Source organism: Oryx dammah, unplaced genomic scaffold (assembly GCF_014754425.2).
Source record: "Oryx dammah isolate SB20612 unplaced genomic scaffold, SCBI_Odam_1.1 HiC_scaffold_29, whole genome shotgun sequence".
Classification (NCBI taxonomy): Eukaryota; Metazoa; Chordata; class Mammalia; order Artiodactyla; family Bovidae; genus Oryx; species Oryx dammah.
This window is the reverse complement of record NW_024070213.1, coordinates 58,396,494-58,468,582: the sequence shown is the minus strand read 5'-3', so window position 1 is coordinate 58,468,582 and position 72,089 is coordinate 58,396,494. Positions and strand designations below refer to the sequence as shown.

Here is a 72,089-nt window from a genome sequence, read left to right as displayed (position 1 = left end):
CTTTTAACAGCTTCACACTTTCCTCACAAAGTCCTTCCAGTGATTTATACATCTTTCGTTCTTCTGACTAGACCTTGGGTCCTCTTTACCTTGCACACTTTCCTCCAGGATCCCTGGCTTCTTTGCATGTCTCAAATAACCTGATCTTCTCATACTCCCTCCTTCGTCTCCTACAACCATTCAGTTCAGTTCAGTTACAACCATTATTCATATCCAAATTATATTCAGATTAGATTATTTTGCCTCCCAACAAATAATGTCCATTCTCTGTTAAAAACCCATTCATCTTTCTAGTGCATGCCACCTTTTTAATGAGCCTGTTCTTCCAGTCATTTTTTTACCTCTACCGTAGCAGTACTATTATGTGCTAAATGATCACAATTCATTCTGTTTGTTCATGTCTCCTACAGAATGAGCACTCTCTTCATGTCAAAACTTCTCTTCTTTTCAACATCATTTCTGTAGCACAAAGTGTACTATGTCTATCACATGTGTTGAACCGAACTGTGAGAGTTGATCTGAAGAATCCCACATCAGGGAAATGCCTGGAGGTCCAGTGGTTAAGAATTCACTTGCAATGCAGCAGACATGGGTTTGATCCCTAGTTGGGAAACTAAGAAGTCACATGCTATGAGGCAATTAAACCCACTCACCACTACAGAGCCTGCATGCCACAACTAGAGAGTCTGTGTGCCACAACGAAAAAGAGTCCCACATCACTGGCAGGATGACCTGGCCATCATTACATAAACTTTTTCTGAGCACCTAAACTGGCCAGACAGTTTTGAGCACTAGGGATCTAGTGGAGAATTGGATTGACAAGTTTCTTGTCAACTTTCTTTCAATAATACATAATATTATTGTTTACATAAAAATGAGAAAAATCATTTAAACACTAGAAAATTTAATTTCACAAGTGTTCTCAGGAATAGTCTCCTGATATTTAAACTCAGGATATTCGATCTTGGTTTCAACCTGTCCTATTTTCCCTCTGCTGTCACAGAAATCCTATTTTTGTCTTTCAGTGAGAAGTTCTTGTTGAAAATTCTTTACTCAAAACAAATATCTTTGTTCCAGGCCTCAGAGAGCTTATGCCTTTAAAATACTTATAATACTGTATAAATAATTGAATTAAATATGTTGTAAAATGTCCATGTGCTTGGCAAGAGCAAAGACTAAAATGAGATGTTAAATGTTTGTTTTGAACGCAAGAAGGGGAAAGAAAAATGGGTCAAAATAGGGAAGAAGAGGTGGTGAAGTAGGTCCTTCCCTCTCTGTCTTTTCTAGAAGCATTCCATCCAGTTCCCTTGGCTTATCCAGGATATTTTCCTCTCTTAGGAACCAAATTAGCCCAAGATCTAGGTATCTCTCTGGTGCCCAAAGTATGCTCCATAACAAACGCATGTGTGTCTGTGTGTGTGTGTGTGTGTGTGTATAAGAGATAGGGACAAAGACAGAAAAAGAGAGAATGTGTGTTTACAGAAGGACTTCGGCCTGAATGTGTTCCTATCCCTATTCATGGAGCTTATAGGGAGTGAAACTCTTAAAGAAATGGGAATGCCAGACCATCTTACCTGTCTCCTGAGAAACTCGTATGCAGGTGAAGAAGCAACTGGTTCAGGATTGAGAAAGGAGTACAATGAGGCTGTTTGCTGTCACCCTGTTTATTTAACTTTTACCCTGAACACATCATGAGAAATGCCGGGCTGGAAGAGTTTACAAGCTGGAACCAAGATTGGCGGGAGAAACATCAGCAACCTCAGATATGCAGATGATACCACTCTAATGGCAGAAAGCAAAGAGAAACTAAAGAACCTCTTGATGGGAGTAAAGGAGGAAAGTGAAAAAGCCAGCGTAAAACTAAATATTAAACTAAGATCATGGCATCCAGCCCCATCACTTCATGGCAAATAGAAGGGGAAAAGATGGAAGCAGTGACACATTTCCTATTCTTGGGCTCTAAATTCACTGTGAATGGTGATTTCAGCCATGAAATTAGAAGACCATTGCTTCTTGGCAGAAAAGCTATGACAAACCTAGACAGAGTGTTGAAAAGCAGAGACATCATTTTACCAACAAAGGTCCATGTAGTCAACGCTATGGTCTTTCTAGTAGTCATGTATGGTTGTGAGAGCTGAAGGCTGGCTGCTAAAAAATTTATACTTTAAAACTGTGGTGCTGCAGAAGACTCTTGAGAGTCCCTTAGACAGCAAGATCAAACTAGTCAGTCTTAAAGGAAATCAACCGTGAATACTCATTGGAAGGACTGGTACTGAAGTATAAGCTCCAATACTTAGCCTTCTGATGCGAAGAACTGACTCCATGGAAAATACAGTGATGCTGGGAAAGATTGAGGGCAAAAGTAGAAATGGGCATCAGAAGATGAGATGGCTGGATGGCATCACTGATGCAATGGACATGAATTTGGGCAAACACCTGGAGATGGTGAGGGGCAGAGAGCCCTGGTATACTGCAGTTCATGGGGTCATGAAGAGTCGGACACGATTGGGTGACTGACCACAACAACAACATAGGGAGTGAGGACAGAAGCTCCTTAAAGAACAAGAATACCTTAAATTAGAGCTTCATGACCTTAAAAAAGAGCTTCATGACCCAGATAATCATAATGGTGTGATCACTCACCTGAAGCCAGACATCCTGGAATGTGAAGTCAAATGGGCCTTAGAAAGCATCACTACGAACAAAGCTAGTGGAGGTGATGGAATTCCAGTTGAGCTAGTTCAAATCCTGAAAGATGATGCTGTCAAAGTGCTGCACTAAATATGCCAGCAAATTTGGAAAACTCAGCAGTGGTCACAGGACTGGAAAAGGTCAGTTTTCATTCCAATCCCAAAGAAAGGCAATACCAAAGATTGCTCAAACTACTGCACAATTGCACTCATCTCACATGCTAGTAAAGTAATGCTCAAAATTCTCCAAGTCAGGCTTCAGCAGTATGTGAACCATGAACTGGTTTTAGAAAAGGCAGCTGGTTCGAGCTGGTTTTAGAAAAGGCAGAGGAACCAGAGATCAAATTGCCAACATCTGCTGGATCATGGGAAAAGGAAGAGAGTTCCAGAAAAACATCTATTTCTGCTTTATTGACTATGCCAAAGCCTTTGACTGTGTGGATCACAATCAACTGTGGAAAATTCTGAAAGAGATGGGAATACCAGACCACCTGACCTGCCTCTTGAGAAACCTATATGCAGGTCAGGAAGCAACAGTTAGAAATGGGCATGGAACAACAGACTAGTTCCAAATAGGAAAAGGAGTACTTCAAGGCTGTATATTGTCACCCTGCTTATTTAACTTCTATGCAGAGTACATCAGGAGAAACACTGGGCTAGGAGAAGCACAAGCTGGAATCAAGATTGCCAGGAAAAATATCAATAACCTCAGCTATGCAGATGACACCACCCTTATGGCAGAAAGTGAAGAGGAACTAAAAAGCCTCTTGATGAAAGTGAAAGAGGAGAGTGAAAAAGTTGGCTTAAAGCTTAACATTCAGAAAATGAAATCATGGCATCAGGTCCCATCACTTCATGGGAAATAGATGGGGAAACAGTGGAAATAGTGTCAGACTTTATTTTTTTGAGCTCCAAAATCACTTCAGATGGTGATTGCAGCCATGAAATTAAAAGACGCTTACTCCTTGGAAGGAAAGTTATGACCAAGCTAGATAGCATGTTGAAAAGCAGAGATATTACTTTGCCAACAAAGGTCTGTCTAGTCAAGGCTATGGTTTTTCCAGTGGTCATGTATGAATATGAGAGTTGGAATAAGAAAGCTGAGCACCAAAGAATTGATGCTTTTGAACTGTGGTGTTGGAGAAGACTCTTGAGAGTCCCTTGGACTGCAAGGAGATCCAACCAATCTATCCTAAAGGAGATCAGTCCTGGGTGTTCATTGGAAGGACTGATGCTGAAGCTGAAACTCCAATACATTGGCCACCTGATGCAAAGAGCTGACTCACATTGGAAAAGACCCTGATGCTGGGAGGGATTGAGGGCAGGAGGAGAAGGGAATTGCAGAGGATGAGATGGCTGGATGGCATCACCAACTCGACGGACATGAGTTTGAGTGAACTTTGGGAGTTGGTGATGGACAGGGAGGCCTGGAGTGCTGCAATTCATGGGGTCGCAAAGAGTTGGGCATGACTGAGTGGCTGAACTGAATGATTTAAAAAAGAGAAACAGATTCATAGACATAGAGAACAAATTTATGGTTACCAAAGAGGAAAGAGGGGTAAGGAAAGGATAAATGAAGAGCTTGGGATTAACATATACACACTACTATATATTAAAAAAAAAAAAAAAGAAACAAGAGCCTACTGTATAGCACAGGGAACTATATTCAATATCTTGTGATAACCTATAATGGAAAAGAATCTGAAAAAGAATATATATATGTGTGTGTATCTACACACACATATATATATGCATTAACTGAATCACTTTTCTGTACACAAAAACATTGTAAATCAACTACTCTTCAACTAAAAAATTATGAGCTACATTATGAAGCCAGACTTCTTGAAAGAGGAGATGTGGGAGGTTTAAGAACCAAGAAGGATAACCTCCTTTTAGATTCCTCCTCCACACTGCTTGCTGTTGGCTAAGTCATTCTTTGGCTGGGGGATATGTTCAGGGGGAAGTGGCTGTGAAGATCAGTGGAGGGATAAAAAGTTCCTTGACAAAGCAGCTGGTCTAGTTAACTGCAGAGGCCTACAGGACTTTCAAAATTAAGAAAAAACAAATTATGTGTTCCTCTCCCATATTCTGAAGGCAGTGCCAGTTAATTGAACACTTCATAAATGCTGTATTGTTTTGCAATTGTCTTTCAGTGTTGTTGTAAGTAGCTGCAATACTCATTAGCCCTTTGTAAGATTTTTTCTTGAATTACTTTTAGTCCATTTATAAGCAAACTGTTGGGTGTCTCTCTGATCCAGATACTGGGAAAACAGTCACAATGAACTCTTGTGAATCATCTATGAGCTTAAGGAAATGAGAAAGAAAATTAGCATATCCCTAGGTGGCCCTAGTGGTAAAGAACCCACCTGCCAATGCAGGAGACACAGGTTTGATCCCTGGATCAGGAAGATGCCCTGGAGTAGGGCATGGCAACCCACTCCAGTATTCTTGCCTGGAGAATCTCATGGACAGAGAAGCCTGGCAGGCTGCAGACCATAGAGTCACAGAGTCAGACATAACTGAAGCAACTTAGCATGCATCCAGTCAATTTCACACCATTTTTTAATTTAAAATTTGTGATGCTTAATTTTATGTGTCAACTTGACTGGGCAAAGGGATACCCAGATAACCTGCAAAACATTCCTGGGTGTATCTGTGAGGGTGTTTCTGGGAAATGTTTGCATTTAGATAGGAGACTAAGTAAAGATCACCCTCATCAGTGCAGGTATACGTCACCCAACCTGCTGGGCCCCTGAACAGAATAAAAAGGTGTAGGAAAGGCCAGTCTGTGCTCCCTGCCTGAGGGACATCCATCTTCTCCTGCCCTCAGATATGGATGCTCCCGCTTCCTGGGCCTTTAGACTGGGACTTGGCAGGCCCCTGGTCCTCAGGCCTTCAGACTTGGACTGAATTGCATTATCTTCCTTCCTGGTCTCCAGTGTGCAGTCAACAGGTTGTAGGACTTCTCGGCCTCCAAAATCAAGTGAGCCAATCCCTACAATAAGTAAACACATATAATTGGTTTTGTTTCCCTGAAGAACTTTGATATAATATTCCCCAAGAAACTATGAAGAAACATGATTTTGTCTTTTGCAGATAAGGACTGAACAGTTAAGAAAAATTATATAACCAAACAATGTGTGCACCTGTTCAGTGCCATGGTGGAACTCTCACCCACACTTACCTGATTGCAAGGTTCATAATTTTTTAATCATCCAGTGCCATTGGGGAGGAAGACAAGGTCCAGGTGTGAAGAGAAGTATGAAAGGCAGCCTATAAAAATATGAATAAACCCATACAAGGCATGAGCTGATGAAGTGACAGAATCCTGAAGGGCTATGAAATTTCAGACCTAGATCATCTCATTCTGATATATTCAATTGCTTACTCTGAAGAAGGGTCTTACAAACAAGTGTCTGGCAGTCCAATCATTGCCTTGGCTGGAAGTGGACATGCAAGTCGCTGCCAGCTCAGATTTGTCCTTTGGCCAGCACTACAAGTAACAGTATGTCATGCTTCCCAGAGAACTTTTCAAATACCCACACCCATCTGATGTTTGAAGAAGGGTGGAGGAGACGGGTGTCCAGAACGTCCAGGCTGGAGTCATTACATGATTCATGAACCAAAACCACCTGTTCTTTGGAACCACTCCTCCAAAAGATCAACTGTAAAGAAGTGTATCTGGGGATAAGCAGTCAAATCTTTTTCACATTTAATGTACAAGTATATCTAAGGCAGTATTCAGGGAATACTCGAAAAATGTACAAATTATTCATCCATACCTCTGTGTGAGCTGTATTCTTCCCAGCAACAGAGCTCAGTTAAATTCAAGTAGGTTACTATACAGTGTTCAAGGTAAATTTTCTTCTAGTCAGTTTTTCTCTTCATATAAAATGGACTTAATATAAAGCCTGTTGGACTTTGCCTCTTACTTTTGTTAAATAAAGTTTGTACATTGTATTTATTTTGGTGTCTGTTTGGTCCACTGTGCCTTACTGAGGCTGGTGGCTCATTCTCCCTAAAGTTGTCATTCGGGCTCTATCTAAAAATTGGCAGCACAACATTGGAGCTGACTGTACTCAGGGTCAGAGGCAGACTTTGTGTAGGTCATGTGTGAAGGACACGCATCCCCTCTGGAGGGCCTGGAGCAAAACCCCAGGAGGACATTTCATTTTGGATACTGGTGAAGAGACCTCATCAGACCCTCTCCTGGAAGTGCAAACTTAGGGACACACAGATGGTGAGTTAGGAGAGCACAGTTTGTCTCCTTATTTATCCCTGTCTCTCTGGGCGTCACTGTCCTGGTCCTGGACTCAGAATAACAGCTCCCGCCGCCATGCGCTCCCCTGCTATGTCACTTCCCCGCGCAGCCGTAGAGCAGACCTGAACTACTGAAGGCACATCTATACATACGTAGACCAGTCACGAGTCCCTGCTCTTCTTCAAAGCAGGAGTTATGCCTTTACATACTTTCACAGGGGCTTCCCTGATGGTTCGGTTGGGAAAGACTCTGCCTGCAACGCAGGAGACTCCAGGTTCAATTCCAGGGTTGGGAAGGTCCGCTGGAGAAGGGATAGGCTACCCACTCCCATATTCTTGGGCTTCCCTTGAGGCTCAGCTGGTGAAGAATCCACCCGCAATGCAGGAGACCTGGGTTTGATCCCTGGGTTGGGAAGATCCCCTGAAGAAGGGAAAGGCTACCCACTCCAGTATTCTGGCCTGGAGAATTCCACGGACTGTATAGTCCATGGGGTCACAAAGAGTCAGACGTGGCTGAGGGACTTTCACTTTCATACTTTCACATCTACCTCACTATGGGATGTATGGTAAGCACACAACCAATATTAATGGAATGAAGAAATTAAGGACTGGCAAACTTTGTCTCTAGGCAATTTGAGATATCAATTATGTTCCAGTCTTAAAGGCAAGGCTCCCCAGGTGGCTCAGCTATAAGGAACACGCCTGCCAAGGCAGGAAACATAGAAGACATGGGTTCGATCCTGGGTCGGGAAGATCCCCCGGAGAAGGGAATGATAACCCACTCCAGTATTCTTGCCTGGAGAACCCCATGGACAGAGGACTCTAGCAAAGAGTTGAACATGACTGACTAAAACAACATGAAGGCAAAGGCTGGAGGACAAGCTGTAAAACAGAATTCTGTAAGGAAAGTAGCCTTCTTTTTCACTTGAGATAGAGGTAGAAGAAAAGACCCTGATGCCAGGAAAGATAGAGGGCAGGTGGTGAAGGGGGCAACAGAAGATGAGATGGTTTGATGACATCACCAAATCAACAGACATGAGCTTGAACAAACTCCAGGAGATAGTGAAGGACAGGAAAGGCTGGTGTGCTGCAGTCCAGGGGGTTGCAGAGTTGGACACGACTTAGCAACTGAACAACAACAACACTGTAGGATAAGTGGCAATGAATATTTGGAGAAAAGACTTGGGAGTTAGGAAGAGAGGAACGGCTCACAAAAGTAGGGGTAGAATCTCAGTTTTGAGAAAGAGTTCTGTGCCATTCTTTCTTCCTTGGCCTGATGATAGTCGCCAGGCACAGCTGGCAGAAGGATGGATGGGATTTAGGTAGGTCCTTTGAGTAAAAGTCTCTTCTCTCTTTCTGATCTAATCTAATTCCAGGGGCCCAGATTGGTTGGGGAAGACAAAACCACCCAGGCAAGAAGAGTCAAATGTCCTCAGCAAATATTGGCAGTGCTCATTTACTTCTCATAGGCCTTGTACCCCAAAGGTGGGGGAAGAAAATTCCGGGCTGAAAATATAATTAGTCAGCCTGCTGGTTTGGGCTCTAATTTAATCTGGGCAGCTGTGTCAGGAGCCTGTATTAGCATGACACTGGGAGGCGGAGAATATAATTACTGAGCAATAGAGTAGGGGAGGAGAAGTGGGATGGTGACCGGTTTGTGCTTGTGTGAGAGGATGGGGGGTGGAGGGTGATGTCAATGAAAAGTGAGGATTCTCCTGGGAGAAGGCGCTAGGAAAGAGGCTTCTCTTCGTGGATGGACGGTGACTTTAATTTGGCTTTTGAGAAATGATGTGTGTGTTGTGCAGGATGTGTGCGCCTGTGTTGGGGGGTGCGGGGCTCGGTAGCTAGCAGCTAGTCCACTCTGCATGACAAAGGTGAGCTTGAGAGCTGATAGATGGGCCTTGTTGGCTAGTGTGGAGAAAAGAGGACGGAAGGGACAGGAGTGAAGGAGCAGGTTAGGGTTCGATTCTGAACAAATATTCTCAGATACTTTTTCAGTGGATCGAAGCGGGGAAACAGAAGAAGAATTTTAAATGTGCATGCTCATTATCTCCTTTTTGTCTTAAGCAAAAGAAATGTGATTGGAAAAATATTTTGTAGACAATTTCACTTAGACCAAAAAGCTACCAACTACCAATTTCACTTTGAAGATGCCTACTTTGTACAGAGCTCTGGGTTAAGCACCTTATACTTTAATGCCCTAAATGGGCCTTTGAAAGTTCAACAAGATACACGGTATGATAACCCCCAATTAACAATGGAGGAAACTGAAGTTCAGAGGTGTTAATTACAATACTCAAAGTCAGACAGCTAGTAAGTTTGAAGTTATCATTTAAATCCAGGCCTGTCTGACTCAAAACACTATGCTATTAACTAGCAACCCAAAAAAGATGTTATCCTCTCCATGTATGGGGCTTCTCTGGTGGCTTAGACAGTAAAGAATCTACCTGCAGTGTAGGAGTCTTGGATTCTATCCCTGGGTCAGGAAGATCCCTGGAGAAAGGAATGGCTACCCACTTCAGTATTATTGCCTGGAGAATTCCATGGACAGAAGAGCCTGGCAGGCTACAGTCCATGGCGTCACAAAGAGTCAGACTTGACTAAGCAACTAACACTTTCACTTTCTCCATGTATATTTGGGGGAATTGAGGCTCAGAGTAGTGAAATAATTTGCATTAGCTCAAAACGTGACTTAGAATCACAACTGGAAGGCAGCTATGCTCACCACTTGGGGCTGACGCGCGGGGATGACCCAGAGAGATGTTGTGGGGAGGGGGGTGGGAGGGGAGTTCATGTTTGGGAACGCATGTACACCTGTGGTGGATTCATGTCAATCTATGCCAAAACCAATACAGAATTGTAAAGTAAAAATTAAAAATAAATAAATAAATTAATAAAAAAAAAAAAAAGAATCACAACTGGAAACAGATCTTGGATCTCACACAATACTGCCTTTTTACATAAAGGACATGTAGGGGAAAGAAGATATTATTTACCAAGAAAACAACTAGATATCTTGAAAGATATACAAATACAAGAATGGTTTTCCTCACCCTCAACCCAGCAAGTGTGATAACAGCTAAATTTTTTGCTCACTTGTTATATACTAGGTGATATACTAAATTTTATACACCCTCTCATTTCACTCTCACAACACCAGAGGGCATTATTATTGTCTCACGTTACATGAGAAGATAAGGCTTCAAGGCTACACAACTTGCCCAAACTCACATAGATGGTTAGTGACAAAGCAGTGATTCAAATCCTGACAGCCCGCCTCTCTCTTCATTACCATCTCCCTGTGAAACATGCTGTTCCTTCAAGCATCAGCCCATCCTTCCTTCAATATCCAAGATGGATCTATCAGGTTTATCTAGCCCTTTAAAGTGACATAAAACTTAACAAAATTCCACAGAAATCTTCCTTTATTTCAACCCTAGGCCAGTCCCACTCAGATTTCAGCCTATTATTTTCAGGAGTGGGAAAACATTTAGATATTTATTGGGGATCTTTTTCTTTACTCTCAGAGCTATCTTTCTCTGTAGCTTTTAACCTTTCCCCGCCCAGGCAAGGCCTTGCAAATTTGTCCTCTGTCTTCTATCCTAGGGGTCTCTTGTCTTTTAAGCAAAAATCAGAGGAGAAGCCTGGTTCTTCTATTGCTTTTGTCCTTTTGAGGTTCCATCTGCCCTTCAGCTCTCTTTTTCCCAGGCAAATATCTCTCAAGGAGCCTAGAGAGCCACTGGGTTTGAGAAGGTAGAGAAGTCAACTCTTGGCCTCCCAAGGGAAGGGGGAGCCCAGGAGGAAGCTGTACTCCAGGGCTTCTGGACAACTGATTAGCTGGAGGAGACGGCCCTTCATGCCTGCCTGCATAGTGCCGCTTGCTCAGCTGCTCAGCATCTGCCCTGCCCCCAAGAGAAGAGTGGGTCTTCTCTAGGGTCCCTGCCAATCTCTTGGGCTCTGGCAAAAAGAGCCAAGAAGGGCGCAGATGTGTCCTGCATCCTGAAGCCCGCAGGCACCACTGGGCAACTCCGCAGCCCATATCCAGGAAGCCAGAAGAGGTATCGTGATTTCACAGGTCTCCCTACTCTGAAATCCTCCAACCCCCACAGTGTTTGCTCCCTATGTCTTCTCCCTCAGGCCCCCAAATCCTCTCCTCCCTCCTCAGAAGAAAGCATAGGCTATAATTAGAAAATGCTTCTGACTGAAAGTCAAAGAGGTTGCTTTCATCACTAGCCACTAAGATCCCACAAACTGAGCAGCATGACCTAAGTAAATAAATAAAGTTGATTCAAAAGAAAGAGACTGGTTATATCAGTTACCAAGGCAATGACAAGGGTCACTCCTAGTGTGGCCATCAGAATGAGTGGATTTATAAGCCAGCAGCAATGATACAGTCTTCATAATCAGACAGACCAGAGATGAAATCCTGACCTTCTTCTGAGACTGCTGGAGCTCCTCTTCTAACATCTAACCCAAAGTCAATCACAGGCAACTGCAGACAAACCAGCCTGGGGGACACTCTAAACAACAGAAGAACGGTACTCTTCCAAAACGTCAAGATCATGAGAGAGAAAGGGAAATTGAAGAGCAATTCCAGATAAAAGGAGATAAAAAAGACATGAAATCTATGTGCTATGTGTGATTCTATACTTCATGGAGGAAAAAGTTAAATTTGAATAAGATCTATCTTAGATGATAATGTTGTCTCATTGTCAGATTTCCTAATTTTGATCATTGTACTAGACTTGTGAAAATTAGTAGCTTTGTTTTAAGGTGACATGACATCTGCAAATTATTCTTAAAATTCAGAAAAAAGAGACTGTGTGATAATGCAAAATATTAACCCTTGTCAGTCAGTGTGACAGGTGTCCTGGAGTTCTCTTTACTCTGCTTACAATTTCTCCATAAATTTAAAATTATTTCAAAAGAATAATTTACAAAATAAAACAAAGTTCAAACCCTGAACCATGACATCCAAGGAATTCCTTCAGATGTCTAGCCTCAAACTCTCTTAACAATCTTATGTTCCTCTCATTCTTATCATACAACTTACCTGGCATTACCTGAGTTTTCCCAAGCATACCCTATATTTTCCATCTTGGTACTTATGCTCACTCACATATGCCAGTATAGCTTTTTATTCCTTCAGTTCAGTTTAGTCACTCAGTCATGTCCGATCTTTGCAACCCTATGGACTGCAGCATGCTAGGCCTCCCTATCTATCACCAACTTCTGGAGTTTATTCAAACTCATGTCCATTCAGTTGGTGATGTCACCCAACCATCTTATGCTCTGTCGTCCCCTTCTCCTCCCACCTTCAATCTTTCTCAGCATCAGAGTCTTTTCAAATGAGTCAGCTACTCGCATCAGGTGGCCAAAGTATTGGAGTATCTGCTTCAACATTAGTCCTCCCAATGAATATTAAAGACTGATTTCCTTTAGGATGGACTGGTTGGATCTCCTTGCAGTCCAAGGGACTCTCAAGAGTCTTCTCCAACACCACAGTTCAAAAGCATCAATTCTTCGGTGCTCAGCTTTCTTTACAGTCCAACTCTCACATCCATACATGACTATTGGAAAAACCATAGCTTTGACTAACTGGACCTTAGCTGGCAAAGCAGTGTCTCTGCTTTTTAATATGCTGTCTAGGTTGGTCAGAGCTTTTCTTCCAAGGAGCAAGCATCTTTTAATTTCATGGCTGCAGTCATCATCTGCAGTGATTTTGGAGCCCCCCAAAATAAAGTCAGCCACTGTTCCCATTGTTTCCCCATCTATTTCCCATGAAGTGATGGGATCGGATGCCATGATCTTCGTTTTCTGAATGTTGAACTTTAAGCCAATTTTTCACTCTCCACTTTCACTTTCATCAAGAGGCTTTTTAGTTCCTCTTCACTTTCTGCCATAAGGGTGGTGTCATCTGCATATCTGAGGTTATTGATATTGCTCTCAGCAATCTTGATTCCAGCTTGTGTTTCTTCCAGTCCAGCATTTCTCATGATGTACTCTGCATAGAAGTTAAATGAGCAGGGTGACAGTATACAGCCTTGATGTACTCCTTTTCCTATTTGGAACCAGTCTGTTGTTCCATGTCCAGTTCTAACTGTTGCTTCCTGACCTGAATACAAATTTCTCAAAAATACACAGAAGAACTGTACAAAAAAGATCTTCACAACCCAGATAATCACGATGGGGTGATCACTCATCTAGAGCCAGACATCCTGGAATGTGAAGTCAAGTGGGCCTTAGAAAGCATCACTACAAACAAAGCTAGTGGAGGTGATGGAATTCCAGTTGAGCTAGTTCAAATCCTAAAAGATGATGCTGTCAAAGTGCTGCACTCAATATGCCAGCAAATTTGGAAAACTCAGCAGTGGTCACAGGACTGGAAAAGGTCAGTTTTCATTCCAATCCCAAAGAAAGGCAATGCCAAAGAATGCTCAAACTACTGCACAATTTCATTCATCTCACATGCTAGTAAAGTATTGCTCAAAATTCTCTCTTTCTGCTTTATTGACTATGCCAAAGCCTTTGACTGTGTGGATCACAATAAACTGTGGAAAATTCTTAAAGAGATGGGAATACCAGACCACCTGACCTGCCATGATCTTAGTTTTCTAAATGTTGACTTTTAAGCCAACTTTTTCACTCTCTCTTTCACCTTCATCAAGAGGCTCTTTAGTCCTTCTTCACTTTCTGCCATAAGGGTGATGTCATCTGCATATCTGAGGTTATTGATATTTCTCCCGGCAATCTTGATTCCAGCTTGTGCTTCTTCCAGCCTGGCATTTCTCATGATGTACTCTGCATATAAGTTAAATAAGCAGGGTGACAATATACAGCCTTGACGTACTCCTTTTCCTATTTGGAACCAGTCTGTTGTTCCATGTCCAGTTCTAACTGTTGCTTCCTGACCTGCATACAGGTTTCTCAAGAGGCAGGTCAGGTGGTCTGGTATACCCATCTCTTTAAGAATTTTCCACAGTTTGTTGTGATCTACACAGTCAAAGGCTTTGGCATAGTCAATAAAACAGAAATAGATGTTTTTCTGGAAATCTCTCGTTTTTTTCATGATCCAACGATTGTTGGAAATTTGATCTCTGGTTCCTCTGCCTTTTCTAAATCCCGCTTGAACATCTGGAAGTTCACAGTTCACATACTGATGAAGTCCAGCTTGGAGAATTTTGAGCATTACTTTGCTAGTGTGTGAGACGAGTGCAATCGTGTGGTAGTTTAAACATTCCTTGGTATTGCCTTTCTTTAGGATTACAGTGAAAACTGACCTTTTCTAATCCTGTGGCCACTGCTGAATTTTCCAGATTTGCTGGCATATTGGGTGCAGCGCTTTCACAGCATCATCTTTTAGGATTTGAAATAGCTCAACTGGAATTCCATCACCTCCTCTAGCTTTGTTCGTAGTGATGTTTCCTAAGGCCATCTTGACTTCGCATTCAAGGATGTCTGGCTCTAGGTGAGTGATTACACCATCATGTGCTGGGGGCCAGCGTGAGGAATCCCACCCGTGACAAGGTCATGCGGAAGGAAGCCTGACAAAACGCAAGGACGTGATCAGACTTCAGGGGTTCCACCTGGAATTTCCTGAGCATCCACCCCCCAAGACCAGAGTCTGCCTGCTTTACTGTGTTATGCTTTCCACCTACTCTTCTGTCATTAACAGGGGGCTGTCCCCCCACCACCTTTTTCTGGAAAAAATTAGAGCTTTTAGATAATACATCTCCTGGGCATAATACGAATGTTTCAATCCAAAAACCCCTCTGATGGCTTTCTGGCCTGCCTGCAGGACTCGTACAGCTGCGCATGTGATTGTTTGAGGCCTCCTGACTGCAGGAGGCACAGGAAGCTTAAAACATCCTAGGAATGTAGGGGCTTCCGAGGAGTCAAAATCATTAGAATAGGACTGATTAAAGGTTTCATTTGTTGACCCAATACTTGCTGCCAAATTTTCATATTTTTTACTTGTTGATATAGTTGATATATAGAAAAAACAAGTAGCAACATTAGACCTTTGAGTTAAGTACCTTCTTTGTTATAACCCACTGCGCCTCTGTTCTATAGATATGTAACTTTAGTGCTTTAAGGAGATGCAGATTAAAGAAAAACACTTCAGGGGAAATGAGATTAACATTCATTAAGGAAGAGAGCCAAAAAGTGTTAATAAGCCTCTTGGCCAGAAGATAATGTAAATCACCTGAGACCTTTTGTATACAAAAAGATATACAGAAAGAGTCTGGGCTGCTAACGCTGCATAATTTTGTATTACCCATTGATCTCTATGTATAATCAAAAGTATAAAAGGCCTTGAAAGACAATGGTGGGGGGCAGTCATTGGGAGGAATGGTTTCCCCCGTGTCTCCTCTTTACTTTAATTTCAGGCTGAATTCCCATCTGGGGCATGGAGGCTCACCACGTCTACTTACTTGTCCCGGCTTCTAAGATCCGTAAGAGAGAGAGCCCAAGGCGGGGCACTCTCAGATATTCAAACGGGCGCTGGCAGCCTAACGTAGATGGTGCAAGTTCCTTGTCTGAAACTTTATTGGTTTTCCACGTAAACCAAGTTAATCAGCCTCTTTTCTCCACTTAACTTTCCTACTACACTATTTCTTCATAATCTAATCTTATATTAATAAATAAATAAGTTTTTCCCTCGCCAACGCTGTCCCTGCTTCGAATTCCCTGGATCCACCGGGGCTGGACCCTGGCAATAGTGATTATCTGGGTTGTAAAGATCTTTTTTGTACAGTTCTTCTGTGTATTCTTGCCACCTCTTCTTAATATCTTCTGCTTCTGTTAAGTCCATACCACTTCTGTCCTTTATCGAGCCCATCTTTGCATGAAATGTTCCCTTGGTATCTCCAATTTTCTGAAGAGATTTCTAGTCTTTCCCATTCTATTGTTTTCCTCTATTTCTTTGCATTGATTGCTGAGGAAGGCTTTCTTATCTCTCCTTACTATTCTTTGGAACTCCACATTCAAATGTGTATATCTTTCCTTTTCTCTTTTGCCTTTAGCTTCTCTTCTTTTCACAGCTATTTGTAAGGCCTCCTTAGACAACCAGTTTGCCTTTTTGCATTTCTTTTTCTTGGTGATGTTCTTGATCACTGCCTCCTTACAATGTCACCAACCTCCATCTTCAGGCACTCTGTCTATCAGATCTAATCCCTTGAATCTACTTGTCACTTCCACTGTATAATCATAAGGGATTTGATTAAGGTCATACCTGAATGGCTTTCCCTACTTTCTTCAGTTTAAGTCTGACTTTGGCAATAAGGAGTTCATGATCTGAGCCACAGTCAGCTCCTGGTCTTGTTTTTGCTGACTGTATAGAGCTTCTCCATCTTTGGCTGCAAAGAATATAATCAATCTGATTTCCATGTCTACCATCTGGTGATGTCCATGTGCAGAGTCTTCTCTTGTGTTGTTGGAAGAGAGTGTTTGCTATGACCAGTGTGTTCTCTTTGCAAAACTCTATTAGCCTTTACTTTGCTTCATTCTGTACTCCAAGGCCAAATTTGCCTGTTACTCCAGGTGTTTCTTGACTTCCTACTTTTGCATTCCAGTCCTCTATAATGAGAAGGACAGTGTTTTGGGGTGCTTTAGAAGCAAAGAGTTGGACACGACTGAGCGACTGAACTGAACTGAACTGAGACGGTTTTGTAGGTCTTCATAGAACCTTTTGAAATCCTATTCAACTTTGACTCAAATAAAAATTTATCCAATCTTAGGAATAAACCCTCTTTTAACCCTTAAATCCATCCAATCTCTTGAGATAATCCATCAGTTTGGGTTATGTCAACCTTTTCAACTGTGGCCTGGTAGTTGATGCCTCCTACTACCTTAGACACAGCAGAACTCAGATTAAAAAGTTAGGCTGCCACCTGGTGGCCTTTAAAGAAAATTACTTGAAAAATTCATCTGCACACAGAAGTTGGCAGATTAGGAAACATCAGGACACAGAGATTCTGCTTAAAGTCTCATTTAATTTTTCTGTGGGTTATAAAGTCCACTCTATGGAAGTGAATTTTGAAGTCTAGAGTCAAGATATATTCACTGTTTTCCCCAGAGTATTTACTCAATAAATGGTAACTAGAATTACTAGAAACATAAAATGTTATACTGGAAAGAAACTTGAAGACCATTTATTTTTATCTAATCATTTTATAGTTAAGAAAACTTGGGACTTCCCTGGTGATCCAGTGGTTAAGAGTCTGCCTTGAAATGCAGGGGATTCAGGTTTGATCCCTGCTCAAGGAACTAAAATCCCACATACCTCCACAAAAAAAAATATATTTTTTTTTTTAAAAAGAAACATAAAATCCAGAAAAGATGCAGATCAAAGTCTGAAGGACAGGCTTTTGACTCCTCGCTTTTACCAAACCTATTTCAGAAGAAACCAGTTCATCCTGAGTGCAGCAAAAATGATAGTACCTGACTACAGAACACTTGAGTTTAAATCTCATTCACACCCACCCTCTCATTTACTCCTGCCTTCTAAGGTGGGCCTGGCTGCTGCCAGCTCTAAGTAGTTAAGGGTAGGAGGGGGCTCCAGAGGAGGGAACTATCCCCGCGGTGAAGGAGGAGGACTGTTGTGGCAGGAGAAGGTGCCTGCAAGAGATGAGATGTTTTTATGAGGTTGGTCAGCCAAAGCAACTTGCCTTTCGAAGTTAGGGTGGTTTTACACTCCAGTTTTACTTTCTCTTGTGTATGGATCACTTCCTCTCAGATTCTCTCTCTGCACTTGTCTTAGGTTCCGTTTCTCTTCTTCTCCTCCCTTCTTCCTTTCTTTCTCTCTAACCCTAAACAAAGAGAACTCTCCTTGGAGCCGAGACTCCTGCACAGACCAATAGCTGGGGTGGACCCTACACCAACTCCCGCTCTGCAACTCTCCCTCTGATCAGAAGCTGACGGTTATCCCACTTCCTCTGATTAACTGACACATCACTGATGAAACTTTTTAACGTCCTTCCAGAAATCCTAGTTTGTTGTTCTCCACCCACCAGTGGGTTCTGCCCCACACCCTCTCCTGCCTCCATATCTGCTCTGCCCCCCAGGTTCTCTGGTCCACTGTGGCTGGGAAGAACAGGCTAACTTCAGTGGAATGGCCTCAGAGTTTCAGGGCTTCTCTTCTGTAGAGATGAGAGGAGAATGTAAGCTTAGAAGAGCCCTCCACCTCTTCCTGCAATCTGCTTCTCCTGCCCCTTCCTCATCAGAACACAAGTTCTCATGTTCTGCCTCTAAACCCTAAACCCCACACTCAAACACGACATTTCCCCTTATATCAGATCTAAAGCAGCCTTCAAATTCTGCCTGCTGTTGTGGCTTTTAATCCCCATCCTTTTAAAGACTTTAGAGTGCTGGACCTAAAGACCCCAGCTTTCAATGTTTCCCAAGTCCGTAAGGTCACTAAGTGCCTCCTGGCACTTGATGCATAGTTTCTCAAAGGTTCAACTCACCTTAGATGCTCTTTCGCCCAAACATTTTGACAGCTTTTCTGTCATCCACTCGTTTTCTTACCACCAGTTATACCATTGCTGTGAGTTTTGACTTTGTACCAGCTTCCTGGTAGAGAAAGGAACCGTCCTAGAAGCCATCCTTTCTTCTAGCTAGGAAGACCAAGCTGAAAATTTTTCCACATTTCTTGTTCCTCAAGTCCACAGGGTTGTCCCAGCTCCCAAAGTCCCCTGTCTCCCATCCTGTGAATCCCCAGATCCCTCCTCTTTCACTGCACTTATGTTCACATTCTGTGGACCCCAGACTCTGTCCTCCTCAAAGGGCTTCTAAGACACTGAACTTACTACATGAATCAAACTTGAGGCCCCATGAGGCCTCTAAGTTAAATGACATACTTCTAAATTGAATAGGCTTGATCAGAAGAAAGGTAGGACATAGACTTACCAGACAATCTCTGTTCAAACCATATGAGTGTGATGAAAGACCTGAACAGCATTTTTTAATCTACAGAGGGCAGAACAGAAATGACTGTAGTGGAGGACAACTTTCCTATGAGTGATTTTTTTGGGATGTTCCTCAAAAAAAAAGAGAGAGAGAGAGAGAGATTTGGGAAATAGAAACTCCTTCTAAGAGAGTCACAACTGATGTCAGCTTGTTAAAATCTTTAAGAAGTTGTGCCTTAAGAATCAAGTTTTTTCTTTTGTTAGCCATGTATTTCCTCCAAATTATTTAATCACGCAAGAGAGTAAGCCTTCTAAGGGATAGCATTTTATATTGTCTATCTTTGTATCCCCCTGGATCTAGTTTTTCTCTGGAACTTAGATGGCAGACAACTAAATACAATTCAAGTAGAATTATCACATCAGATCCCCACAGGAATGCCCTCTGCAGAGGCTTGTGACATTCTGCTCTTTAGTTCTGCTGGATTTATAACAGAGAAGAGATAGCAAAATAGAACGAAGAACTTCACTGCAGTTAAGTTGAGTGATTCAGGGCACTGGGTGTATTAGGAAATAAAAGTAAATCCCATTTCTTTGAATCCTGTACTGCCAAGCACGGAAGCAAAGAAAAGGACATGATGACCCTCTGCAGGTCTGAATTTCTCATGAAGTTCAGAAAACTCTTGATGAGTTGAACCCCTACTTTCTCCCCTAGTGCACTACCCATGCTCTCTCCCCACTTTTTAAAAAAAATTTTTGGCTATGTGGGCTCTTAGTTCCCTGACTAGTGGTCGAACCTGCACCCCCTGCACTGGAAGCAGTCAGCCTTAACCACTGGATCACCAGGGAAGTCCCTCTCTCCCCCACTTTTGAGCTTTTGGTACAGGGAGGGGACAAACGCATTCAAACTCCCACATCAGTGATTTGCAGAAATGGACCCAGTGGAAAATGGCTGTTCGCAAACCCCACGGTCTGAAAACAGAGCTGAGAACTGGAATGGAAGCAACTAGCTTGCATCTGGGCTGGGGCAGAGGGGTCCAGCTGCTTGGCCCAGAGCAGCGGCTGTGAGCGGCAGCTTGTCCATCTTGGGACAGTCTTGCTGGGCAGCTGTCCTGGCTCTGCCCCAGGTCTGGCTGGGCTGCCTGCCAACTAGCTCTCAATCTGGTAGCTTCAGAACTTTTTCCCAATCCTGCTCAGCTGTTTGATGGACACCTCAGTGCTAGGAAACTGTTCTTACTTATCAGTGTTATCAGGTTACATGTCTGGAAGACAATATCATTCAAAGGCTATTTTTACTTAGCTTTGTAATAGGTAACACTTTGTTCCCTAACACATTCTCTCTTGCCTTTCTAATGATTTTGTACCAAAGATCTGTCACTTAATATTTTCATTTTCTGTAAGAAACCACACATAGGTACATGAGAGAAGAGTAAAAGTATGCGTAGATTTCTAGAGCAAGAGAATCTTACAAAATCTTTCTCTATTTGTCGAAAAGGAAGCTGATAGCCAGAGAAACTGAGTAACCAGCATATAGCTAGTGTTAAAGCCAATGGTTTTTTTACTTCCAGTTCAGTGTTCTTACTAAATTTCATAAAGCATAAGGGAGGTCACCCTAGAATGACAAGTTGGCCACATGATAAGGCGTTAAACTACTGAATCGCATGGGCAGTAGAGAGATAACTCCACATCTCAGATAGTTTAAGGGTTTTTATTTTTAACTGGCGGGGGGAGGGGGGAGGGAATGAGCAAAATCTCCTAAAAACCTCCTGAAATCTTGAACTACATCTAGCAGAAAAAGGACAATTGTTCAAGATTTCAGGAAGCCCGTGGAATATACGATGTGAGAACTTTACAGAGTCAAAGGTATAGAGGCTCCATCCCTGGGCGGGGGAGAGCCCCTGGAGAAGAAAATGACTAACAACTCCAGTATTCTTCCCTGGAGAATTCCATGGAGAGAAGAGCCCGGCTGGCTACAGCCCAAGGGGTCGCAAAGAGTCAGACACAACTGAAAGACCGAACACACACACACACACACAACGTTATCAGAGGACCTAGGAAGGGTAGATAAGAGGGAGAGAGAGAAATACTCTACAACTGAGGAATAAGACAAACATAGAATACTCTGGACTTCTTTGTCTTCCTAGGGATCATAAAGCAGCATCTTTGTCTTTCAGCAATTGCTTTTAAATAAGAAAAAATTTATTTAAAAAATCACAGATTTTTTTTAATTAACAAAAAAACTTTCAAAATTTGCTTGTGAAATGAAATTTTTTGTGAAATGAAGATTTGCTTCTTTAATGAGTAAGGTCACTTTGGTGGCTACAGGGACTAGAGTTTTCCTAGAGTTTTGCAACTAGTACTTTAGGAAGATTATCTTCATTTTGCAGATAGGAAGTTGAGGCCTGGAGGTGTTAGTTAATGTGTCCAGGGCTTCCCTGGTGGCTGAGTGGTAGAGAATCTGCCTGCAGTGCAAGAGATTCAGGTTCAATCCCTGGGTCGGGAAGACTGGAGGAGGGCATGGCAACCCACTCCAGTGCTGTTGCCTGGAGAATCCCACAGACAGAGGAGCCTGGTGGGCTACAGTCCATGGGGGTCACAAAAAAGTTGGACGTGACTCACTGACTAAACAAAAGACAGCATAGAGGTGGTACTTTCCCTGTCCCCAGCATGTTGAAGATAAGAGTTAAGGAAAGTAGTGAATTTCAGAAACTTGAGGTTAAAAACAATTTTAAGACTTCCATTAGTTAGTTTTTGTAGTTAATTTGTACAGGGGAAAAATAGTGTTAAAGAGACCAAGGGAGTGCTAGATTTGGTTTTTTACTTGTGGATTTTGAGTTAATTCTCTGAAAGTTTATATTTAGCACCTACTATATACTGGGGAAAGAGGTTAGACATTTTTATCCGTACATGGAAATGAATGTATTGTGTGTGTGTGTATTAGAGAGAGAGAGAATTATTATTTTAATCCTATTTATCTTTGAAGAAAATAATATTTAGAGAAGTTAATTTGCTGAGCAGAAATTTAGGCTTCTTTCCATGACACTATAACTATATTGTGAATATCCAATGAAGTTGTCCCACTGGCAATTGGAAATGAAATTTTGGAACGTGGTAAAAAGAGGTCCAGCTGTAGTGATAGCCATAAAGTTGGGAAGAAAAGAATGAACACATAAAAGTCAGTCCCAGCAGTACATCAGAGGTGTGTCTCATATGGTAAATATTATGATAAATATTTGTAAGTAAATGACACAGGAACAGAATCAGGACCTGAAAGAGAGATAGGAGATAGATAACTTGGTGCCACATCGAAGAAGAAACAGTATCAGGAGATGGAGTGAGGGATCGTCAAGAATACTGAATGCTGGTCAGAGGTGAAAGTGACAGAGGGACGGAAGAAAATCTAGAGCCTAATAAGTCTTCTTGAAACTGAAAGCCAGTAAATGAAAGATATCTCCAGGGTGGGACAGATTTGGGGGTGAGAAATCAATCAGTTATTTAACAAGAAATACTTTGAATTGGTTTGAGCAAAGAATAAAACATTAAGAAGTCTACACAGAGAAACAGTAGCTTACAATGGTGCAGTATTTGAAAACAAGCTTCTGGGGACTTCATAAGAGTGTGAAAGAGTTATGAAAACAGATGCACTCTGGCTTAGAGACCTCTTCAGTTTGTGATGGGGCTGTAAGCATCTTCTCAGAAATAAATGTGAGATCATTTTAGGGAGAGTGCATTACCATTTTTAGACCCTTCTCCTGCTGAGGACAGAAGCTTTACGTGAGGCAATGGAATTATTTGAGGCAGTTACATGGTTAGAAGACTTTTACTATACACATCCTTCAGTGAGCTGTACCTTCCCCTTAATAGGAAAAGATCTCCTGTTGTCTCGGAAAGAGCAACGCGGCTCTTGACGGGAACGGCTCCTTAGTGGTGAGCTCCGGAGACCTCAGATATTTTGTTCTACCGTCAGTCTGCCGAGCTAAACAGAGGATGTGGCTGGGGTAGGAGGCGGGGACTGTGCATGTGTGTGTGTGTATGTGTGTATGAGCGTTTTCTCATTTCCGCTTCCCCTTTCAAGCCGGCAAACGCAGTTTCATGAAGACAGAGAGAAAGGTGCGATATGCAATATGATACCTTCTCCCTGTCTTCGCCTCCGTCCCAAAACAGTGGAAGGGCAGTGCCCAGCACTGACAACTGCATTGCCTCAAACTCAGCTCTCTACCAGTGGACAGGTGAGTACAACTTCCACCTCAGTTTTAAGATTGTGCTGATTTAGAATGGTGCCAGGAGATAGGGAGCTTCCCTGGTGGCTCAGCGGTAAAGAACCCATCTGCAATAAAGGAGACCCAGGTTCAATCCCTGGATCAGGAAGATCCCCTGGAGTAGGAAATGACAACCCACTCCAATATTTTTACCTGGAAAATTCCATGGACAGAGAAGCCTGGAGGGCGACTGTGCATGGGGTCACAAAAGAGTCGGACATAACTTAGCGACTAAACAACAGGAGACAGGACGAAACAAGTCGGAGAAAACTCAGGCTGCAGAGAAGGAAGCATCAAGAGAAAAGCTCCCATATCCCTGACTTCAACCTTAAGAAATGCATCACTGTGCCTCTTGGAACATGGTCTCTTTGCTTTTTTTTTTCCCTTCCTGTTATCAGAGAGGTATGATAACAGAGAGGTGCTCTGGGAAGGGTCATAAAACATGGGTTCCTTTGATGACCTGATTAGTATTTAGGAATTCTTTCTCACCTGAGAAGTTCCTCTCTGTGCCCTGCTGTCCTTGCTTTTGCTTCATTTCAGTCTGTTTCTAGCTTTGAAAAGTTCTCAAGGAGAAAAGTTTCTTCACTTCATCCGCTCTAGTATTCATAACTCTGACTCTCGAGAGTATCTAGCCTAAGTCAACTTTGCTTTTTTGTGGATATGGCCTTTTTCTTCAAAAGCTGCAGAAGGAGGTTGGTAAGGAGATAAACTATAGCAATATATGCTTGGGTGAGAGGAGAAGAGGAATTTATACAACTGGACAACACTGGGCCAAATTTACTGCAAAGCCCAAGATTGATAACCACCTCCCAGATTGGTATTCAAGTCGTACATCTCAGAGATGGATTGATGAATATATTGACCCCTTAATGATCTATGTAATCCTGATTGAGGAGTGGGTCTGCTCCTCCAACACACCTGGTCTCAGCAGTAACCAGGCTGAGCATGTCACCACCTGCATGAGTTTGGGGGAAGGTAGAGGAGCATGCTGGGGTTTTCCCATGCCCTGCTTGCTACTGAACCCACCAGTGGGTGGAGGAGCAGAGGCGGGTGCCCAGTGCAGAACAAGGACAAGATGAAAGAGCCCCGCAGAAGGGATTTGATGAGACCATGAGGGTTTGGAGGAGAGCCTCAGTGACTCCGTCTACCACAAATGGCCCTGAATAGAGAGAAAAGAGAACTTTCTAGACTTCTAGACAGTACATGGTGGACCCAGGATAGGAGATTGGCAGTTGCAGGATTTCAGCTTTTTTGTCTAAGCTTGTTATTAGGCTTGAGTGATTAGACCTATAGATCTGGTATAATTTTCCTATAACTTGAAGCATTATTATGAGGAGGGTAAGTCGGGTTTATTATCTGTCTCTACTGAGAATATCATCAGAGAGAACTTGCTGAAGCTATCACAAGAGTGATAGAAAGAGGTTTTACAAATGGTTTCTTATTCATAGACACCCCAAGGAGTTTAGAAATTCTTTCCAACTATACTAATAACTTTTTCTCATAACTCTTTTGCTCCACTGAAACTTAGATGGAGTCCAGTGATTAAACATAATGTAGTGGCCATGGAGACCCAACATAGTCATTTTGATTCATGATTCATATTCTATTAGAAAAAGGAGAGGAAATTTATTCTCAGCTCGGATCATGATTCACACAATAAGAGAAAAAGATCCAACATCTATCTCCACTTAATAACTGCCAAATGTTTACTGCCTAAAACACAAGACCAAGGTTGGTATTCCAGTACCCATGGTACTACTGTGTGTCTGGCCCATACGTGGGCCTACTGCAAAAAGCTTCAACACAGATTTTGAGAAGATGATGAGAGGGTGTAGATATTGTGAAAGAAAAAGAAGAGTAAACGTGAGTACCTGAAGGACAGAGTTTCATTACCAAGGAAATAATACTGAAGCATTAAAGACTGTAATTCACAGAACTAACTCGATGATCGAGACATCTGCTCATTCTCACTCCTGTTTCTAGACTGAACTGCCTGTAAACCAGTCCAAATGAACTGATGCCTCTTATTCTTGATGCCTGATGATAACCCATCCAGAGGAAAGAAATTAGTGTCTCCCAACATGGACAGCACAAGATTCCTTTTTTCCAAATGTACAACTTTAGTAAAGAAGAGAGAAAAAGAGTCTGTAGATGGTCTTCTTTCGGGATACATTCAACTAGGCTTATTTGTGGGTAAGAGGGGAAGGAGGGAATGAAAAGAGAAGGGGGAAAGAGTTATAAAAGTGAATAGGCATTTTTCTTGGTTTTATTTATCAAATAGCATCCCTCTTTTCTCCTTGAATAGATTGAACTGCTCCCTTAGACCACAAGAAGTCTTGAATGCAAAAATGCTGCACTCAGGGTAAATTTTGTTCTGATGGTCTTCCAAACAGCAGTGACATGGGAAAGGGTTACAAATTGGGAAGGCATTGCCTATCTGTGAAGGAACATGAGAGCTTGTGGCAGGTATGGAGAGCCTGGAGGTATGGAGAATGGCGGGCTGTCAGCCTGGCTTGAGGTGGAGTTTGTCCTATTCAAAAACCGAGAAATTGGCCGTCCTGGGATTTCCCACACCTTACAACAGTGGTGATGTCTTTCTTGGCTGTGACCGAGGATAATATGTACCCGTTGCGGAAGGTCTTACAGGCCCCATCATGGAAATTCCGTTTCCTTTTTCTCTCCTCCCACGCTTGTTTTCACTCTCAGTCCAATTCACAGGCACTGCTCGGGGTGTAGGCATAATTCAGACAGAAGAGAAGAGAGGCCTGTCTGATACATGTCCTAGGAGGAGGCCTAAAGTGCTGAAAAGAAAACCAGGGCTGGGTCTTAGAAACCAAGAGCGGAGGAGGAGGGCTGTGTAATATAGAGGAAGAAAGCACACACCTGGGGCTCAGAACTTGCGTGTGTTCCATTGATAATAGTCAGTATTCTGTGTGACTTCAGATAAGCCTCTCTCTCTCTCTCTCTGACAGTTTCCTTAACTACAAAATGAGGGGTCAGGATTATATGATCTCTCTGATCCCTCTGAGTATTAAATAAGAACAAAGAACCTATTTACTGCTTATTTTTCATCTCTTCTTAACAGCATCATCTTCCTTTCATCCTCTGGATTTGACACACACTTCTGTACCTTGCCCCCTGGAGGAGGAAATGGCAACCCACTACAGTATTCTTGCCTGAAAACCCCATGGACAAAGGAGCCTGGCAGGCTACCGTCCGTGGGGTTGCAAAGAGTCAGACATGATTGAGCACAAACACATCTCTACTCCTCTGCCCACTTCTTGTTCTTTCTTTCCTTATTCCTGAAAATGTCCCAACTTTAGTGAATGATTTAGACCGAGGGAAAATAATAATAATAACTATATTTATTAAGCACCTCCTTTATACATCAGGGACTTAATATGCATCATCTGATTTTTAAATTCCAATAACCCAACAAGTCTGGTACTCTGTCTGTTTTATATGTGAAAAAATTTAGGTTTAGAGGGGACAAGGAATTTCACCAAGGACACATATGCAGTAAGTAGACAGAACTGTGATTTCAAACAAGGTTTATTCTGATTCCACAGTGCACATTCTTTCTACAGTTTTCCTTCTCAAGAGTTGACCATTCTTCCTAAACCCCTTCAAAACATCCCCATAGTAAGATATCTGTAACTGGAGCTGATATTTGGCAGGTTCAGATTGGTAGGCTATAATGGTTGATAAAATATTAAAATGTGTTCATATCAAATTATGATAAATATTCATTGTTTCAAGCCCTATGAATGCCCATCACTAACTCAGCTATCCCAGTGCTTTCTACAAGACTCCCCAGATGGCACCAAAAATTCAGTGCTGTGCTAGCCATAGCACTTGTGGGACCCAGTCCAAGGACTCTGACTGGTGTCACCTCTGATTTTCCTGTGCTGCTAAATGTTCTGAATGCTACAACCATTTAAAAGTAATGTGAGATTCCAGGCAAACTCTCCTCTAAAGTAGAACCTAGCATCTTGATTGCTGTTAACCAAACAAAGTCACTCTTCTTTTGCTAAGATGATAACAAAATTGAGCCAAAATTACTTTTGGTTTATCTGCCTCCTCTGTACTAGATTATAAGATGGAGAGTTTATGTAGCATGATATGGAATAGAAAATTTACTAACATAGTTTCTCCTTCCTTTTATCCTAAATTGCATTTACTGCTGACATCTACATGGTGATCTTAGGTTATCCTCATATGCTATTACCAGTGGGAAGATGATACAACTAGAGTCAGATCAATGTGAGTTAAATCTCAGTACCACAAGATCTTAAATATATGACCTTGAATCACTCACATATCACTCTGAGCTTCAGATAACAATAATTAGCTCCAAGGAGATTGTGGGGATTAAGTGAAGTAGTTTGTGGAGAAGTTTTATGGGTAAATATAAGGAATTCTATACATCTCAGTTATTATGAATGCCTATTACTTTGACTTGCCCATGTTAATATTAAAGTGAATCTCAGACTACATTCCTTAGAAAAGAGATACTGGAAGTAAGTGATGATCTCAGTGTAGTAAAAATCACATACCCATAAAGATTTTCTCTGCTACAAAAGTTACTGCTTCTGCTGATGATTTTGGTTGGAAGATATTCCTTTCAGTGCTCTTAAACAACTCCCTAGTTTTAAACCACGAATGGTGATTCTTCTTGTCTAACTTCAATCCTATCTGCTGAAATTTTTTCTTTTAACTATAACATCCTCAGAACAAAGAGAATTTACTCCTTCTCTATTTGGTTGTAGTCAGTTTCCAGAACACTCAACAGATGATGGAGAAATATGTAGGGAGTAAATCTCTAGAGAAATGTAGGGAAGGCAAAGACAAAGGACTGAAAATGGTAGCAGAAGGGAAAGGAAGATTTTGGAGTGATTTAGGCAAGTAGCAATAAAACCAGTGTGGCATTTTGTTGGTTTTTTTTTGGGGGGGGGGGGGGGGGGAAATAGTTAATGGAAATGTCATAGAAAATTTATCAGACATCCATCCTTACGGAAGATAGATTAAATATAACATTATAATATAAACCAGCATTAAGAAAGATGGTACTCAAATCCCAAAGGAACTTTTGAACAAGGAGTAAAAATTTACAATGGAAAATTCTGGAAGACAGGTTTCTTTGTGTGTTTTTGTTTTTGTTTTTTAGGATAGGAGGATTTGATAGTTTCAGCTTAAAATTCAGTAAGACTTGTGTGGCCCTACATTCTAGCAACAAAGCCTTGGTGTGACTATGCCCCAAACCTTCTTCCTCTTCATTACAAGGTATATAAAACATATACTGATACATTAGAATTTGAGACCATGTGGAGTCCCTGTCCTAGGACATAGACTAGATGAAGGTAATTCTTCAGCACCAGTGCAATTCTTGCTTCTAGGTACAGTGTCTACTGAGCCCCTTCTGTTGTGAGGTACTGTGCAATGTCCTCAGTATGATTTAGGAGAGAGGTTCAAGCATTGGTGTATAATGACAAGAAACGTAGACACACATATTGCTGAATGTGATATAGGTACATGTGCTGGGTGCTAGAGGAGGGCAAGAGAACAGAGGTGACTTGAGGAGGTCTTCAAAGGATAGATAGCATATAGTTGGGTAGAGAGGAAGGTGGATGAAACTGTATAAACTAAGGCAAAGGATCAGAGAAGCTCAAGAAGTGCCGGGGGTCCATGAGCTCTCCTGACTGAGTCACACTCTTTTGGTCTCCCTCTTTCAGCCTTCCTCATCCAGGCTTACCACTCTCCTAGGTCACCAGGAAGTTTTAAGTCTGGAACCTCATGAAAGTGAAAGTACTATACACTCAATCATGTCTGTCTCTTTGTAACCTCATGGACCATAGCCCACCAGGCTCCTCTGTCCATGGAACTCTCCAGGCAAGAATATTGGAATGGGTAGTCATTCCCTTCTCCAGGGGCCCTTCCACTCCCAGGGATCAAACCCGAGTCTTCTGCATTGGAGGCAGATTTTTTACTGTTTGAGTCACCAGGAAAGCCCTCATAAATCGGTGTTAATTGAAAGTAAATTTGTTAGGTAGGAAGTAACTCCCAAGGCCACTGGACCATTTTCTAATTCTTACAGGAAAAACTACACAAATGCTTCTTTTGTACAGTATTGTTCCTACAAATATTTCAAATTCAACTTGAATAAATTCATAAATGTTATTATTAGAGGCAAACTCTATAACATTCATTGCCACCAATTCACTTTCTAGAGGACAAAGTCAATGCCCAAGTAGAAAATCTGATTGACTTACCAGAAGTCAGTTAATTGGACAGCAAGTTTGGAAGAATGCCCAAGTCTCCAAACTCCCAGTCAATGCTTTTTTCACTCCACCAAACTCCACTGTACACACAGCTGTGTGTTTTTGTATGACTTGTTTGGAGGAAATACCTCCATACCTTCTCTCTATTACAAGCCACCCCTCCATACCTTCCAAGGTGACATCCTGACAGCTGTGTGCATACATCCCTCAGTTCTAACATTCTCACTGCTGATGTGCTTGCCTGATAATCATTTGCCACTTCCTCCAGACTTCCACAAAGAACACTCAGTTTCTTATCTTCCAGCAACACAGCTTCGAACTTCTGCTACCACTAACCAGACAATTCTATTTCTTTCTGCCTCGGAATATTGCTGTACTTTTAGTGTTCCCACACAATGCCCCATGAACCCGTCTCTATAATCCAAGTGTGGCAGAGATTGGAGAAAACCAGTTAGATTCTGTTTAGGCAACAGGGACATAGCAGTGAACAACCCAGAGAAAAATCTCTGTCCTGGTGAAGCTTCTATTTTAATCAGAAAAGTAAATAATGAATTAGATTAACAAATAAAATATGTTAGTGATAAGAACAATGAAGAAGGGAAGGAACGACGTGGAAGTGACTGTTGACTGGAGGCTGTGGAAGCCAGGCCTGGCTTCACAGAGAAATTGCTTGAGAGCTGGGCTTTGCAGGTTGAGTGTGTCAAAGGCTGAGGTAGCGGGGAAGACAGGGGAAAACAATGTGTGAAAAGCCTGGGGTTAAAAGAGAGAGAAGTATTTTCAGGGGGCAGAGGGGAAATGAGCCTATATGAGTGTGATGTATTTTCCAAGAAGTAGGAGGAGTACAGGATAGATTCACGTCATGGAGGATGTTAAAACCCAAGTATAGGCCTCCATCTCTCATCTCAGTTAGTGAGATTCTGACACAGTGCTTGAATACAGCCTCCTCACTGAGAAAACGAGCCCAGAGAAAGGGCGTGAATTTGCCAAAGTTATACTTTTAGCAAGTGGCTGAATGTGGGAATCCATATTCCTTCCTTCTTTCCCTCCTTCCTTCACTTCTTCCCTTCCTTCCCGACTTCCTTCTCTCACTTCTTTCCCTCTTTCTTTCCTTCCTCTCTGCCTGCCTTTCTGACTTCCTTTTAAATTCCCCTCATCCCCGAATAAGTTCTGGTGAGCTGAAGATTTCCTGTGATTTAGGTGAGGTTCATTTGCTCTGGAAATTAAAGACAACAGGCAAGTCAACCTTTGATATCTTCTTCCCCAGTCTGACTGATGCCAACCTATTAAATGATTTGGATGGTGGTGCAGGACCAGCTAAATGCAGGCTAAGACGGCTTTTTAGACTCTCTCCCTAAATTCTTTACAGTGGCAGTTTCATCCTTGTTTTATCACCTCACACAGCTTTAGCCAAAGGATAACAAATTCTCTCTGCTACCACTCTTTGTGGTTTCACTCTGCATCACAGGTTTCATTCAATCATTTAATTTCCCCTCAAAGGCACTGGCTGTGGACAAAGAGCCCAGTGCCAAGGGTTAATAAAGTTGCACAGTCCCAACTGCTGTCTCTCCCTGGGGGGAAAAATATGCCTTAGGCTGGACCTGAAGTAAAAGAATTTAGATCAGACAGCAATAATTATGTATCCTTTTCCTCTGAATATATTTTGTCTGTAACAAACAGAAGCATCCAAAACAATTTTATTGTCTTAGGAAGGCTTTTATATTTAGGATGTTCTTTTCAAAAATAGCTATTTTAGTGCCTAAATTAATGCTTCACTGATGGTTTTGTTTTTAAGAGTTTGAAAAGCAGGAGTCTCTGGAAACTGGCTCTCTTCTTATTTTTCCCCCTTTTATCTTTCCTTACTCTAACAGATAAAGGTGTAGGTATGAGGATGGAGTGTTTATGGCAGCTGCAGGGATGAGGGGTGGTCCCACCTCCACCTGTTCACTGTGGAAGCTGTGAGTGCAGCTAGTGGAGAAGAGGCGGGAGGACAGAGTATAAGCAAATTACAGTATCTTAGCCTCAAATCTTTTAAGCTCTATTTGCACAATTGAATGATTCATCCCGTCTGTTTTCCTCTTCAAATAAGTGGCTTGTACCGTTGGAATGCCTCACTTGGAAAAACACACAAGTGTTGATTAGGCAGTGTTAAATGAAATATTAGCACACTGGTGAACTAGGGAATTAACTCAGAGCCAGGGAAAAACCCAAGATGACACATTAGAAGGTGATGATTCTGAAGGTGGTAACTACTAATTGATCCAGAAATTCCAGAAAAGAAACATCTACATCTGCTTCATCAATTGCACTAAAGACTTTGACTGTGTGGATCACAACAAACTGGAAAATTCTTAGAGATAGGAGTACCAGAACACCTTACCTCCCTCCTGAGAAACCTGTATTGAGGTCAAGAAGCAACCATTAGAACCAGACATGAAATAACTGATTGGTTCAAAATTGGGAAAGGAGTATAGCAAAACTGTATACTGTCACCCTTGTCACCCTGCTTATTTAACTTATATGCAGAGTACATCATGCAAAATGCTGGGCTGGATGAATCACAAGTGGGAATCAAGACTGCCAGCAGAAATATCAATAACCTCAGATATGCAGATGATACCACTATAATGGCAGAAAGTGAAGAAAAACTAAAGAGCCTCTTGATGATGGTGAAAGGGGAGAGTGAAAAAGCTGGCTTGAAATTTAACCTTAAAAAAACTAAGATCATGGCATCTGGTCCCATCACTTCACGCAAATAGAAGAGGGAAAAGTGGAAGCACTGACGGATTTTATTTTCTTGGGCTCCAAAATCACTGCAGAAGGTGACTGCAGCCATGAAATTAAAAGACGCTTGCTCCTTGGAAGGAAAGCTATGACAAACCTAGATAGTATATTAAAAAGCAGAGACATCACTTTTATGCTAACAAAGGTCCGTATAGTCAAAGCTATGGTTTTTCCAGTAGTCATGTATGGGTGTGAGAGTTGGACCATGAAGACGGCTGTGCACCAAAGAATTGATGGTTTTGAACCATGGTGCTGGAGAAGAGCTTTGAGTGTCCCTTGGACTTCAAGGAGATCAAACTGGTCAACACTAAAGGAAATCAACCTTGAATATTCATTGAAAGAACTGATGCTGAAGTTGAAGCTCCAATACTTTGGCCACTTGATGTGAAGAGCCAACTCAATAGAAGAGACCCTGATGCTGGGAAAGGTTGAAGGCAAAAGGAGAAGAGGGAGACAGCGGATGAGATTATTGGGCTGAATCACCAACTCAGTGGACATGAATTTGAGCAAACTCCGGGAGACAGTGAAGGACAGGGAAGCCTGGTATGCTACAGTCCATGGGGTCACAAAGTGTTGGACATGACTTAGTGACTGAACAACAACAATAACAACAGTGTCTCCATGTTGTTTTTATTATGGGATTCTCCCACCCCCATTTCCCCCAGAGAAATCCTATGTTAAACGGAAACAAAACAAGCCCAGAATGACTGTAGTTAGAGTGACATCCTGGTTGTGAGACCTTTAGAAAATTGGTTTAACCTTTGAGATCTAATTTTTCCCCTTTCATATATCTTTATGAAGATCAAATAAAGTGAAATTTACACATTGCAAATTTAAAGATATTTTCATTTCAATGGAATATTCTGGGAGACAAAATTCTTAAGAATTAAAGAAAATGTTTTCTAACACTGCATCTCACCTATCATGAGAGGCAGCCCTTTCTCATTGTCCCTTAAATCATATGATGTCTCAAGTTTCCAGATTTGAAAGCCTTGCCCTAGTGTTTAGGTTGTTCAGAGCATTCCTTTTTTTTTTTTTTTTTAAGAACCAGATATCTCCTCCCAGCTCCTGAATAAGCAGAGGGTTATGCTCCTTTGTACAGAGCTGGGAAAATGTGGGGGCAACCCTGGGGGTGGTGGATTCTGAACACAGGATGACAGTGTATCACTGTGTTCCAACTCTCAGGATAGCATCTCTGTGGCCAGAGGCCCTGAAGTCTGAAGCGGCGCCATGGAGGGCTCTGTGCTGAGCCCCACGTCCTGGGAGAGACGCAGGGCCTGGCTCCGTCAGAGCCGGCACTGGCAGACCCAGGTCCTGGAGGAAGAGGCCGCAGCAGCCCTGCAGAATGTCCCAGATGCCGAGCCCTCTGGCCTGGATGACGTTTTCCAGGAAGGTAAGGAGGCCAAACAGAGAGGCATATTGTCTTGTGATAGGGAATATGTGGCAGATGCCCAGGTCTGCCATGTGGGCAGAGGGTCCCCGGTTTCTCCCTGATAGCTCGGTTGGTAAAGAATACGCCTGCAATGCAGGAGATCCCGGTTCGAATCCTGGGTTGGGAAGATCCCCTGGAGATGGGAGAGGCTACCCACTCCAGTATTCTTGGGCTTCCCTTGTGGCTCAGCTGGTAAAGAATCCGCCTGCAGTAAGGGAGGCCTGGGTTTGATCCTCGGGTTAGGAAGATCTCTGGAGAAGGGCAACCCACTCCAGTGTTCTGGCCTGGAGAATTCCACGAATTGTATAGTCCATGGAGTCGCAAAGAGTCGGACACAACTGAGCGGCTTTCACTCTCACTCCATGTGGCTCATTTTGACTGGGTCAAATGAGCTCAAGGGAAGACCATAAAGACAGTAACATAAGGTATGAATTGTGTAGGAAAGAAAGGGCATAAGATTGAGAAAGAGGAAGAGGCACACTTTACATCATCTTGAGTAGCTGTGAGGACCCCAGGCTGGGGATCTCTGAATGTTTGCAGTGTTTCTCTGTTGTCTGTGTGACAAAGCTACACTCAGTCTTGGCGCCTGGACTCTGGGGGCTGCTCAGTTGCTGGTGTGACCTTTGGCAAGTCACTCACTCCTCTAGGACATACTTGCCTAATTGAAGTATTAGTACCTGAAATAGTAATAGTACCTTTTCCACATGCCTCTCAGAACTTCTTGGAGGTTCAAATGATGCTACAGACATGATTGAAAAATAAAAAAATAAATCTTATGTAAATAAGCCTACCCTTGCTTATTTGATAGGAAACAAAAAAGGACAAAAGCAAAATTGTGCTGGTTTTTCTTGTTTTTTTCCTTCTTTTTTCTTTAAACAGAAGAATCTACCTCTGTTCCCAAACCTTGGGGTATTTCCCAAGTTTCTGGGAGAAAGGGGGCACAGAGGCCAAGAGAAAAGAGATGTTCACTGTTTTTTTTTTTACATGGGTATATCACTTTTGCAGAGAAGGCAATGGCACCCCACTCCAGTACTCTTGCCTGGAAAATCCCATGGATGGAGGAGCCTGGTGGGCTGCAGTCCATGGGGTCACTAGGAGTCGGACTTGACTGAGCGACTTCACTTTCACTTTTCACTTTCATGCATTGGAGAAGGCAATGGCACCCCACTCCAGTGTTCTTGCCTGGAGAATCCCAGGGATGGGGGAGCCTGGTGGGCTGCCGTCTACGGGGTCACACAGAGTTGGACACAACTGAAGCGACATAGCAGCAGCAGCAGCATATCACTCTTATATCTTAAGGGAAAGTTTTATGGGAATATAAAGGGTTCATGAGGTGGCTTGAATAAGGATAAATTTGTGGAACAGGGTGAGTTCCAGGGAGGAAGTCTGATATCCTTCAGTCCGCACAGTGACCCGTTATCTGACTTTCCTAGGAAATCCAATCAACAAGATTGAAGACTGGCTTCAAGATTGTGGGTAAGTGCCAGCAAAGGGGTGTGTTGAGCATGGTTGATGGTTGGGTGTCCTGACTGGAGGACTCAGAGACAAGGACATGAATTTTAATTGGGCCTAATAATTAGAAGTGAGGTTGAAATGAGTGAGAGGGGTCTGTAAAGAATTGGGTGAGTGTGGGGGTTAGGGCTGTGAGTCAAGTGCTTCTCTGGGCTGAGACTAAGTTAGGGTGAAGGTCTGGAAACACAGACTGGATCTGGTCTAAAACCAAGAAGGATGGAAATTGGCAGCCATAGTGAATGACAGCTAAATTCCAGACCCCTGCTCCATTACTTTTCCCTTTGGATCAGAGTCTTAGACTGCATGATAGAAGAGGAGTTAAAAACCTAACTGTTCTTACGATCAGAGTAATTCATCATTATGAATCATTATATTGTTTATTTCTACAACAGAACACAGGAAGGGCTAAACATTTACCCTGGTTATTCAAAGCATTGACTAAGTGGAATAGGTACTTCAAGGCAGATTGTAGCATTTCTTTCCTGAGAAACTCTTAACATTTGAGGCCCCACACCCCCAACAGGCTGTCCCATTTTCGGCTCAGTCTACTCAGACATGGAGGGAAAGCTTCTGTGACCTGTTTAAGTGTGGTCACTTGTGTGATAATGAATTCTCAGAACTTAAAAACTACTGCCTGCTCTTTATTTCCTTTCCAGAAATGTCTCTAGCTTGATATAGCCTTTCATCTAAACTTGTTTATTAACATAAAAATAAACCCATCCTGGTTGATTTGGTAGGAAATAAATAGCACTGCATAATCCAAGGTTGTTTATTTTAACTCTGCCCTGGGAGGTAAGGCCAGGAAGGATTTATTTTTTTTATTTTTTATTTTTTTGTCGTTGTTGTTGTTTATTAAACATATTGTCTTTATTGATTGTCATAATCTGGTTCAAAATTTTTTTACTTCCAAAGTCAATTAAGGGTAATCAAAATACAGGGAATTAAAGGGATGATGTTAATGGGAATGCTTGCAGGTTTGGGTGTGTAAGAACTGTCCCAGGATTTAAAATGCTTCCCACAGTTCAATACTCCTTTGTACTCTGTTTATGAATTGGGTATATAGGAAGAGCAGTAACTTGGCCCTTCTATGTCAGAATGAAATGATGCTAAGGGACCTTTCAATGCAAATAGGGAGAGGAGCAAGCTCTGGATCTAGTCTCTAGTCATTGATTTTATGTCCTAAGCAATAACTCATGAAAGGCCTGGGACTTGGATGAGGGCTGTGAAATGTCAGACCATCATTCTCAGTGAGAAGACATCAACAGACCCAGGCTTTTGTCCATACTTCTGTTGTGTATCCCACATACACATAGAAAAGCAAGGGTCAGCCTGAGCTGGTCCTCATATACAGACTATAGAAATGCCTGCTAGAGCACAGCTAGAAAACAGAAACAAAGGGTGTGCATCCAACAAATCTTGTGTTACCAAATTTTGTTTTGGACAAATAAGGAATTTTATCAGTGGTATTTTAATGTAAATTTTATTGTAGTCTACACATCAGTAGAATTTTTATTTTTAAGATAAATTGTACAGCTCAATGAATATAAATTCCAGCTATGTTAGATGAATACATTCTAGCGACCAGTGCTGTACAACGTCGTACCTGTAGTTAACAATATGGTATTGGGCACTTCAAAATTTGCTTAGATGGTAGATCTCATGTTAAGTGTTCTTATTTCAAAAAAAAAAAGTCAAAGGGAAATGAAGATACCCTGGGAATTGTTGGATATGTCTGTTTCCTCAGTTGGTGATGGATGGTATCACAAGTGTTTACATATGTCCAAGCTTATCATGTTATACACGTTAAATATGTGCTGTTCCTTGTATATCAATTGTACCTCAAAACAAAACCTGTTAAAATAAGAGCGATATAAATCACATTGAAGTATAAAATATTTACTGAAAAATAAGTGAGGATTAAGTATATGGTTCAGTGAATTTTCTCAAAGGGAATAGAGTGATGAAATCTGAAAAATCTGAAGGGAAACTGCCTGCATTCCAGAAGCCCCTTGTGTCCCCTTCCGTTCACTGCCCTACTTCCAAGGGTAACCAGTATCCTGACTTGTAGCATCATAGATAAGTTTTGTACTTTTTAAACTTTATATAAAAGGAATCATACTATATGCACTTTTTTATGTGTGCTTCTTTTGTTCAGCCTTAAGTTTGTGATGTTCATCCACGCATTTTCATCCAGCAATAGGTCCTTCTTTTTAATTGTGTAGCCCTGTCTATCTATCCATCATGCAAATTATCCACTTTACAATAACTAGAGATTTGGGAGTCTCCTGATTCTGGGTTATTATATATATATTATTTCTTTTGGTGAATATATACAGGCATTTCCACTGAAGGCGTACCTAGAAATGCAACAATAGTATGCTTTATTGTAGTCATATTAATAGTGGGCTTTAGTAGTTGCATTACTGTGTACTGACAGCACAAGAATTAAATGCAACAGTAGATCTTGTCATTCTAGTAGTTGACTGCATTAGCTACCATAATGTCTTTTTATAGTAGTAGGAAATATTAATTTATACTAGTATTTGTGATGTTCTATGTACTAACACAGGTTTGTTGTATTATATGTTTTTATGCAATTATATATTAGGAAGAAAAGTATATATTTGTAGTTCTAATTGCGTTTCTTAGAGTTACCCATTCTTAATTACCTTGAGTATAATTCTACATTTTATAACACACATTGATGTTTTTCTTATGAGGACATGTAAAGATCCAGATTTTAGAAAATATTGTTGATTTTTTCACTATTTAAAGGAAAGTACCAGTAATATATAGTGATTTATTTTGTAAAATTAAGCACAGTTTGTTCTACAGTGTCTGTAAGCCCACTTTCATTACAAAACATTTCATGAACTGATACTCTGATAGCCTGAGAGTTGCCTGGATCACTGAATAAAGAAGACTTATTTAAGAACAGCTCCAATGGCTGCTTTCTAGTCAGTTTCCCTGTTAACTCGCTTTAGCAACTCTCCTCTATTCCAGCCTCTATTTGAGATTATATTCAAAGCATCATGTGCAACTTCCATTTTTAAAGCTTTCAGGAAAGCCAACTATAAAACTCACAACACATCAGTGCTCAAAGTGAACTTAGAAAACGCTAATATATAGGCCTCTAAATCCCCTTAATATATTTGAGAACATAGCAGCAGCAAGGAGCCAGGACTAGAATCCAGGTACTCTGTTCCCCATTCAAAGCTTTTTCATAGACAACTTCATTCACTTGTTTCAGACAGTGAATTTCTTCCTTGTTTAAGCTGTTTCTCACTACCATGTATGCTGACTTTCATCTGTTCTTGTGGAGATAGTGAATGTTTGCTAAAGCACCTACCTCAAAATGTAGAAACATAATCTTTAACCAAAATGCCGTTCCTACTGCTTCCTGAAAGACATGATATTCACCAAGAAAAGAGCTCAGAGGAAAGGAAGGAGAGGTGGGTAAATAAGATGATCTCCTAAAAGATTTTTTCTTAGTCTCAATATTTGCATTTGTGATGGAAAGTTTATGGCACCCAAACCCCTGCTTCTGTAAATAGATTTCTCCAGTTTTGTTTCCATATTCTTTCTTTCCTAGCTTCTGAAGAATTATTGCTAAGCTGACTCGGGTACTGTGGTCAGCATGATGGCAGCCCAATTTAAAATATGGGGCCCTCTGACTACCTCTATGGATTTGTCAGTCAAATCTTCACTCTCCATTTTCTTGAACATAAAAGTAATTTAAATACTAATGACTCTCATTAGAAAATTATACAAACTTGTGGGAGATATTTGAAGAAAAGCCCCTTTGAAAATGTAGTGATTTAAACCTGTGAGTTTCTTTTTGGTTTTTAGATACTCTGAAGAAGGGTTTTTTGAGGAAGCAGGACAGTTGAACTACAATGGTAAGTAGAGGCTCTATTCTTTCTTCTCCTGTTCATCCACCTTAGACAGTGACGTCACTCTGTGTGTGTGTACATCACATGCATATGAGTGCATAAGATGCTACCTTTTCACCGCCTGCAGAACACCTATAATGGTCATAAGGCAATCCAGGAGGCCCAGAAGATAGTGTTGGCTGAGAGCCCACAGGCTGACTAGTCCTCAAAGTTTATCTTCTGTTAGTGGTTGCTCAGCTAATAATCGGAAAAGGCAGTGGCACCCCACTCCAGTACTCTTGCCTGGAAAATCCCATGGGCAGAGGAGCCTGGTGGGCTGCAGTCCATGGGGTCACAAAGAGTTGGACACAACTGACCGACTTCACTTTCACTTTTTACTTTCATGCATTGGAGGAGGAAATGGCAACCCACCCCAGTGTTCTTGCCTGGAGAATCCCAGGGACTGGGGAGCCTGGTGGGCTGCCATCTCTGGGGTCTCACAGAGTCGGATACCACTGAAGCAACTTAGCAGCAGCAGCAGCAGCTAATAATCACTGCTATGGAAAAAGAGCTTTATGAAATGTGTGTCTGTGTATGTATGTTTATGTGTCTGAGTACATACCCACATGTGCTAATTCTTTGATAAAGGACTGTGTACATGACTATGTGATTTGGGGACAGATTAATTTGAGGTAATTTTACAGAACAAAAAAAATTTTACATGATTATTTTTAATCAGAATTATTAATGTGATTTTAGTATATGTATGGCTGGGGTTGTTTTGCAAATGTGTGGATGTGTGATGTGATTGTGTGGCTGTAGATGTGTATATAAGTATGTGAGCATGTGTGTGAGCCCAAGCCTGATTTTCTGCAGCCCTTGCCTCATTATTTGATAGGGTGCCCCAGCCATGGAACCAGCTTTGAAGATGACTTGAGCCTTGGAGCAGAGGGTAAGTGGCACAGCTCTCCAAGGTTGGGATTGAAGAAGCAGCTACCCACTGGATGAATGAAGATAGACTGGAAGGGGAGAACTGCAGAAAGAAGTAGCCCATCCCTGGCATCTTCTCTGCAGGAAAAGAGCAATCCCATATGATCTAATGGAAACCTCAGAAAGCATCACATGCCCAGAAATGTCTGCTCACCAGCCTATCAAGACATTTACTGGTTCATCATTGGAGCTTTCCTTTGGCCCCTAGGAAGATAATACATAAAATCACCATAAAGTTGGCTGCCCAGACATCTTTGAAATGGTTTTCTATATAGAAGCCTCAAGCAGCCTGAATACTGGGTGTAAGAGAGAGATTACATTGGGGGAAGATAAAGGCTGAAATGAAGGATGGAAGTACAGCAACCCACTTGTGTCTTCTGGGACCCTAAGAGACCTATGTGGTGAGACAGAAGCACTAGCCTGGGGGCCTGAATGACTCTGTCCTCCTCAGGTCAGAGAAACTCTTGTCTGGACACCAGGCACAGTTCAGAAGTTCAGAGGCTCGGGGCCAGTTTTTCTCTGCCATGTTTGTCCCCCTTCCAGGTCTATGTTTGATAATCTTCATATACTTTCCTAAAGAATAGGGCTCATAGGATTTACGGGCCTGTAGTAGTAGCAGAGAGGAACAGAAGGGGCCGAGGTTTCAGTTCAGAGGGGCAGCTCAGATGATTTTCATTTCCCCTTCTAACTTTGTCTTTCTCTTACTTGTCCAGCCACACTGTTGGCCACCAGCAGCAAACTCTACTCCAGGTAAGTGTTAGTTTCAGCCAGGCTGAGTGATACCTCCTTCCGGAGCTACTGAACTGGGGTGGACCTCAGAGTCCAAGAGATTAAAAACAAAGAGCTGCAGTTTTGCAATAGAGAGTGAAATTTCCAACCAGAAATGAGACCATAGATTCAGTTTTTACAGTAGATGGTTCAAACATACCCAGCAGGGAGTGACTGTGCCCTACAGGGCATGTCTAGAAGCCAGAGTACAGACTGATTGCTCACAAGATTAGTTGTGTCTTCAGCATTGATCCCTGCAGGAGCTTCCTGGAGACATCCCGGCCCGGACAGCTACTAGATCTTGGCTGCAGTTTGGCTTCCAGCAGCATGACGGGTGGGACCAACAAGACTAGTTCAAGGTAGGTACCAAGTTTGGCAGGGGTATAAGGTCAGGGAATAAGATAGGCAGAAGAGACTGGAACTTAGAACCATTGCCAGTTTTTTTCTGGGATGTATTATTACTAGCACTTTTATGCAAGGGTGACAGTGTGCTTCAAGAACAGCAGGGATGCACAGATATCTACTGCTCAGAGCTGGTTGCTGTGTGTAAAACACAGGTGTCTCCTGCCCTGAACTTTGTACCCCAGGAAGTGTAGTATTGGTCCCATCACATTTCCCGGACTTATAAGTTCTCAGTAAACAATCAGTTGGAGATCAGTTTCTGCAAACTCGGAGATAGTGAAGGACCCGGAAACCTGGCATGCTGCAGTCCATGGGTCGCAAAGAGTCGGACATGACTTAGTGACTAAACAACAACAAAGCAATCAATAAGTGTATCCATTAATTGATTGATCAGTTGAGGTGAGAAAATATTGATTCATTCAAGCAATTTTGTATCTCCAAATGCAAGCCAGGCAATGACTGTATGGAATTTGAAAATTAAGCAGATAAAAAGTTTGCCTGCAGGAGCTCAACAATTCTATAGGGTGAAAAAAAATACACACCAATAACTCGAAAACAAGGTGGAAAATGATGAGAACTAGTATGCTATTATAAAAATTGTTCAGAATTTGGAGTCAAAGTTTGAATCTCAAACCTGGTTCCCAGACTTATTAGCTTATTTACTATTTTTAGTGATTTGTACTCCCTGAGCCTTACACACCAATTCAGTTAACAGAGAATCTCTGGGGGTAACACTCAAATGTCTGCATTTAAAAGAAAACTTTTTTTTGAAGTACATTTGATTTACAATGCTTCAAATGTACAGCAAAGTGATTCAAACATATATATATATTCTTATTCAGATTCTTTTCTATTATAGGTTATTACAAGATATTGAGTATAGTTTTCTGTGTTGTATAGTAGGTCCTTATTGTTTACCCATTGTATATATAGTAGCATATATGTGTTAATCCCAAACTCCTAACTTATCTCTCATCCCTTGCTATCCCCTTTGAAAACCATAGCTTGTTTTCTATGTCTGTGAGTCTATTTCTATTTTGTAAATAAGTTCGTTTGTATCATTTTTTTGGATTCCACATGTAAGTAATATCATATGATATTTATCTTTCTCTGACTTACTTCACTTAGTATAATAATTTCTGGATCTGTGTTGCTGCAAATGGTATTATTTCAATCTTTTTTATGGCCAATATATACCACATCTTTTTTCCCTTGATTTTCTTGTTTTTAATTTATTCATTCTTAATTAAAGAATAATTGCTTTACAATATTGTGTTGGTTCCTGCCACACATCAGCATGAATCGGCCCTTGGTTTACATCCCCCACCTCTTGAACCTCCCTCCCACCTCCCACCCCATCCCACTCCTCTAAGTTGTCACAGGGCTCCTTTTTTGTCGTTTGAGCTCCTTTTGATTTAGAGCAAATTCTCATTGGCTATTTTACGTATGGTAATGTATGTATTCCCATGCTACTCCCTCAATTCATCCCACCCTCTCCTTGCCCTGTGTCCACAAGTTTGTTCTCTATGTCTACATCTCCATTGCTGCTCTGCCAATAGGTTCCATATGTGTGTGTGTGTGTGTGTGTGTGTGTGTTAATTTCTTTTTTTCTCTCTTTCTGACTTACTTCATTCTGTATAATAGGCTTCAGGTTCATCCACTTCATTAGAACTGACAAAAATGCATCCCTTTTATGGCTGAGTAATATTCCACTATATTTATACCACAACTAACCTATAGTTGTTAGGGTTAGAGTTAGGGTTAGGGTATCTCTATATATACCACAACTTGTTTACCCGTTCTTCTGTTGATGGACATCTAGGTTGCTTCCATGTCCTAGCTATTGTAAACAGTGCTGCAGTGAGCGTTTTGGTACATGTGTCTTTTTCAATTATGGTTTCCTCAGGATAAATGCCTGCATGGCTCAGAGGGTAAAGTGTCTGCCTGCAATGCAGGAGACCTGGGTTCAATCCCTGGGTCAGGAAGATCCCCTGGAGAAGGAAATGGCAACCCACTCTAATACTCTTGCCTGGAAAATCCCACGGACAAAGAAGCCTGGTAGACTACAGTCCATGGGATCACAAAGCGTCGGACATGACTGAGCAACTTCACTTTCACTTTCACTTTTCAGGATAAATGCCTAGTAGCTGATTGTTGGGTCATATGGTAATTTTATTGCTAGCTTTTTAAGGAATCTCCATACTGTTCTCCATAGTGGTTGTGTTCATTTATATTCCCACCAACAGTGCAAGAAAGTTCCCTTTTCTCCATACCCTCTCCAGCATGTATTGTTTGTAGACCTTTTCACGATGGCCATTCTGACCAGTGTGAGGTATAGTTTTGATTTTTAGTTTTCTAATCATTAGCAATGATGAACATCTTTTCATGCCTATTGGCCATCTATATGTCTTCTTTGGGAAAATATCTATTCAGGTCTTCTGCATGTATAGTCTAATTTTCTAATTAGGTTCTTTAATTTTTTGATATGAGTTGCATGAGCTATGTATTCATTTTATGTTAACTCATTATCAGTCATATCACTTGAAAATATTTTCTCCCATTCAGTAGGTTTTCTCTTCATTTTGTAAATGATTTCCTTTGCTGTGAAAAATGTTTCAAGTTTAATAAGGTCCCATTTATTCATTTTTGCTTTTGTTTGCTTTGCCTTATGAGACAGATCAAAAAAAACTTTGCTGTGATTTATGTTCAAGTGTGCTCTGCCTGTGTTTTCTTCTAGGAGTTTTATGGTTTCTGTTCGTATGGAACTGTCTTTATCCATTTTGAGTTTATTTTTTATATGGGGTAGGAAAATATTCTAATTTCATTCTTTTACAAGCAGCTGTCCAGTTTTCCCAGCAGCATTTATTGAAGAAACTGTCTTTTATTCCATGGTATATTCTTTCCCCCATTATCACAGATTATTAGACGATACATGCATGGGTGTATTTCTGGGCTCTGTTCTGTTCCATTGATCTGTATGTCTGTTTTTGTGCAAGTAGCATACTGCTTTGATGACTGTAGCTTTATAAAAGAGCTGTATCTGAAATGAGCACAAGTCACATCTTCCCCCAGAGTGTGCTTTTCACCTTAGTGGAAAGTGCAGCTAGAGATGGGGGTGTGAGGGCGTTGGCTAGAGCCAAAGTTAGGTGTGAGCCAGGGCTTCTGTGCTCAGTGACTGACAGTTCCCTATCCAGGGCAAGATTGTGTCCTAAGTTTTAGGAGCAGGATTCCTGAGGGTAAGGTCTGAGCTGGTTCCCTTCCCTTTTAGTGTGTGCTCTTCCCTATCCCAGCTTTGGTACCTTTGCCCTGGAGGAGAACAGTGCTAGAGCAAGAAGGGCCAGAGCAGGTACCTAATGCAGGCTAAGGCACACTCTGGAGAAGTTCTGGCAAATTCAGTTAGAGTTTCAGCCTGTTCTTGATCTGCCTCCTCTGGGAGCAACAGTAATGGGTGCTATCACCTTTCAGATGTAGTGCCAGGTTCAAGCCAGCTCCATCCCTGACGGCTACACACTGTCTTCACAAATGGTGGCCTCCACCCTAGTGGAGCACTGCACTAGCTAGTGAGAAGAGCTGGAGGGATGCTTAGTGTAGGTTTCAGGAAGCTGGCCAGAGTCCCAGACACATTGAGTCTGCTTCCTCATCCCTGTTTCAGGAGTAAGCAAGTGTGGGCATAATCTTTGCGAGCATGGTTCTAATTGCCCTCCTGTTAGTCCTACTGTTTTTCAAGCTAGTGATTGGGACTCCTCTGCCCAGCATCAGACTCGAGGGCTATGGTGCCAAATTTGTAGTTTGAATCATCCATTCCCCAGGGAGGATCTCTGAGACTCTGGGACCTCCCTCCTCCTCTTTGTCCCCTCCTAGGGCTGCAGATCCTGACCTGATCGTTTCTCTTCGCTTCTTACCCGCTTCCATGTAGATCATTCTTTATAGCCTTAGTTGTCGAAGAGTCTTTCTGTCAGTCTCTATCCAGTTTGTTTTCAGCAAGAACTGCTCCTTGTGTGGATGTATGTTTTGGTGTGTTCACTGAGGGCAGTGAGCTCAGCATCTTCCTTCTCTGCCGCCTTGATCTCCTTCCTCCTCAGGGATCTAGTCTTATGACGACAATTCAGATAAGGAAACTCGGGATCATGGAGATGAAATTAGCAGTTAGGAGGAACGCACAAGAATAGAGCCAGGGATTCCAATTATCCAGCTTTTACTTAAACAAGATGATCTCAGTTTTGAACACCGGCATCCTCTGATGAGATTAACAGTGATTAGTCAAAGCCTCAAATAATTCACAGCTCCCCTACTCTCACTGATATTTGGAATGTACTGTTAGTGAGCTCTTGTGTCACCACCCTGGTGCTGCAATGATTTGCACATAGATGGATGTTGGAGAAAGAAAGTGTTTGATCTACAGATGCAGGGATTCTATCCTGAAATTGTGCTACAAACAGGCCTACCTAACACAGCTGTATTGATAAAATTTTATCCTCAGGGTGAGAATAAAATGAGTTCTATGTTGCTTACACACTCATTGCCTGGTTGTTCCACCAACCACTGGTGCAAGCTGGTAAGCAAGTGACAAAGCACTTGGCAAAAGCCAGCTATATCATATAGCAAATGGGAACTGACTGGTTAATAACACAACCCCAGATCATTTTGCAACTATACTGATTTTGCTTTTTTGGATCCCTCTCATAGCAAATTTTCATTCATCTGTAATCATTTTAATTAGTTGTTTGAAGTACTCTAATAGAATCATGTTCAATTTTTAAACCAAGGCTAGATTGTATTTCCCAGGTTTCAGACAGAGAATTTAGATTCAGAGAAGTGAAAGCTTTTCTGGGTTGCAGTGATAGAGAAATGGCCAGAAAGGTATTTCAGTGTCCTGACACTTTTATTAGATAGTCTGGATTACCCTGTTTCTCAAAGCTTCCTGTGTTTACCCAAACCCCCACTTTTCAGCATCTCAGAGATTCTGGACAAGGTGCAAGAAGATGCAGAAGATGTCCTTTTCAGCCTGGGCTTTGGTCAGGAGGACCACAAAGATACTTCTCGAATCCCTGCTCGATTTTTCACCACCCCCTCTCAAGCCAAAGGCATTGATTTCCAGCTCTTCCTGAAGTCCCAGGTGCGGAGGATTGAGATGGAAGACCCTTGCCTCATGCTGGCCAGTGAGTGTTAGCACAGACCCATGCTCTACTTCTCTCTCAACCTCCAGACAGTCATAACAGGGATCAATGGCTCTAAATCCTACTTTCTCTTGGTTAGCTTCTCCTGACCCTTTGTCTTTTATGTCTGTTTCTTCCTATGTTGTCTTCAGTGAATGGAGAACTTTGAGTTCTGCTTCTTGCTCTTGAAGAGTTTTCAAGAGACCTGGTATCACAGTGACTTTCTTTTAGATCTTCTCCCTTTTTGCTGAATCAAATTGGACTGGTGTCTTTAAATCTTATCGCCATTTTCTATTTCTCAGTTGGAATTAGTGAATATTCCCCATTTATAGCCATTACATTAATACAATTTCCATTTAGGACAGAAGTTCTGTTAATTATGTTAAATTGTGCAGGAGTTTATAAAGCATTCATATTCATTGGCTTTTCTCCCACAGAAGGAAGGGCTCAGGAATATTTAAGTAAGTACACCAATGATCCTTATGTGTAATCTTACCACATCTGGGAAACAATGATTTAAGTTGTCGCAATTCCATACTGAAGAAAGATATGAGAGGGCCTCTCTACTTTGATGAGGGATGAAAGACTCTATTTTATTCCATATGTTAGAATATATTTCAAATAATATTCTTTTACAGCCCACCCCACCCCCCATCATAATGGTGTTCTTGATAGTGTTGTTTCAGATCCTTTGTATCAGATTCAACTTTAAAATTTGGTAAAACTATACTCCTGAGCTCCACTTGCTGAAATAAGGATTTTCAGTGGAAGTATTTCACAGGCACTTTACATGATTCTTATGCACCCTAAAGATTGAGGATGTTTTTGTTGAATGTATTTTATGTACCAGCTACAGATGTTAAATTCTGGAAACAGCAGCTAGGCAAGAGGAACATGATCTTGCCTTTAGGACACTTACAGTTTAATGGGTAAATAGTTTATCACATGCTTTTCAAATATGGATGTGCATATGAATTATGAAAGGATATTGTTAAGATGCATGGGATACAGTCTGAGATTCTGTATTTACATAAGTTCCCAAGTAATGCCAATGCTACTGAACTACTGACCACACGTTGAGAAGCAAAGTCTATTAGAAATAATATCGTCCATCTAGATTTCTCTACCCTTGTCCATTGCCTAGTAATTGCTATCTCTCAAATTTGCTTCTATCAAAGATTTCCATAACCCTAAATTTTTCTTACTAAGAACACAATGTTAGTTTTACCTTTTTTAGTCATGTTTGTCATCTAAAGCAGGGGTCCCCAACCTCTGGGATCTAATACCTGATGATCTAAGGTGGAGTTAACATAATAATAATAAAAACAAAGTGCACAATAAACGTTATGCATTTGAATCATCCTGAAGCCATCCCTCTACCCCAAGTCCATGGAAAAAACTGTCTTCCGTGGAACTGGTCTCTGGTCCGAAAAAGGTTGGGGACTGCTGAAGCAAACAGTGATAGAGGCCGTTGTATACTGACAGCAGAAAGGATATGCTAAATCAAGATATGGTAAAGTTCCTCATCCTGTATAGAATTAATTTCTAGACTACTGGGGATAAAGAGTCAAAAAGTCAAGAAAGGGAATCCTAGGTCTAAGAAATCTAAATGGGAGAGATGTTGGTAGAGAAATTGGCATCTTCTTTCTGAACTTTGAGTTTTAGGAAAGCTATTGAAGGGAAAAATTCAAGAAGTAATTTTCTGATGACTCCTAGACTCACCATCTTCATCCCTTGCACTCAGGCAGGTTTAAGCAAGTGCAAACACTGGCTGTCACCGCAGATGCCTTCTTCTGTCTCTACTCCTACGTGTCTAAGACACCTGTCCAAAAGTTCACACCATCCCACATGTTCTGGAATTGCAACCCAACTGATGTGCCATCCATCAAGATTCTGTCCCCAGAGCCTGAACCTCACTCACCCAGAGAGCGCCTCCGGAAAGCCATCTCCAAAATGTGCCTGTACACATGCCCACGAGATAGGCTATCACCACCCGACCATACTCCCAAAAGAAACAGTTTAGACCAGGTGGTGTGGGAAGTGATGGACAGAGTGAGAGGAGAGAAGTTGGTCCTCCAGCAAGACTCTGGGTTTGGACCAGGCCCACAGGGAGATCCCTTGCGCCCTATCAAGGATACTAAACTGCCTACTTCTTCCTGTCCATGTGTCCTCTGCCTTAAAGAAGAAACACAGCAGGGGATGTCCACATGGCAAGAACCCTCAGAAACTCTGGCTTCTGACCTCAAGATACCATGTTGCTCACATTCTCTGCCCAGAGCAGATCTACAGTGGAGCACAGACCCTGCACAGGTAAAGAGAGAGCTGTGGGGGCTACAGGCCACCAGTAAGGAAGCCCATTCAGTCAAGGATGATGCCTTCTGGATAAGAAAGAGCAGAGCAAGAAGGAGTCTGTTTCAGAAGAATCCCATGGGCACAAAGGTTAAATCACTGGATTTGTCCATCATCCAACAGAAATGGAAACAGAGTCAAGAGAGAACAGAAATGCACCGATCTCTAACTGAGCAGTGGCAGGACACATTGGACTTGGAGGTGAGTGGGTTGAAAGTGAAGGAGAGGTTGGTATTCCCACCCTTGAATTCTGGATTCCTGCCCTTGGGTTAAAATATATCTTCCTTGTCAGATATACCAGTCTTGAATTACATTCAGAAACCTTTGAAAGTGGCTTCCCTGGTGGCTCAGATGGTAAAGAGTCTCCCTGCAATGCTGGAGTCCCAGGTTTGATCCATAGGTCTGGAAGATCCCCTGGAGAAGGGAATGGCTACCCACTGCAGTATTCTTGCATGGAGAATTCCATGGACAGAGGAGCCTGGCGGGCTATAGTCCATGGAGTTGCAAAGAGTCAGATACAACTGATCAACCAACATTAATATAGAAGGAAGGGGAAAGAGAAATAGACCCATTTTCTTAAGAGTGCCTAGTTTTTGTCACTATTTTTCTAATTCCTCTTCCAGGCTGATCTTCACTAAAGTTTCCCATCAAACACATCTACCCCTATCATCTGTGGGATACACACAAGAGTAAAGATAGAGATCAGTTACACACTAAACACGGTTATATAAAATCTCTTCTACCTTGGCAAGTATATAACCACGAAGACCTAGAAGTTCAGATTCAAATCTAGAATTCTCACTCTTAGGACTTCAGTGCTAGAACATGGCAGCGTGGGCAGAGCCATCCCAGCCCTGGCCTATCTCCTTCTCTTCCCATACCCATGTCTGTCCTGCACCATAAGGGATTTTGCACACCATGTGTGAACACCCCAGCTGGCATATTCAAATGCCACAAAACCCCTGCATGTGTGCATGCTGCTAAGTCACTTCAGTCGTATCCGACTCTTTGCGACCCTATGGACTGTAGCCTACCAGGCTCCTCTGTCCATGGGATTCTCTAGGCAAGAATACTGGACTGGGTTGCCATGCCCTCCTCCAGGGGATCTTCCTGACCTGGGGCTTGAACCTGCATCTCTCACATCTCCTGCATTGGCAGCTGGGTTCTTTACCACTAGCACCACCTGGGAAGCCCCCACAACCCCCCTATCAATGCATATAACCATCTACAGTCATCATTCAGGCCTAGGAGTGCATACCCTAGGAAAAAGGCCAGCCTTGAGAGAACAGACACCTGGCGAAACCAGTGCATTTCCCTGAAATAGGCTTGGGGCTATTTGAGTTGCATTTGGGGAGGGGATTGTGGGCATCCAGAGCATGGTCTAGAAGGGGTAGTGCAATATCAAAGTGGACACTGATCCTTCAGCCCATGAGCTCTCTAAAACTCGGGATTCCTCTTGCCTGGGTCTATAGGCAGCGCTACAATCAAGTGCCAGAGTCTCAAGGAAAATCTCTCAGACCCTTGCCACAAAGAGAAGCCGTGGTGATTTGCAGTCCTGTTTGCATGTGTGTCACCTCTCACTGAATGTAGAGCTGGCCCTGCCTTCCTCACTACCAGGCTCCTACCACAAGAGAAGAGGCCAGGCTTCTCAAGTGCACTCAGCCTCTTTCCCCTATAGTCGCCTGCTGTCCTGCACTTTTCCCCACCACTGGTGCTGACTGAGTTCTGCAGGGATCTTTGTTACAGGTGCAAAGCAACAATGAGGAGGAGGAGAGCCACTGGCCCAGCAGACCTGGACATCACCACCTCTACCAGACGTTTGCTGGCGAAGACTCCAGAAGTAAGTGAAGTGTATCTCTCGTCTCTCTCTGTCTCTCTCTGTCTCTCTTGGTTCTCAAACTGGGCCGCATATTGCAAGCACATATTGAGATTTTTACAAATACTCACGATGAAGTGTCCCACATCCTGCCTTCTAATTTAATTGATATGGAGCCCAGGGACTAATTTTTTTCTATTTTTAAGCTCTTAGGTAGGGTGATTCTATTATGGCTGGATAAATACTTCTCTAAATCAGTGATTCTCAGACTTTAGCATCAACATCCCCTGGAAGACTTGAAGCACTACAGATGCCTGGGTCCTCACTGCCAGAGTTTCTGATTGAATAGGTCTGGACAGGGCCTGGGAATCTGCATCTCTAACATGTTCTCAAGTGATGTTGATGTGGTTGGTTTGGTGATCACAGTCCGAAAACTGTTGTCCAGGGAGAAAATTTTGTAGTACCTTAATATTCAAAATATAGTCTGCAGAATAGCAGTATTAGCATCACTTGGGATATTGTTAGAAATGTGGGATCCCAACCCTCCCGCATCCTAGATCTGATGAATCAAATTTTACTAAGACCCTTAGGTGATTTGCTTGCACATTGAAGTTTAAGAAGCATTGTAGTTTTGCAACAGGTGAAAACCAGCCATGGAGATTTATACCCTTGCACCTGCTTTTAGCTGCTTTCTAATCAACCTAAATCATAGGACTGAGGCAAAATTCCTTAATGTGTCTTACAGCTGTGTTCATTTAAGCTATGAGGTCCATCCTGCAGCTCGGGTTAGATATACATAAGCTTTCCTTCCCTCCTCAAAGAAGGACCATGAATATTATATAGATAGTTACTGCAGCTAAAATGTCTTTCCTCTAGATGTGAATTTCAAGCATTAATTCTTTCAGAGGTATTTTTTATTCTTTTTAATTTTAGCTAAAGATTTGTATTTAAACTAAGCAGAAATTAGTCTCCTGGTGCTACAACTGCCTGTCCCCTAGGACCACAGAGAATATGGCAAGAGAGTAAGAATTGAAATCCTTCTTGAATTAAGTAAATGAATCATCTTGCTTAGGGTTCCCTCCATTTTGGATGTCTTATTACTATTTACTGCACTTCCTAGTCCAATATTAACCAAATTGTTGATTGTTAACCAGTTGTTAACCAAAATTTTGATTAACACTGAAATTTCATTGTTACTGGTCCTGAATCACAAAGGTCTTTATGAGTCTAACTCCTGTAATTCTAATTGTCTGTGGTTTTAGGGCCCTAGTCACTTTATTTTCTCTTGTGCCCATTACCTTCATCTCCAGGTACACAACTAGTAGCTATCAGTCACTCACAGAAGAGGTAAATATCAGAAGCAGCAATCTACTATGTGTAGTTGAAAAAAATTAGGATATGAAGTCAAATAACCTACCTCCTACTAGCTCAGTAATCTTGCAGAAATCAACTTTTGTTTGTTCCTATGAAACCTTATAAGGAGTATGTGAAAGGAATGTGATTTATTGGAGTAACTGTTGTGATGTTGCTACTGTAGATGATGATGAGATTTTAGAAAAAGTAATTATGGGCATAAAATATTTAGATCAGTGATTCCCAATCTTGCAAGCTTTTTTTAAAAAATATATTTTATTTCCTGGATTCCACCTAATAGAATTAAATATAAATCTCTTAGATTTGAACTTGGGCATTATTATTGTTTATGCTTCTTTAAAAGTTTTCCTAGTGATATCAAGCATCTATTGTTATATAATAAACCACCCGAAATGTAGTGACTTAAAGAAAAACTTACTTATTATTTCTATTTTGTGGGTTTGCTGGGGGGATTCTTCTGCTTGTCTCATCTGGTTTCACTTATGCAACTGCTTTTGGCTAGTTGACTGGGCTGGCCCTGGTCAAAAGTGGGCTCGCCCTCATGGTGCTGACCTTGGACTGAATCTTGGTGCTCACTGTCAGCCAGGTACTCTCTCCATGGGGGTTGAGTCATTCTTCAGTAGTCTTAACTGAAGAATGTTCAGCCAAAACTGAAATTGCAATGCCTCTTTTTAAGGATATGTTGTAAGTTGTACAATGCCCCTTCAACCACATGTTATTGCTCAAATTAAGTTGCAAAGCCAAGCTAGATTCAAAAGGAAGGAAAACATACTTTACCTTTTTAATAGGAGTAGCAAAGTCACGCTGTGAAAAGGCATGTGGAATGGGAGGGTTGTTGTAGCCATGTTTATAAACAGTCTATCGCAGACAGTGATTCTGGCACCCAGTGAGGGTTAGGAACAACTAATTTAATTAAAGGGCTTCATCTTCACATATTAAAGATGCCCCCAAGGTCAAGCTCTCATTCTAAAGCTCACTGAGACTCAGCCACAGCATACAAAATTTGAAAAGAAAATTAACTGCCAAACTTACCAAATTTAAATAGAAAACGTGGAGTATATGCACCACAGCTAAGCTTCACTGCCAAAACATTTAATTTACTCTAAAATACAAAGCTCTGATGAAGTGTTACTTGTCCAGCAGATGTCAGCCTCACACAAGATAATGCCAAGATGTCCAGCAAAGCAGGCTGTGCAGAATCTATATGACTATACTTTTCTACACAATTTATGAAATACCAAGCACATCAGTTCCTCTCTCAAACATGCCCCATCTTTGGCTAGAAGTCAGGTATACAGAAAGATTGGAATTGCTTTGCCAGAGAGGAAGTTTTCAGGAGTTACACATTTCAAATAAGTAATAGATTCTATTTTCTGCTAGGGTGATAGGATTTCATTATAGGAGGAGTTATTGTGGTTAGAGATGCTGTATTTCACCTATTCTAAGATGTACATTTTTCTGTATTTGAATATGTCTGAAATAGAATGGGTCTAACAATTGGCATTGTCATCCAATGTAATTGTAAGATATACGGTTTTGTCCTACACACACACACACATACATATACTTGCCTCCTTGAAAATAATTATAAGCCTTACAAACAATAGCTTATCAGACTCAATGAAACACAGTAACTTTAGAAAGGAAATCAACACTGAATATTCATTGGAAGGACTGATGCTGAAGCTGAAACTCCAATACTTTGGCCACCTGATGCAAAGAGCCAACTCATTAGAAAATACCCTGATGCTGGGAAAGATTAAAGGCAGGAGGAGAAGGGGATAGCAGAGGATGAGATGGTTGGATGGCATCACTGAATAACTGGACTTGAGTTTGAGCAAGCTCTAGGAGATGGTGAAGGACAGGGAAGCCTGGCGTGCTGCAGTCCATATGGCCACAAAATGTTGGACATGACTGAGCGACTGAACAACAACAAAAATAATGTTTCAAGAAGCGGGGTGTAGTGTTCAGTAACATATGTCATAAAATATCCAGTAGGAAAGACAGTGCAATTATACCACTAGATTTTCCACTAGAAAATGATTAGGAAACTTGATAAGAGTATTTTTATTTGTGTGACAGGGCTTTATAATATTAGTGTGAAAAATGAATAGGAAACCATGCAAGCAAAGTAGATAAAAGGGTCAAGAGCCTCTAAGGAGTGTTTTGTGTTTTTTCCCCTAGGATGATGAAGTTTTAAGCATTCATACTTGCTGGAGGAAAAGAATCAATAGAGTGCAGGGGACCATGGTTCAGGAGGGTAGGGAAATGATGATGTGAGGTCAGTGGAGAGTGGGAATGAGCTGAGATCCAAAGCACTTTTGGAGGGTTTAGCCAGGGACTAAGGTACAGATCTTTGAGATGAGAGGAAATGAAAAAGGACAGGCGTGACTGTTACATTGGTCATCTGGAGAGGAGGTCAAGAAATGTATGCTTACTCTTTTCTCCTTTTTTCCTGTCAGGTCATCATTAAAAGTGTGAGGCAGGAAATCTGAGGAAGATCATAAAGGTTTGAGATCACCACTATGGAGAAAGGACAAGAATAATAGAAACATATATTAGTAGTTGAATTGGTGAATAATGTTAGGGCTCAGCTCAAGTTGCAGAACATGGATTGGCAATGGTTTTGTCATTTTCTCCAGCAGTGATCAGTAATCTATACAAAAGAATAAGAATAAAAGTATAGGTAAATGTTTTATAACTCTAAATATTGAGTTGAATAGAAAGTCTAAGTCACATGACTCTTTGATGTCACTGCTGCTGCTGCAAATAACTTGAAAGATCACTTGCAGTAGCAAGAAACATTTCCCCAGGTAGGGTATGGAAGTTTCTACCAACCCAGTACTACAGTTGTCTCAAAGATGCACGATGTGACAAACAGCCCAATCAAAAATGAGCAGAAGACCTAAACAGACATTTCTCCAAAGACACAAAAAGCTGCTCAACATTGCTAATTATTAGGGAAATGCAAATCAAAACCACAGTGAGATATCACCTCACATGGGTCAGAATGGCCACCATCAAAAAGTACAAATAAATTCTGGAGAGGGTGTGGATAAGAGGGAACCCTCCTATACTGTTGGTGGGAATGCAAATTGGTGCAGCTGCTATGGAAAACAGTAAGGAGGTTCCTTTAAAAACTAAAAATAGTATTACCATATGATCAAGCAATCCTACCTCTGGGCATATACCCAGAGAAACCTCTAATTCAAGACAATACATGCACCCCAGTGGCACTAGCCAAAACATGCATACCTGCTAAGTCGCTTCAGTTGCGTCTGACTCTCTGCAATGCTATGCACGGTAGCCAGGCTCCTTTGTCCATGGGCTTCTCCAGGCAAGAATACTGGAGTGTGTTGCCATTTCCTTCTCCAGGGGATCTTCCTGACCCAGGGACTGAACCTGCATCTTTTATGTCTCCTGCAGTGGCAGGCAGGTTCTTTACCACTAGTGCCACATGGGAAGCCAAAACATGAAAGCAGCCTAAATATCCATGGACAGATGAATAAATGAAAAAGATACGGCATATATACACAGTGAAATATCACTCAGCCATTAAAAAGAATGAAATAATGACATTTGCAGCAACATGAATGGATATAGAAATTATTATACTAATTGAAATAAGTCAGAAAGAGACAAGTATCACATGATATCACTTATATGTGGAATCTTAAAAGTGATACAAAAAACTTACTTACAAAAAGAAACAAACTCACAGATACAGAAAGCAATATTATGGTTACCAAAGGGAGTAATGAAGGAGCAGGAGAGGTAATTTATGAGTCTAGGATTAACAGATACGCACTATGTGTGTATGCTCAGTTGCTCAGTTATATTTGACTTTGCCTCATGGACTGTAGCCTGCCAAGTTCCTCTGTCTATGGAACTTTCCAGGCAAGAATACTGGAATGGGTTGTCATTTCCTACTCCAAGGGATCTTCCCGACGCAGGAACTGAACCAGTTCTTGCGTCTCCTGCATTGGCAGGCAAATTCTTTACCACTAGCACCACCGGGAAGCCCAATACACTCTACTATATATAAAACAGATAAACAACAAGGTCTTGTTGTACAGCACAGAGAAATATATTCAATATCTTGTAATAACCTATAATGTAAAATAATAAAAAGAATTCATCTGTGTGAGTTTCCCTGGTGATTCAGTGGTAAAGAATCCTCCTGCAATGCAGGAGACCTGGGTTCAATCCCTGGGTTGGGAAGATTCCCTGGCAGAGGGCATGGCAACCTACTCCAGTATTCTTGCCTGGAGAATCCCCATGAATAGATAGAGGAGCCTGGCGGGCTACAATCCATGGGACTGCAAAGAGTCGTTCACAACCAAGCGACTGAGCGCACTTATATAATTGCATTACTCTGGTGTACACCTGAGGCTAACACAACATTTGTAAATTAGCTATACTTCAGTTTTTTTAAAAAAGCATGATGTGTTTCTTTTAAATTTCCATTGCAGGCTTTCACCACCACCACAACAACAGCACATTCTCTGACAGCAGTGACTTCACAGAAGAGCCTAATTCCCACCTCTCCTCACAGGAGGCTCCACAGCCTCCAACATCCAGCTCCTGCTCCCTGGCCCTGCAAACTCCTGACCTCAATAAGAGAAAAGCAAGATGGTACACCAGACAGAAGACCAGAGTGAGAGACTTGGAATCTCCATCCTGATGCTGTCATGAACAGCATGCACAGAGATAGACCTTAAACAGTCGCTTCATTTCTTTGCACTTTGGTTTTTCTATGGGGGTGTTAGAATACATGATCTATATGATATGGACAGTGGTAACCTGAACAAATAATTTTCTCTCAACCTTTGACACTGCCTAGGGCAGTTAGTAGATTTAAGGATAATCAAATTTGAAAAACAAGGGTGCTACTGCAATACTCTCAAAAGGCCCAGGCTAAATGAGGAAAGACAATTCCCACTTTCAGGCTCTGAAACCTTGGTGCAATCTACAGTGGGATTCCCTCGGAGCCTCTACTCATCCCTCTGTGCTCCCAATTAAATTCCAGGAAGTCTTCCACCATACCAATGTCCTGTTTTTCTTCTTTTTTTAGTTTTTTTAATTGGAGGATAATTGCTTCACAGTGTTGTGGTGTTCTCTGCCGTACATCAATGAAAATTAGTCATAATTATATATATATCCCCTCCCTCTTTATCCTCCCTCACTCCATTCCACTCCTCTAGGTCATCACAGAGCACCAGGCTGGGCTCCCTATATGATACAGCAGCTTCCCGCTAGTTACCTATTTTACACATGATAGTGTGTATATGTATATACATATATATGCATATGTATATATGCAACTTTTTCAATTTGTCCTGCTCTGCCCTTCCCCCGCTGTGTCCACCAGCCCATTCTCTACTCTGCATCTCCATTTGTCCTCTGTAAATATGTTCATCAGTACTATTTTTCTAGATTCCATAAAGTGAAAGTGAAGTCACTCAGTCGTGTCCAACTCTTTGCAACCCGTGGACTGTAGCCTACCAGGCTCCTGTCCATGGGATTTTCCAGGCAATAGTCCTGGAGTGGATTGCCACTTCCTTCTCCAGGGGATCTTCCCAACCCAGGGATCGAACCTGGGTCTCCCGCATTGTACACAGATGCTTTACCATCTGAGCCACCAGGGAAGTCATATACACGTTAATATATTATATTTGTTTTTCTCTTTCTGATTTAATTCACTTTTTATAAGAGGCTCTAGGTTCATCCACCTCACTACAACTGACTCAAATTTGTTCCTTTTATGGCTGAGTAATACTCCATTGCGGAGAAGGCAATGGCAACCCACTCCAGTACTCTTGCCTGGAAAATCCCATGGGCGGAGGAGTCTGGTAGGCTGCAGTGCATGGGGTCGCTAAGAGTAGGGCATGACTGAGCAACTTCACTTTCACTTTTAAGTTTCATGCATTGGAGAAGGAAATGGAAACCCACTCCAGTGTTCTTGCCTGGAGAATCCCAGGGACAGAGGAGCCTAGTGAGCTGCCATCTATGAGGTCGCAAAGAGTTGGACACGACTGAAGTGACTTAGCAGCAGCAGCAATACTCCATTGTATATACGTACCATCTATACCTTCTTTATCCATTCACCTGTCAATGGGACATCTAGGTTGCTTTCATGTCCTGGCTATTGTAAATAGTGCTGCAGTGAACATTGGGGTACATGTATCTTTTTTAATTGTGGTTTTTCTCATGTATATGCACAGTAGTGGGATTCCTGGGTCATATGGTTGTTTTATTCCTATTTTGTTTTTCTTCTTGAGGCCCCATCTGAGGAGATCTGCCTGGAGCCCCACCCCCCCCCCAAAAAAAAACCAGCTTTCTCCTGTATCCCAAATTTTGGATCTTCATAGGAAACGAGATGAGTGTGATTCAGAATCCCTCCTCTTGGCCATTGCAAAACATGTGCAGTATTTTTTGCTGGCAGAAAACAATACAAATAAAAATGTTTATTTTTTTAATTGGAGTATAGTTGCTTTACAATGTTGTGTTAGTCTCTACTGTACAGTGGATCAGCTACATGTAGACATATATCCCCTCCCACTTGAACCTCCCTCCCACCCCGCCCCCACCATCTCACCCCTCTAGGTCACTACAGAGCTCCCTGTGCTACACAGCAGGTTCCCACTAGCTATCTGTTTTACACATGCCAGTGCACATGGCAATCCTGACCTCCCAATTCATGGCACTGCCCCTCCCTGCCTTGTGTCTACATGTCCATTCTCTATGACTGTGACTCTATTCCTACACTATACATGGGTTCATCTGTACCCTTTTTTCTAAATTCCACACACATGCATTAATATAGGATATTTGTTTTTCTCTTTTGTTAAAAGATATTTATTTGTTGCATTGGTCTTTGTTGCTACACCTGGGCTTTCTCTAGTTGTGGCAAGTGGGGCTACTCTCTAGTTTTGGTGTGTGGGCTTCTCATTGTGGCAGCTTCTCTTGTTGCAGAGCATAGGGTCTAGGGTACATGGGTTTCAGTAGCTGTGACTCACAGGCTTACTTGCCTCTCAGCCTGTGGGATCTTCCTGGACCAGGGATCTAACCCTGTCTCCAGCATTGGCAGGTGGATTCTTAACCACTGAACTACTGGGGAAGTCCCCTGTTTTTCTCTTTCTGACTTATTTCACATACAGAGTGAAGTAAGTAAAAATATGTTTTTTTAAACCTTGGCATTTCTAAAAGAATTAACAGTTGTGGTTTGTATAAGACATAAAGTGTCTTGTCAATAAACAGAGCCTGAACACTGACAGGGCTCTCCCAGGCAATATACAGTAGAGAGTGTTCTTCCCAAAGAGTTTCAGTCTAGTGAGAGAGGTCTCACATACACACACACACACACACACAGAAGTTTACAGTGATGTATCACTTGGTTGCCTAATACACCGCAAGATAACAAAGACCAGGAAAGAGGGATTCAAAAGAAAACATAACCATGAGTGTTAAAGAAAAAAAAATCATACCAGATATGACAAACAAACAGAGCTCTATTTTATTTAAATACCATTGCTGGTAATAGACCAGTCTCATTGCCCAGCTAGGTGGAAACAAAGGGCTGAAGAGTTTTTAAGTGCTGGAGTGGCAGGCATCTTAGACCATCAGTGTTTGCTAGTTGGCCTTACCCAAAGGAAAAGTCCCCTGGAGAAGCAAATGGCAACCCACTCCAGTATTCTTGCCTGGAGAATCCCATGGACAGAGGAGTCTGGTGGGCTGCAGTCCACGGGGTCTCAAAGAGTCAGACACGACCGAGCGACTGACACACTACACTACACACTAAAGGAAAAGTAAGCTTTCTGGCATCTTCTTGAAGGAGGTAGTTTTGCAACTTAGAACTAGCCTTCCTCCCCCTCACCCCTAAGTCAGGATCCTACCCTTCCAGAAACTGGGTGATATTTTCCTCAATATTTACGTTTCAGAGAAAAGACTCTTTGGTCATAGAGAAAGACTTTCCAGGGTTGTAAAAGTGGAATGAAGCTGAGAGAAGATTTGTATCTCAAATGGATAGAGATAAGATTTAAAATAGAAAGCTTTCTAAAATAAATGGTCAAAGAAAAGAGAAGTCAGAACCTAGAGTCTGGAAGATACTCTTCCAAACTTGAGTCAGTCTGCGAGAAGGCCCAGTGGTTTAGTCATGTTCAACTCTTTGTGACCCCACGGATGTAGCTTACCAGGCTCCTCTGTCTATGGGATTTGCCAGGCAAGAATACTAGCGCAGGTTGCCATTTTCTACTCTAGGGGATCTTCCTGACCCAGGGATCCAACTGGCATCTCTTGCATCTCCTATATTGGCAGGCAGATTCTTTACCACTGCACCAAAGCTGAGGGGAACTTTAAAGCCATCATGATCAAGGAGACCAAAAGCATCTGAGATTATTTCATTTAAAGAGTTTGAGAGGCTAACAGCCTATATGACCCCATCCTTGAAGGAATAACTTGGGACCGCAGAACCAGACAACCCACTATTAGACGCAGGAACGAAAGTGAAAGTGAAAGTCACTCAGTCGTATCTGACTCTTTGTGACCCCATGGACTAAGTCTATGGAATTCTCCAGGCCAGAATACTGGAATGGGTAGCCCTTCCCTTCTCCAGGGGCTCTTCCCAATCTAGGGATTGAACCCAGGTCTCCCACTTGCAAGGCTGATTCTTTACCAGCTGAGCCACAAGGAAGCCCAAGAATACTGGATCCCCTTCTCCAGGGGATCTGCCTGACCCAGGAATCGAACTGGGGTCTCCTGCATTGCAGGCAGATTCTTTACCAACTGAACTATGAGGGAAGCCCCAATGAATAACAAGACTTTTAGAGAGCTCATCTGGAGGGAGGTGGGGACAGGATTCTGGAGGCAGGGTATGCAGGGAGTAGCTTCTCTGTTCCCTAGCTGCTTCCTAGGGCACTGTTCCCTCAGGCCAGGGAGCTTGGAATAACCCATGGATCTATACCAGAGGCAATACCGGAGAGGGAGGAAAAGTAGTCTGTCTTCCTTTTCCCTCCGTGGCAAGATTCCGAAGAACTGAGAAGGTGAATCAGTCATTTGCGGAAGATTCTATTATTAGCCCTGGGAACAAAAGCTTCCTCTGGTCTCTATCCTCTCCTTATTTCTGCCAGCATCTGCCTGGGCTCCACCTGCTCAACCTCCTGAGTGGTTAGAGGGGCAGGGTGGCTCCTTGCATACCCTGCCTCCAGAATCCTGTCCCCACCTCCCTCCAGATGAGCTCTCTAAAAGTCTTGTTATTCATTGGGGCTTCCCTCATAGTTCAGTTGGTAGCAGGCAGAGCCAGTGCAGCATTTTGGGAAAAGGGATTAAAGGTGTGGTAATTCCATGGCTTGTTAACTGGAGTTGGGCCACTGGAGTCCCACAGCACTCCCAGATCCCGATTGTGCTCATCTATATAAGTTGTTCCACCCATCAGAAATCCCAGCTGCTACATCCTTGTGGGCCCAGGGGAAAAGGGGTTAATATCTCCACTCTCACTGAGAAAACTGAGTCATGGAATATCACAGTTTGAAGGAACTAGCCTAGTCAGTTGTCTGACTGAAAGAAAAACAAAGAAAGGAAAGGATTGTGTGTCCAAAACCATATACTGGCAGCCAGTGCTAGAATTTGGATCCTTTGATAGTTAGTCGGGGGTGCTTTTTTCTATTAAATCCATTTTCTGTATTGTCCATGCATTTTCACACAATCCTCTTTAACCAACACCCTTTTTAAACGTATTTTTACAAAACTTTTACTGGAGTATAGTTGATTTACAATGTTGTGTTAGTTTCAGGTATATAGCAAAGTGAATAGTTATACTTAATCCACTTTTTAAGATTCTTTTCCCTTATAGGTCATTACAGAGTATTGAGTAGAGTTCCCTGTGGTATATTGTCTTTCTGAAAGTGTGAAAGTCCGTCGGTCGTGTCCAACTCTTTGCGACCCCATGGACTGTAGCCCTCCAGGCTCGTCTGTCCATGGAATTCTCCAGGCAAGAATACTGGAGTGGGTAGCCAGTCCCTTCTCCAGGGGATCTTTCCCACTCAGGGATTGATCCCAGGTCTCCTCTATTGCAGGCTCAGGCCACTTCAGATCACATTCTCCGGTTCTTTATGTTGGAGAACAGTGGACAATTAACCCACAATTTATATAAACCCATAACAGAGAATTCATGTTCTCTAATAACGTGTGAGAAATAAGCAGATTTTCAATATTCACCATGGACAATACAATCAGGAATATGGCTTTCTCAGGCTTGTGCTCAGGATTCCTTGACATGAGGCTGGGATAGAAAACAGTCATTGCAGGAAGGAGAGGAAGTGCAAGTGCAGACTCATCAGGAGAGGTGTCAGGTGGAGTAGCTGTTGTATCATGTGAAAGACAAAAATGAAATAGAGGATATGAGCTGAAGTTTGGGGTGTCAAGAGAAAAATATGGACAACGATGCAGGTTTCCACAGATAAACAACTTTAGTCTTTGGTGCACACATTGAGGGGGAAAAGGTGCACAGATAATATAAAACTTGACAAAAACATAATACGTGGCCATTTTGCATTCCTGAATAAACCTCTGATTTACATCCTTGAACAGATTCTGAAGCTGGGTTCAGAACTGACTAAAGATCTAATTATAAGGAATTCAAGCTCAGGGTCTTGGCCTGAAAGTTGTAAAGTCGTATTTCCATACTAATCTTACAACCCCACCCCCACACCCGTTACTCGCAGGATTTGACAATTAAGGCTTAAAAATGGTGAAAGGTACTTGAGGATAAAGCAGCCCTTTAAAAACTTATTTTTTAACATCAAAATTAAGATTGCAAAAAATTATCCAGTTACTCGAAGAATTAACAACTCAAACTTGCAGTTTAAACAATTACCATGTTTCACTTTCTTTTTTTATTGCGGGGGTAGGGGGAGAGAGCGAGTCCTATCTCTTAAACTTGAGCAGTCATTTTTTTCTCCCTATGTTGACACGTTTCTTTACGCGTCCCAAGTAATTTTAGGCTATTAGCATTCCTTCCCCGAAGGCCAGCGGGAAAGGTTTAGGAAGCTGGTATTCAAAAGTCGTTTAAGTGTCTCTAAGGGGCAGCAGGTGCTGGCAAGTGCCGGGACGGATTAATGCAGGGAAGGCAAGACATTCCTTATAAAAGGAGGAGCAGAACGGCCCTTCCAAAGCATGCCAGAGGCTCTTCGGGCATCACCTGGCGGTAATCAAAGCCAGGAGCAGGATGCGGCTTTATCTCGAGAGCGCCAGCTCCTCAGCGGGAGCCGCCGGCATCAGAGACGCGATCATTTGCGATTACATCTTCTCCACGCTGCAACCCCCTCAAGTCCCCGTTTCTCTGCTTCTCCCACCTCGCCCACGGCCCAGTCATCGCCCGAGCGGCCATCTTAGCGCTCCTCCCGCGCCCTCCTCCCTCCCTGCTCCCCTCCCCCTCCTGCTCTACCCACCCGCTCGCTCACCGGTACCGCGGCGGCGGCCGGGCGGGGCGGTTACGTCAGTGGTGACGCCGCGGCCGACCCCGCCCCCACCCTACCCAGCCTTTCCAGCGCCGGAGGAGGACCGGTCGCTCGGCGCGGCGACCTTGGACCCTTGGCTTGGCGGCCTGAGAGAGGAGCCCGGCGCCCAGGCTCCACCTGGGAGTCCGGGGATGGGTGTTCCTCTGCGCCACCTGTGGCTCAGCGGGGACGGCAGAAGCTCCTCCCGGGCGGGTTTCGCACCTGTCGTAGCTGTCGGGGCCTGGGAGGGGGCATCCAGTGTTAACTCCAAGCTACTGAGATGCAAAATATTCCCCGGACGTCCTTACCCCTTCATAGAATTTCTGCCACTCAGCGTCGAATGGGTTGACAGAAACGTGCGCCTATCTCGTTACCTTCAGAATCTGCCCGTATTGACTGGCGTAGAAAGTTTTCCAGAAAACATTTCCTTTCTGAGGAGGCAGCCAGGTGCGAGCTCAGGTGGCAGTGAGTGCTTTGAATTTGGCTTCCTCAGACAGCAAATAAGTTTCCAGAATGGGAAACAAGATGTAAGGGAAACGAAAGTCGCTTCTGTTCAAAATTACTTTACCTGAAACTGCCAATTAAAGGTAATGAAGTAGTTTCCGGAAAGAAACGAAAAGGAAGAGTCTCGGGGAGAAAAATCTAGAGAAAAGTCAAGCCTACAGGTACGGAAAGATTAATCCATGTATTTATTGAGCATTTATTTATACTTTGCGTTCGACTCTGAGCCATTTGTGCTCCGTTTCCCCGTGGGGAAGATGGAAAATGGAAAGAACCAACGAGACAGACGTGCAAAGTTAATGTCAGTGGAGTACAGTATCTTGCAATATATAAGACAAGTAATACAATTGTTCGCATCTTTTAAAACAACAATTCCACTTTGAGAAATACCTTTCAGTGGCGTGACTTTTAAAAAATCATTGCACTAAGGTATTTATGGGGTATTATCGAAAATTATCTGAACAACAAAAATTTGAAGGGAGAAAAAAATTCTAACTAAAAGGGAAAAGCTAATTAACTTCTGGCATACTGACCTTGGGAATTCTTGGAGGAGATCACAAAATGGCAATAGCCTTATCTATAGTAGTTGAAAACTACCAAAATGTACCTGCAGGCTCAACTGTGTAAAATGTAGTTATGCATATAAAGATTAAAGATAAGGAAAGAATTTGCATAGCTTAATATGCCTTTCATTCCTTTTTCAGTATATTTGAGTGCATAATAACTTTCCAATTCAAGTCCATCTCCAGTTCATTCCTCCTCCTCAGAACACAAACTGCTGTTTTGTAATCTTCCCTACCACCTTCATTCCTAAAATGTACTAAATTCATTACATGAGAGCATCTCTTAAAAGCAAATATTTCTTCTAATTAAGTAGTTCTAGCATACGGTATAGATTTCCCTGTGGTTCCTAAAAATCAAAATATAACAAATTAAAATCCTTGCTCCTATTTTAATGTCATAAAACCCTTGGAAGTTCGTTTGGCAAACACTGTCAATCAAGAATGCCACCTCTGATGTAGTAATTCAACTTTTAGAGATCAAGAGTTTTTGCTTGAGACTCAAGCAATTTAGCAGGCTACTCAACTCACTGTTGTTTATAATAGTGGAAATTAGAAACATGCTAACTGTTCATCACTGTTGGAACAGTTAGGTACATCTGGAATATTCATAGGACAGAAAATTATATAGTCATCAAAAATCTTATTTTCAAACAGTAAGAAATGAAGGAATATAGATCAAGACAACTGTGTCTGCCATTCCCTTTCCTCTAGGAGGTTAAGTCTTCATAAGTTCTGTTATGGTAGACATGACTCCTCCCTCTTTGCAACATTTTGTGAACTGGCATGGACACTAGACCCAAGGGTAATAGGTCTGTTGGAAATTTGTTGAAGCTCTACCCAAACACTGTAAGGAGAAAGAGAGGCTGAGGTGGTTTGAAAAATGGCTTAAAGGTGCATTGAGTAGGCAAGTGGTGGATGCCAGACAGCAAAAACCACAGGGAGCAGAAGTCACGAATAATCAGAGGTTACAGAGAGTACAGGCTGAGTTACAGAGAGGCAGCAATAGCAGGGATCTTAGCAAGATTCTGAGTAGACCCACTTCAATTCTAGGAGCCTCCAAAATAACTATGGAAGTGAAAACTAAAAGCAAGATGCAAAGATGTATATACTGAGAGGGAGGGGACATATGTATACCTATGGCTGATTCATGTCGATGGATAATAGAAACCAAGACAACATTGTAAAGCAACTATTCTCCCACTAAAAATAAGTTAAAAAGCCTAGGCCTAAAATAGGGCATGTCAGAGAAGGCAATGGCACCCCACTCCAGTACTCTTGCCTGGAAAATCCCATGGGCGGAGGAGCCTGGTAGGCTGCAGTTCATGGGGGTCACTAAAAGTCGGACACGACTGAGCGACTTCATTTTCATTTTTCACTTTCATGCATTGGAAAAGGAAATGGCAACCCACTTCAGTGTTCTTGCCTGGAGAATCCCAGGGACAGGGGAGCCTGGTGGGCTGCCGTCTCTGGGGTCGCACAGAGTCAGACACGACTGATGCGACTTAGCAGCAGCAGCAGCAACTTGTCTACTGAGCTCCAGGATCTCTCTCTATTGCAGTCTGATATTTTAACTGTATTTTAAAATATGTGAAAATTATTCACATTTTACAATATTTGGAAGGAATGCATTAGTGTTTAAATAATGGTGGCAAGATTACAAGTGATTTTTATTTTCTACAACAATCATTTTTAAAAACTTGAGCATTAACTAGCATGAATACCATCAGCAGTCAAAAATTCTAATAATTTTTAAAATAAGTTCTATGTTGTCATTGTGTAAAGTGACTAGCAGACAGAATTTCAGAGAATTTTCTGAGATTATTAATGCCTTAAGGTCTTATAAGGACTAAAATCATTTGACTAAATGACAAGAGGAGGTAAAATGGAAAGAAGATGAAGTAAAGGAAGGCATAGGTGGAGAGTACTAAAAAGGATGTCTTGAATGTCTCTGATACAAAGATGTAAAGTAGGGAGAGGTGCTCCATGGGAAGGGGGGACTGGAGATAAATTATCTGGAGATAATTATTAATTAGGTTAATAATTAAAGAATAGGAATGGAATGGGCTTCCCTGCTGGCTTAGGTGATAAAGAATCTGCCTGCAATGTGGGAGAACTGGGTTTGAACCCTGGGTTGGGAAGATTCTCCTGGAGGAGGACGTGACAACCCACTCCACTATTCTTGGCTGGAGAATCCCCAGGGACAGAGGAGCCTGGCGGGCTATAGTCCATGAGTAGCAAAAAATCGGACATGACTGAGCAACTAAGCACAATAGGAATGGGATAGTGTGTAGCATAGCCTTTTCTTTATTTTTATCTTAATTCAACTTTGAAATTTCCTCAGCTACCATTTTATTTCAGGTCTTAACAACCTAGGCATAAAATATGGAATGTCTAGCTTGTCTACTGAGCTCCAGGACCTCTCTATTGCAGTCTGATTTTTACATAGCTATCATAAAAATCATTCTTCTCGGGTAATTTCCCTATTTGTTTTTCACCCACCATATCAAACCTAAGCTTTTAAATAACCACAACAGAAATCTCCATCCCTTCCCCTCTTTATCACCTGACTTCCCCAAACTTACCAATTGCATTCTCAAAATCAGTCAGTCAGTTCAGTCGCTCAGTAATGTCCGACTCTTTGCAACCCCTTGGACTGCAGAATGCCAGGCCTCCCTGTCCATCAGCAACTCCCAGAGCTTACTCAAACTCTCAAACAAATTGAGTCGGTGATACCATCCAACCGTCTCATCTTCTGTCATCCCCTTCTCCTCCTACCTTCAGTTTTTTCCAGCATCAGAGTCTTTTCAAATGAGTCAGTTCTTTAGATCAGGTGGCCAAAGTACTGAAGTTTCAGCTTCAGTATCAGTCCTTCCAGTGAATATTCAGGACTGATTTCCTTTAGGATGAGATAAGCTCACTTTCTTGGTTATGGAAAGTCTGGTTGGATCTCCTTGCAGTCCAAGGGACTCTCAAAAGTCTTCTCCAACACCACAGTTCAAAAGCATCAATTCTTCGGTGCTCAGCTTTCTTTATAGTCCAACTCTCCCATACATGACTACTGGAAAAACCATAGCTTTGACTAGATGGACCTTAGTTGGCAAAGTAATGTCTCTGCTTTTTAATATGCTGTCTAGTTTGGTCATAGCTTTTCTTCCAAAGAGCAAGCATCTTTTAATTTCATGACTGCAGTCACCATCTGCAGTGATTTTGGAGCCCCCCTCAAAATAAAGTCTGCCATTGTTTCCACTGTTTCCCCACCTATTCACCATGAAGTGATGGGACCAGATGCCATGATCTTAGTTTTCTGAATGTTGAGCTTTAAGCCAACTTTTTCACTCTCCTCTTTCATTTTTATCAAGAGGCTTTTTAGCTCTTTGCTTTCTGCCAGAAGGATGGTGTTATCTGCATATCTGAGGTTATTGAGTTTATATCAAAATCAGTCCTTCCTCAAATCCGACTTTTGACTGCTAGGAAGTTAGTCTTCTCACCATCTGCCACACTTCAGGCTCTTACCACCTTTAAATCACAGCTCTTTATCTCCTAAATAGAAGACTCTTTAACTTTCACTCCTGCAAATCATTACAATCAAACTCTTTTGGAGCAGGCGTAAAAACTCTCACGTCCAGGAAACCACCTCCTGGTAACCACTGGGCTTCCAGATGCCCCATCCCCCCTAACCAGTACATTATTATGTGGTCACAGCTTTTGTTCCAAATTCTGCCTGGTTCTGTCTCTTGGCATTGTGACTTCTTTAGGGGCAAGGACTGTGCACTTGCTCCATTTGCATATATCACTCAGTATAGTGTTAGCCAAAAATACTCTTAAATGTTTAATGAATTAACAATCAGAAATTCCATAGCATAATATAAGATTGTGGAAGAGATGTGCAGACGTTTCCCCTTGCTTCCACCATTTCCATATGGGGAGAAATGGCAACTTGCCCTTTACCTGAAGTAAGCTGACAGTTTCCTAAACAATATTAAAATTTAATGACTCTAATACTCAAGTCTGAGGCCATATCCAGCTTCTTCTGAAGTGTTTGCAACCCAAGCATTTTGTTTCTGTATCCTAAAAAGAAGATATGAATGAATTAAAGGAAGACAAAATACACTGCAGATTTTAATTTAAGCAAACATTAGAGTTGCTTTTTATGCTTTGATTTTTAGAATTTTCTAGTCCAGTTTCTCATGAATGAATTTTTGAGCTTGTTAACTTTGAGGAAACTACTTCCAAGGATTTACATACTGAATGTTCCTGACTTTAAAGATATATAAAATTATTACAAATATTTTTTAGTACATATGTGCCTGGTACCATGCCTGGTATCTGGTACCATGAAATGTCCCCAGCTTTCATTTAAATGTTACAGGAAGATAAAGGATTGAATGAAGGAAGTCAGTAAGAATACTGAAGAACTCAGACCTAAAGTTTTATTTAGTTGCAGCAAGACAGTGGAGTGCAGAAATTTTGTTTTTAAAGAGTGACCCAAGTAACGTTAGATTTGTGGCAAATAAGTAAGAAAGAAGTTGAGAAAGCAATGTTGAAAATGGAACAGCAGATGGCAAGATTTGGCCTGAGTAAGTGAATAGAGAGGAAAGAACGGGGAGGTGGGGGGAGGCTTTTTTTTGGTTTTGTTTTTTCAATTCTAGGAAAGAACAAGGCTGGTGGCAGATAGGGGAAGTAAATGCAAGTTGAAAAGTAGATGGTACCAAGTTTACTAAATTTAAATGTTAGTCACTCAGTCGTGTCCAACTCTTTGCAACTCCATGGACCATAGCCTGCCAAGCTCCTCTGTCCCTGGAATTCTCCAGGCAAGAATACTTGTGAGGGTTGCCATTCCCTTCTCCAGGGGATCTTCCTGACCGAAGTATCAAACCAAGGTCTCCTACATTTCATGTGGATTCTTTACTGACTGAGCCACAAGGGAAGCTCAGGTGGTACCAAAGCTGATTTAATTTTAAAGAACTGTTAAGTGTTTATTTAGAGGTAAGTGAGGTAAACTTAATTTGGAGAAAGTAAGGGAAACCAATAGACCATTCAGGTATGACCTAAATCAAATCCTTTACGATTATACAGTGGAAATGAGAAATAGATTTAAGGGACTAGATCTGATAGACAGAGTGCCTGATGAACTATGGACAGAGGTTTGTGACATTGTACAGGAGACAGGGAGCAAGACCACCACCAAGAAAAAGAGATGCAAGAAAGAAAAATGGCTGTCTGAAGAGGCCTTACAAATAGCTGAAAAAAGAAGAGAAGCCAAAAGCAAAGGATAAAAGGAAAGATATACCCATTTGAATGCAGAGTTCCAAAAAATAGCAAGGAGAGATGAGAAAGCCTTCCTCAGTGATCAGTGCAAAGAAATAGAGGAAAACAACAGAATGGGAAAGACTAGAGATCTCTTCAAGAAAATTAGAGATACCAAGGGAACATTTCATGCAAAGATGGGCTCGATAAAGGACAGAAATGGTATGGACCTAACCAAAGCAGAAGATATTAAGAAGAGGTGGCAAGAATACACAGAAGAACTGTACAAAAAGGATCTTCAAGACCAAGATAATCACAATGGTGTGATCACTCACCTAGAGCCAGACATCCTGGAATGTGAAGTCAAGTGGGCCTTAGGAAGCATCACTACGAACAAAACTAGTGGAGGTGATGGAATTCCAGTTGAGCTAGTTCAAATCCTGAAAGATGATGCTATGAAAGTGCTGCACTCAATATGCCAGAAAATCTGGAAAACTCAGCAGTGGCCACAGGACTGGAAAAGTTCAGTTTGTCATTCCAATCCCAAAGAAAGGCAATGCCAAAGAATGCTCAAACTGCTGCACAATTGCACTCATCTCACATACTAGCAAAGTAATGCTCAAAATTCTCCAAGCCAGGCTTCAGCAATACGTGAACCATGAACTTCCAGATGTTCGAGCTGGTTTTAGAAAAGGCAGAGGAACCAGAGATCAAATTGCCAGCATCTGCTGGATCATGGAAAAAGCAAGAGCATTCCAGAAAAACATCTATTTCTGCTTTTTTGACTATGCCAAAGCCTTTGACTGTGGGGATCACAATAAACTGTGGAAAATTCTGGAAGAGATGGGAATACCAGACTACCTAACCTACTCTTGAGAAACCTGTGTGCAGGTCAGGAAGCAACAGTTAGAACTGGACATGGAACAACAGACTGGTGCCGAATAGGAAAAGGAGTACATCAAGGCTGTATATTGTCACCCTGCTTATTTAACTAATATGCAGAGTACGTCATGAGAAATGCTGGGCTGGAAGAAGCACAAGCTGGAATCAAGATTGTCAGGAGAAATATCAATAACCTCAGATATGCAGATGACACCACCCTTATGGCAGAAAGTGAAGAACTAAAAAAGCCTCTTGATGAAAGTGAAAGAGGAGAGTGAAAAAGTTGGCTTAAACTCAACATTCAGAAAACAAAGATCATGGCATCTGGTCCCGTCACTTCATGGCAAATAGATGGGAAAACAGTGGAAACAGTGTCAGACTTTATTTTGGGGGACTCCAGAATCACTGCAGATGGTAACTGCAGCCGTGAAATAAAAAGATGCTTATTCCTTAGAAGAAAAGTTATGACCAACTTAGTATATTTAAAAGCAGAGATATTACTTTGCCAACTAAGAACCATCTAGTCAAGGCTATGGTTTTTCCAGTAGTCATGTATGGATGTGAGAGTCGGACTATAAAGAAAGCTGAGTACTGAAGAATTGATGCTTTTGAACTGTGGTGTTGGAGAAGACTCTTGAGAGTGCCTTGGACTGCAAGGAGATCCTACCAGTCCATCCTAAAGGAGATCAGTCCTGAGTGTTCATTGGAAGGACTGATGTTAACGCTGAAACTCCAATACTTTGGCCACCTGCTGCAAAGAGCTGACTCATGTGAAAACACTGTGATGCTAGGAAAGATGGAAGGCAGGAGGAGAAGGGGACAACAGAGGATGAGATGGTTGGATGGCATCCTGGACTCAGTGGACATGAGCTTGAGTAAACTCCAGGAGTTGGTGATGGACAGGGAGGCCTGGCGTGCTGCAGTCCATAGAGTTACAAAGAGTCGGACATGACTGAGCAACTGAACTGAACTGACTGAACTTAACTGAGGTAAACTTGTATCTTGGAGGTGAATTACCAATGTAGGCCTACTGGAAACTGCAACTGATACCAGGGTTTTGTATTTAGTGGAAACAAAATTGTGAAGCTAGTGAATTTGTTTCTCATTTTATCATATCTCTCCTCTCTCACTGCCTCTACCTTACTCAGTTTCACACAGATTCTCAGGCTGCTTGTACCCAGAGCTTTACCTCAATCTATCAAGACCTTTCTGTCTTTCCTTCCATTCAACTTTTCCCATTTGTTCTAGGACTATAATCCCAACCTTCCATTTTTCTAAGGAACCCAATTATCATGACTATACTGACCCACTTGTAAATTATTAGCATTCAGTAATTTTTTTTTTTTTTTTTTGCATTTTAGGCCTATGTTCTAATGGAACTTCTTGTGGATACCCAAGTATTTACTTTCTAAAATGAAATTTTAGGCATTGTAGCAGATTAGTGCAATAAATATTTTCTGAAGCCAAGACACCTTTCCAAGGATAAGCGACGGGTGTGTGTAGTGTATATAGAGTTGACCCTTGAAAAAAACTTGGGGTGCAGTTGACCCCTC

The 72,089-nt window shown here is 41.9% G+C and overlaps 1 protein-coding gene across 3 annotated transcripts; it reads left to right on the top strand.

Moving 5' to 3' along the window:
- Positions 1 to 22,948: 22,948 nt before the first annotated feature.
- Positions 22,949 to 56,890, top strand: TESPA1 (thymocyte expressed, positive selection associated 1). 3 transcript variants are annotated; one of them, XM_040232795.1, is made up of 11 exons: positions 22,949 to 23,088; positions 33,363 to 33,570; positions 35,043 to 35,085; positions 38,971 to 39,020; positions 39,892 to 39,945; positions 40,697 to 40,733; positions 41,012 to 41,110; positions 46,104 to 46,312; positions 48,054 to 48,859; positions 50,405 to 50,498; positions 56,321 to 56,890. In XM_040232795.1, exons 2-11 carry the CDS (start codon positions 33,408 to 33,410, stop codon positions 56,530 to 56,532), a joined length of 1,767 nt encoding a protein of 588 aa, XP_040088729.1. In that variant the 5' UTR covers positions 22,949 to 23,088; positions 33,363 to 33,407; the 3' UTR covers positions 56,533 to 56,890. The 3 variants fall into 3 exon arrangements, with proteins under 3 accessions (XP_040088729.1, XP_040088727.1, XP_040088728.1); XM_040232793.1 differs by having other exon boundaries at positions 50,390 to 50,498; XM_040232794.1 differs by lacking the exon at positions 22,949 to 23,088 and having other exon boundaries at positions 33,271 to 33,570; positions 50,390 to 50,498.
- Positions 56,891 to 72,089: the final 15,199 nt, after the last annotated feature.

What these genes read in the sequence shown, in the direction of transcription:
- TESPA1 (XM_040232793.1), top strand. Translation starts at nt 33,408, where the DNA reads ATGGAGGGCTCTGTGCTGAGCCCCACGTCCTGGGAGAGACGCAGGGCC. An exon ending in AGGACAGTTGAACTACAATG is followed by an intron (nt 39,021 to 39,891) that starts GTAAGTAGAGGC and finishes ATTATTTGATAG; the next exon opens with GGTGCCCCAGCCATGGAACC. An exon ending in CCCTTGCCTCATGCTGGCCA is followed by an intron (nt 46,313 to 48,053) that starts GTGAGTGTTAGC and finishes CCTTGCACTCAG; the next exon opens with GCAGGTTTAAGCAAGTGCAA.